At 42.0% G+C, this 72,089-nt stretch overlaps 1 protein-coding gene and 1 long non-coding RNA gene across 2 annotated transcripts; one reads left to right on the forward strand and one right to left on the reverse strand.

Annotated features, from left to right (window-relative positions):
* Positions 1-29,789: 29,789 nt before the first annotated feature.
* On the forward strand, positions 29,790-40,732 carry LOC122639437 (urea-proton symporter DUR3-like). Its single transcript, XM_043832301.1, has 9 exons — positions 29,790-30,013; positions 36,291-36,398; positions 36,490-36,585; positions 36,698-36,780; positions 36,910-37,130; positions 37,263-37,525; positions 37,690-37,928; positions 38,375-39,024; positions 40,387-40,732. The coding sequence occupies exons 1-9, from the start codon at positions 29,831-29,833 to the stop codon at positions 40,551-40,553; spliced, it is 2,010 nt and encodes a 669-aa protein (XP_043688236.1). The 5' UTR covers positions 29,790-29,830; the 3' UTR covers positions 40,554-40,732.
* A 590-nt stretch (positions 40,733-41,322) lies between these two features.
* Positions 41,323-57,472, reverse strand: LOC122639438. The gene is made up of 3 exons (XR_006329510.1): positions 57,460-57,472; positions 52,213-52,215; positions 41,323-41,443 (listed from the first exon to the last, which is right to left on the reverse strand). It is a non-coding gene; the product is annotated as an uncharacterized LOC122639438 (long non-coding RNA).
* Positions 57,473-72,089: the final 14,617 nt, after the last annotated feature.

Below are 72,089 nucleotides of genomic sequence, written 5' to 3' on the forward strand. Positions count from 1 at the left end.
GAAGAAGCGAAAGAGCTCGCGTCGTTCCTTCGGAAGAACACAAATGTGTTTCCCTGGACGACGGCTGACATGCCAGGCATCCCACGCCACATTGTAGAACATGCCCTGTACTTGGATCCAGCCAAAAAACCGGTCCAATAGAAGAGAAGGAGCTTTACCCCAGAATGGCAGGCCGCGATGAAGGAAGAGATAGAGAAGCTGAGGGCCTCTGACTTCATTAGAGAAGAACAGTTCCCTACCTGGCTGGCCAACATCGTGATGGTGTCCAAGCCAAATGGAAAGTGGAGGATGTGTGTAGACTACACCGACCTCAACAAGGCGTGCCCCAAGGACGAGTACCCTCTCCCCAGAATAGACCTCCAAATAGACGCGACTACTGGGCATGAAAGACTAAGTTTTATAGACGCGTACTCAGGATATAACCAGATCCTGATGAAAGAAGGGGACGAGAAGTACACGGCATTCCGCTCAGACCAGGAAAACTTCTGCTACCTGGTGATGCCTTTTGGCTTGAAGAATGCAGGAGCGACCTACCAGAGAATGGTGAACAAAATGTTCAAGGCACAGAGTGGTAGGAATATGGAGGTGAACGTGGACGATATGTTGATCAAAAGCGTACGAGCCAAGGACGACTTGACTGACTTAGACGAGGCATTCCAGGTGCTCCGAGCTCACCAGATGAAGCTGAACCCAGCCAAATACGCCTTCGGAGTAAGTTCTGGGAAGTTCTTGGGATACATGGTGTCCCAAAGGGGGATCGAGACCAACCCAGCCAAAATACGGGCCATCCAATAAATGAGCCCACCCAGGACTGTTCGCGAGGTACAGAGGTTGAATGGAAGAATAGCGGCACTAGCTAGGTTCATGTCGCGATCTGGAGACAAATACCTACCTTTCTTTAAGACCCTGAAGAACTTAAAGGATGTCAAGGGCTTCACGTGGACCAAAGACTGTTAAAAGGCCTTCAAAGATCTAAAGACATATCTGGCCAATCCACCTCTATTGGCACGACCTATCCCCAAGGGGCAGCTGCTAGTATACTTAGCAACATCGACTGTGGCTGTAAGCGCAACCTTGGTAAAAGAAGAGGATGGGGTACAGAAGCAGGTCTATTACGTCAGCCTCGTGCAATTGGATGCAGAGACCCGCTATCCCAAGATCGAGAAGCTTGTGTTCGCTCTAGTGAAAGCAATAAGAAAACTAAGGCCATACTTCCAAGCCTATCCGATATCAGTCATGACTGATCAACCGCTGAAGAAAGTGCTCCACAAGCCCAATGTGTCTGAAAGGTTGATCGCATGGGTAGTAGATCTGAGCAAATATCAGATCGAGTACAAGCCAAGGACAACCATAAAGGGCTAAGCTCTGGCTGGCTTCGTGGTTGAGTGTACCCAGGGCAAGAACGAGCTAGAATAAGAAGACCAGATGGAGATAGAGATTGATCCAGAACCGTCCTGGACTATGTTCGTGGACAGGTCGAGCAACTCAGAGGGAAGTGGAGCAGGTTTCATCCTAACAAGTCCAGAGGGTTGCAAAATTCAGTTCATGATGCGCATCAAGTTCCCAGCGTCTAACAACGAAGCTGAGTATGAGGCACTAATAGCAGGCCTTAGAACGGCCAAGGCCATCCAGGTCAAGAAACTAACGGTTCGAGCTGACTCACAACTAGTCATGAATCAAGTGAACGGGGAGTATGAGGTGAAGGATGAACGCATGGCGGTGTACCTGACCATGGCTAAAACGCTGGCCAGTTCGTTCGAGGTGTTTAAGATGCGGAGAATACCAAGGAATGAGAATGAAAAAGCAGACGCGCTCTCACACCTCTCAACAAAGGCGTTGGCCCAGCTGGATGGATCAGCATATATTGAAGCTTTATCTGAACCCTCACACCAAGTCAAAGAGGTCACGCCGATAAAGATGGAGCCGAGTTGGATGGACCCAATTATCGCCTACCTAAGGGACGACATCCTGCCAGAGGATAGGGTCAAGGCGCGCAAAATAAGGGGTCACACGACAAGATATACTATGGTTGGAGGAGAACTATACAAAAGATCAGTGCCCACCCCGTCACTGAAATGCCTAATGCCCAATCACTCCCTGAACACTCTGATAGAAGTGCATAGGGGAATATGTGGCAGTCACATGGGAGGTCACCATTTGGCCTACAAAGTGCTCCGACTGGGCTTCTACTGGCCAAACATGCAAAACGACGCCATTCAGTACGTGAAAAAGTGTAAATAATGCCAGAAGTTTGTGTCCATCCCACACTAGCCAGCCACTAAGCTGGCCTCAATACTTGGCCCTGTTCCATTTGCCATGTGGGGGATGTATCTACTGGGCAACTTCACCCCAACCTCAGGAGGAAGGAAGTACCTCATTGTCGCGGTGGATTACTTCACCAAGTGGGTAGAAGCAGAGCCATTGGCAACAATTATGCACGATATGACAAACAACGGGCTCCAGTTCAATAACTCATAGTTTAGGGCGATTCAATGCGCAAGATGACATAGAGCCTGAGGATGACATTGGTGTCTTACCCATAGGCAAATGGTCAAGCAGAGGTCACCAATCGCACCCTACTAGCTAGGATAAAGAGAAGATTGATAGAGGTAAAAGCAAGGTGGGTAGATGAGCTACTAAGTGTCCTATGGTCGTACCGAACCACTGTTCGAACGCCCAAGGGGGAGAGTCCATTTTGGCTAGCCTATGGGACGGAAGCTTTAGCCTCGGTAGAAGTATTAACGGGCTCACTAAGGAGCCTCAATTTCAATGAAAGAACATACCAGGACGGGCTAAGAGCCAACCTGGACTTCCTCGACGAGGTGAGAGAAGACACCCTGATGAGAAACATAGCCTATCAGCAAAGGACGGCTCGCTACTACAATTCAAAGGTGAAAGAAAGGGTCTTCATGGCTGGAGACTTGGTGCTGCGCAAAGTAAGCGCCTCCCAACCTCAACACCAAGGAAAGTTGGATGCGAACTAGGAAGGACCCTACATGGTCTCCAAGCAAATAAGGCCAGACACATATCGCTTGAAGACCCAGGGGGGCAACAAGATCCCTCGACCTTGGAACTCAGAGAATCTGAAAATTTTTTACTAGTAAGGCTGATGTAAGAGTTGTTCGCATTACCATTAATGCACTTCAGTTCGTGTTCACAATTTTATGTTTGTCCAATTGGCTGAAAATTCTAAAGACCAACCTCCAGAGTTGGCATGAAAGACCAATCCATAGGACTGGCGCAAAAGACCGACCTCTTGAGGTCGGCACCAAAGACCAACCTCAAGAGTTGGCATGAAATACCAATCTATATAACTGGCGTGAAAGATCGACCTCCTGAGGTCGGCACCAAAGACCAACCTCAAGAGTTGGCAAGAAAGACCAGTCTTTGAGACTGGCACAAAAGACCAACCCCGAAGGTTGGCACCAAAGACCAACCTCAAGGGTTGGCAAGAAAGACCAGCCCTTGAGACTGGCACAAGAAACCAACCTCCTAGAGTGGCACACAGAAATGCGACCTAAGGAGTTTAAAGAATAAAGAGAAAGAGAGAGCGTGCTGCAGTACTTGAGAAAAATATTTTTCCATTCATGAAGAGTCTGGTATTTAAACTTACAAAAAAAAAAAGAGAGTATACAGTCTTCAATTCTTTTGGGTTGGAGAGGGGTCAAAGGCAGCGGTTGCATCAGTAGGAGCTGAATCGAGAGCAAGAGGGTCTGCTAGAGCAAGGAGCTCGCTGGGAATGGCAGGGTCCTCGAGTACAGGAGAGGTGGGGACGTCTGGGGTCTCGAGCACGGGTGGAGCGTAATACTTGACTCCCGAGAAGTCATAGTCAAGGGTGCCCTGGAAGACGTAGCAAACGGTGTTGTCCACACCAACTTTATAGCCCTCGTTCACCTTCCCAGCTATGAAGTCATGTAACTCCTTGGAGACCTTGAACTCCTCGATGGCCTCCACAACAACCTTCTCAATGGCTCGTGCCTCATGAGCATCCCGGTCGACCAGGTCCCCTTGAAGGCTTATGACCTTCCTCTTCTCCAAGGTGAGCTCCCACTCCAACTCGTCCTTGCGATTCATCAAAATCTTGATGGTTTCGACATGATCCTTGGCCTCCATCTCAAGCGTCGAGATTCACGTCGTGGCCTCCAAGGCTTGCTGCTCCACGACCTTTCTCTTCTTCTTCTCCTCCTCACACGCCGTGAGGGACTCCATCCACTGACGGACCTCACCAGCCTCTCGAGCGACCTAAACAGATAATGCCACATCGACAAATGCCTGAGGGATAGAAAGAGGAAAAATAGTATAACAAAGACAAAAGGTTACCCTAGCGAAGTCCATGGCGAACGAGTCCACTAGATCATCGTTCAAGAGGCTGTTGATGGCAGTCAGGTCTTGAGGAAGACCATAGTCCATTAGCTCCTTGGCCACCTTCGGGTCGAAAAAGCCAGAGTCGCCCTCGTACACGTCCCACCGAAAGTGGAGCCTTTGCCTCCTCTTCGGCGGGGCCTGGGAGGATCCTCCACCAGCACCCCCTGGGTAGTATCCTGGGGTGCTTTGTCTGAAGTACCCTTCTCTAGGGCAGTCCTCTTGGTGGGCGTCTCAAGGTCAACCACCTCGTCGCGGGTCCTCTTCTCCTTGGGGGGACCTTCGGTGGCAGAGTCTTGGAAGGCACCTCCTTCCCCTTCAGGGAGGACTCTACCTTCTCCTTTGGGGGGGTCTTTTGACGAGCCCCCAATGGTGATGCCCGCAAAAGAATGGGTCTGCCTCTCCATGGCCTTCTTCTTATCCTCCGCCGCAGTGGAGCAGAGCGCCTTGGGGTCTACCTTGAAGTTCACTGAGAAAGGCAAAGACAACGTAAGTAAGAAGATCGGCTCGCAAAAGCATATAAGAAAAGTAAAGTAAAACTAAGAGCGAGGACACTCACCCTGAGCTGAGCTCAGCCCGTGCCTGATCAGTACCTCCTCATTCTTCAGCTCGTGCACGTCAAAGGCTGTACCCTACACGCATAAGCTGAGAGAATACTGGTCGTACTGGCTCAGCAGGGGGACAACGTTAACAATCTTCAACTGGACCTGCTCCCATTCAACTTTGAAAGGGTCTCTAGGAATGGTCTTGTAGAAGAAGCGATCCTTCCACTTCTTCGCAGATTGAGGCATGTGGCATATATAGTGCATAGCCTTCAACGACCCCCTCATGCCACGAACGGCCAGATAAAACCACTCGCCTATGGTCTTCTTCAACATAAAAAAGTAAACAAAAATAACCCATGATGGCCTACGGTCGAGCTGGGCGAAGAACATGCAGAAGCCGATGAGCTGCTTCCAGGAGTTCGCTACCAGCTGGCTTGGGGAGATGGTGTAGTGGAGGAGGACACCTACTATAAACTGATGTGCGGGCAGGCGGAGGCCGCTCTGGAACCTGACCTCATATAGGCACACGGTGCAAGGGCATGAGGTGTTGGCCCTCTCCATCGAGGTCGGCACAAAGGTGGGCACGTCCTCGGGGAACCCATATTGGTTCCTCAGGGTAGCCAGAGAGCACTCAGTCAGAGTGCTCTCCCAGACATCTACTCCTGTGGCTTCCTCTCCAGACTCCCCCTCTTCTTCCTCATCCTGAGCCCCACACCTTTGGCAGTTCGCTCTTCTAGGGCTTCGGCCGGGGTCAGAGAACCCCCACTGGGGTGAGCAGAAGAAGACTGGGCTAAGTGGCCATACTGGGCAGTAAATTTTTTGGACCCAAAGAGTGCAGATCGTTCCTCCTGGGTCCTCTCATAACTGACCTCAGGGTCAAAACCCACACTCATTCCAGCAATCTCATAGGAAGCCCTATCAGGCACCGACTGAGAAGAAGAAGAAGACATGGTTGAAGAAAACTTACTGACTAAAGGATTTGCAGAAGCAGGGAACGAGATTTATAAGGACTGAAGGACACCGCTCGAGCAGAGGATGTAGCATGAGCTCGTAGTACTACAGCTTGGAGAAGGCACTTGTGAATGGCCGAAGAAAATGTCAAGACACCAGAGTAAAGAGCAGCAGCAAGGAAATAAGAGAAAGATAGAAAACATGAAATCCGCAAAGTATCAATAAGAATTGCAGTGGAGTGGAAAACCCCAATTTATAGGCCAAGAAGGGAAGGAAGAACGCCCAGATCTAATGGCCAGGGACAAAAGCCATCGTAGGGCCAAGAACAGCCGACGTTGGGCATACCCGAGACACCATAAAGGCTCATGCCATGTGTCCTACTGTCAATGGTCACTCTGGGGAGACAAAGATCGAGCGACTGTAGGTCCAGCCTAGACCTTATAATCCCTACGACCACGTGGCTGACAGCATGTGGGACTTCAAGCTTCACCAAGTCAAAACAATGAGGGTACAAATCGAGGCGCCATTATAGCCAGAACCACGTGTCAGTTGGCAATTGGAACATCAGGACACGCCCAGCTGCCAAAATGTCACATCTGCACGCGCAAAAATAGGTGCCCAAGGATCCAAAATTGATTCAACTCCCATGGGCATGACGCACCCAAGGGAGTGGGGTGCTCGTGATGCGTCAAGAGACCTCACTTTGTGAGAGTGCACTATCGAGTACACGAAGGATGAGCTGAGGCCAAGGATGCCAGGCACGAGTCGAAGGGTTTGTCCAGAGCAAAGCTAAATGAATGATGCGCATCGCAAGGCACAAGGCCAGAGTTCTGCTCGTTCCACAACATGAGGTCGCTACGCCACCATCCAAATAGCAATGACTTGGCCCCAGCCAATAAGAGGGGCAACCTCAATACTTCGCATAAATAAGCCAATGCTTGCCATGAGCCAGCATGGCTCGAGATTAATGCCTACGTTGCGCCTAATCAGGCACACGGGAAGTTATGGATAGACATTATCCCCCACATCTCTCCTAAACACTCTCACCCCACTCCGAGAATCCAGCTTTCCTATTAGGGCATGATTCTGCCCATCATCCATGATAAGTAAAGGAGGTAACACCCTTCTGCGATATCTGAATTCTACTTTCATTATCTGTTGCTAAGGATCCTGACTTAAGCATCGGAGTGAGATCGCCGGCATAGCCCGGTCCTCTCTGCTAATCTCGTTTTACAGGCACAGGACGCTCCGGTGACATTTCTGACGCAACACCCATAAACTTTCAACTTCTTGATTTCTAGTGCCATGGCGGCCTTGAGGCTAATCACACATGATTCGTACTCTACGATGTTGTTGGTATATGGGAATTCTAATCGAAAAGCAGAAGGGAGGTAAAGATCTTCTAGGGTTATCAGCAGTATTCCGGCTCCATATCCCCTTTGATTGGTTGCGCCATCAAAGTACAACTACCACTAGTCTTTGCATTCCTCTTCTTCCATGCATGCTAAGTCTTCATCTGGGAAAAGATCTTCCATTGGTCGTGAATCTGATTCCACCGGATGTGCAACTAGATGGTCCGAGATTGCCCGCCCTTCATAGATTTTTTGTTGACATGTTTTATCAATTTTGATAATAACAACAGCCATCTGGCAATCCTTCCGGTTAACGCTGGCTTTTCAAACAAGTACTTTATTAGGTCCATCCTTGAGATGAGTCGGATTGGATGCGAAAGCATGTAATGCCTTAATCTTTTAGTTACCAAAACCAAGGCAGTACATGTCTTTTCCAAAGGGGTATAGCGAGTTTCGTACTCTAGCAATTTCTTTCTTAAGTAGTAGATTGCGTGCTCTTCCCCATTCTTTTGATCAAGCTATGCTACCCTTCATCTCATTGCCATTTCTTTAACAGATAAGTATAACAGCAGCGGTTTACCCAGCATTGGCGGGACAAGTACTGGCGGATGAGTCAAGTACTCTTTTATTTTTTTGAATGCCTCTTGACACTTATCATTCCATTCTTAGGAGCTTGAAAATGGGTTCACATGTCGCGATAAACCTCGGATCTCTTTTTCAATTTTTGGTGATGGCATTTCTGTTATAGCCTTTATTCTATCGGGATCCACTTCTATTCCTCTTTCGCTGACGAGAAATCCCAGAAGCTTCCCTGCCATTGCTCTGAATACACATTTTTTAGGGTTCAATCTGAGTTTGTACTCTTTGATTCATTCGAGGAACTTTCTCAGTGCCAAAAAATGCCCCCTGTCGGGTGGCCGATTTGACGATCATATCATCCACGTACACTTCTACTTCGTTGTGTATCATATCATATAGGATGACTGTGGCTGCTCTTTGATACGTTGCTCCTACGTTCTTCAGACCAAAGGGCATTACCTTGTACCAATAAGTTCCCCATGGTGTGGTAAACGCTATCTCCTCTCTGTCCTTTGGACACATGTTGATCTGATTATACCTAGAAAATCCATCCATAAATGACAATAGGGCATGCTTTGTCGTGTTATCCACCAGCAAGTTAATGTGAGGTAATGGGAAATCATCCTTGGGCTGACTTTCTTGAGGCCTCAAAAATCCACACATCCATACTTTCCCGCCTTTCTTGGAAACTGGGACAATATTGGATAACCATTGAGGGTATTATGCTACTTGGAGAAATCCTGCATTCCACTGCATGATGACTTCCTCCCTAATCTTTCACTCCATTCAGGCCGCATTCTTCTGGGCTTCTGTTTGACAGGCCAAGTGTCTGGATAAGTGGGCAACTGATGCTGTACTATCTTTGGATCGATGCCTAGCATATCTGCATAGGACCATGTGAACACTTCTTGGAATTCTTTCAACAGGGCTATCATATGACCAAATTCCTCCTTATCGAGTGAGGAGCCATTTTAACCATTCGGGGACACTGTTCCATTCCCAAATTTATGAAACACATGTCCTTTCGAACAAGCTGGGCTTTTCTTTACTTTAGTTGTTTTATTAAGTGATGATGTTCAAGGATATCCTCATCATCGGAAGAAGAAGAAGAGACATACTCGAAATGGTTGACTTCATTCATGATGGAAAGAGGAGTACAAGTAGACTCTACAGATTAGAAGGTACTACCTTCCTTGATTACAACAGACTTACTAACAGACGAGACTAGTTCGGAGCTTACCACTCCTTGAGACTCTATTTCCTGAAACCTTTCAGAGACACTAATCCAGTTTACAATTGGTTCTTAGAGAGAGTGAATCAAAAGATGAGGTTTTGGCCCTTCTTCATCCCCTGCAGAAATCATGGTTATCTCGAACAATTCTCTGATGCTCAAATCTTCTTCAATAGCTTTCAATTCTTCTTGTTCCACTTCTAGTGTCACCCAAATCGATGTTGTCTTAAAAGAAGACTTCAAAATCCGCTGGAGGCTTCCTTGTCATGATCGGACCAAGGCTCAATGTTGCTACAGAATGGGAAGTTCTCCCCTTCCTTGACAAAATACCCATTCGTAGTCTTGAAATATAGAGATGGTTCCATGGCAGTGCTCACCTTCTCATATTTTTGGCCATTTTTAAGTTTGCCTTTTTTTCTTTAGTTCTTCATATCCCAATCTATGACGTTGTTGTAGGTTGGAAACTCAAGGAATTCCAAATCCTTTGTTGATTCTTTCCTACCTCAAGGCCAGGAAATATTCCATGTTGTTCATCATCTTCAAAGTTGACTTACTCCATGCGAGATGGATATCCGAATGAGATTATCTCTCTTCGAGGTCATCACACCGATTGCCCCAATCTAAAATCCACCTAGTTGGGTATCTTTTGGAGTTTCTCCTACCTCAATGCTTGCCAAGGTGTGGACTATTTCGGGTCACCGACGATAGTGATCATCTTCCCTGCATGGATAAACTTCATTTCCGATTCCAATTATGGATGAATGTTCTTTCTCTAGATATTCACCCATTTGTCTAGAACCTATAAGGGTCTCGAGCTTGTGCCCATTCGTCGCGCCCCCCCCCCCCCCCCCCCCCCCCCCCCCCCCCCCCCCCCCCCCCCCCCCCCCCCCCCCCCCCCCCCCCCCCCCCCCCCCCCCCCCCCCCCCCCCCCCCCCCCCCCCCCCCCCCCCCCCCCCCCCCCCCCCCCCCCCCCCCCCCCCCCCCCCCCCCCCCCCCCCCCCCCCCCCCCCGCCCGCCCCCCCCCCCCCCTATCTTGGAGGCTATTCCCTTCCTCAATCACACCACTATCAACCTTCTTTGAATTTACCATTGTAGTTGGTTCTTTCATAATAGACACACACCATCATCCTTTTCGCTCTCCTCTTCCAAGCATATCAGCTTTAGTCGCGAAAAGGTGTTGGTTGAGCTGCAAACATTTCTTCTTTGTACATGTCTCTTAGGAAATTGCTGATATTGGTTCTTGCTTCTAGTGGGAGGTCCATTTGCCACATGAGATGCACCTTATCCCTCTAAATTCCCTTTATCCTCCTTCAAGTTTCCCCTTGCAAGCTGGATCAATGAAGTTGGATCCTCATAGGGAACATCCTCATGCAACACGTTCACCCCGTGGTTTGGCAAAGGGTTAGTAGTTACATTGTGTTCTTGTTCCGCTTTCAATGCTATCTTCCATGCGTCAATCAGGTCTTGTATGGCATGCTTGAGGTGTATGCATCTGTCGATTTGATGACCTTTCTGATTGTGATAGTAGCAGTGCAATTCTGGCTTATATCCTGAAGGCGAATTGGCCAAATCTACACATCTTGGTGGTACAACATCCAGCATCCCTGCCCTCTTGAGCTTGAAGAAAAGGCGAGTAGGAGTCATGTTTCCAAAAGTAAACTATCTAGGAGAAGCTGACTGTTCTGCTTGGATAACCAATGGTGCAGTGGCTGTCGGTGAAATCTTCATCTCGGTGTACTGGCTGGTGGTGATCACGTTTACTTTGGGACCCTTCCCTCATCCTACTTTGTTGTTCCTATTAGGGTAAGATCCAGAGGCCTCCTTACTTGAAGCTTGGGCTTGCTTTCCCTTGAAGAGCTTGTCTTCAATTCGCTTTCCTGTAGCTATGAGTGCTTCAAAGGTTTTGATGTGCTGACAGTAGAGGCGGTTATGGTACTCCCCATGTAAGTTCTCTAGAATCGTTTCCACTTGTTCTGCTTCATTCAGACATTTTCACACCCTAGATGCCTTCTCGCGGAACCTCATAATGAAATTAGAAAATCCTTCACCGGCTCCTTGCCTCAAGGTTTCCTACTCACGTCGAGTAATATCTACCTCAGTGTTGTAAGAATACTGCTTGGTGAACTCCTTCACCACTGCCGACCAGGTTTGAGTTTGAGTCTGGGCTAATTGAGTGAGCCACCTCAGGGCTGGTCCAGCTAATGAGTAAAAGAAGGCTTGACCCATTTGATTTTCTATAAGCTCCCATGACTTGGCCATAGTAATGAAGATCTTCAGGTAGGCTTTGGGGTCCCCTGTTCTGTCTAATTTGTTAAGCTTCCATTTGAAGTCTTCAGGTATTCTCCATGTCGGGAAGTAGACCAAATCATCTTCTGGATTTGCTACTACTTTCCCTTGCATAGAAATCTCCAATTCTGTGGAGTGTTGATGACCACAACTTCTTCCTCCTCTATCACAACTTTGGTTGTACTCTGGGTATTAACGTCACCCTAGGTTCTCCGGGGATTTGTGCACTGTCTCCTCAAGACTGACTTTGCATTTCCTGAACCATCTGTGTAACTAGCTGCCTCATCTCAGTTATCTCTCTTCGCATGCTGATAATTTCTTGACTCAAAACTTCCTCCGAAGAACCGGCCTCTGGTGGATCCATGGTATTCGTAAGAGGAGGTGACCTTATTAGACTTTGCCTTACGGGACTAGAAGATGGGTTGGGACTTCTGTTGGACGAAGAGGATGGAGACTGGTGGAGGTCGGCCTGAGTTAACTGGCTAGCCTGACGGTCCCAAGCGGGCAATAAAGGATTCTTTCGTCATGGAATTGTGCCTTGCAAGTGCGAAAGATTGCTTTAGGATTTTGAGTGACAAATAAATTATCATTTTTTATCTTTTTCTTTTTTTTTTAATTTTCTTTTTATATGTATATACGCATATTTATGTTTTGGTTTACAAAGCAAATATACAAATATCTATATACAAATAATGGTTGGGTAGCGTAATGATCCGTTTCTGACCTCTTCGCTCCACCTTACTCAGGTAATTAGTGGTGAGATCTTCATCAGACTTTGAAATGACCTGGGAATGACTCCCATGGCCCTCTAAGTCGATATAATCTCGCCAAAAATCCTTCCTTGTTCGATGGCTCCCAGTGATTGAATTAGGATTGTCATGAAGCGGGTTTCTCAAGGATCTCCCGACAGTCTATCCTTCGTTAATGTAGAGTACCTTCGATGTTGGGATAACAAAAGCTCCATTATTGACATAATATCCAGGGCAGTGTATCATTTTTTAAGGGACTATCAAGGCTACATTTTGTTTTTGATATACCATCCCGGACAATTGTGTCACTTTCATCGAGGGACTATTGAGGGCCATTCGAGGGACAAATGGAGCTCTTCCCCATGACAAATAAACCACATTAAGGAGGATATACTGCCAAGAACCTTGTTTTCACCCCCGAAGGGTTGCTACATTAGTTTGTGGCATATTGTAATCATATATGGTCTAATTTCCTACATGATGCATGCAATAGGTAGGCTGATAGGACAGAAAAAGGTTACCCTTACAGAACCAATATACCTATCACTCGTGGTCACGAATGGTTGGCACGTGGTTCTTTTAATATACCTAGAGAGTAGGTCAAACGATCTCATCTAGTGCCCTTCTTGAGTAGCGAAGTACCCCGCGGCACACTAGTGAATATCCTTGTCGGTGATTCTAAACTTGTATAGTAAATATCAAGGGCTGTGGCTTCGCCGTGAATTATCTATATCTACATATGGGGTCCAACGACTAACCGTGGGGCTGTGTGTTCCCATGAAGTGTTATGTGTGCATGATAATGGTGGAGGAAGCGGGTATCATCCGATCTCAGAGTACTTAGTATGATGTGCCCCACCTCCCCAGGGGTAGAGGCACAACAGGGAGTACCCTCGTCGTTTGATTTCACTTTGAACACGATGCATGATGCAGTTAGTACATAAAATGGGTTAGCTAAACATGTTATCAATCAAATAATGCAAAACAAAGAATATTCTTGCGTTCAATGGTAGCATCTAGTATCTAAAGCTTGACCATCAATCCCTCAGCGGAGTCTCCACTGTGAGGATTCATTTTTGGAACTGTGTGTTTCCTTGGGAGCTTGGTTCAAATGGGGTTTTGGGGTTATGCTCCTCGGTTGGAGTGAGAAGGAATGCGTGTTCTTAAAGGTTATGATTTATCAGGGGATGGGGGTCATACAATTAAATTAAATGAAATAGAGTCGCCACCTAGGATTAGGGCCTAGGACCCATTGGTGTAGCCCTGTGAAGGGCTATGGGACATCATTTGCTCTGGTCAGAGATTGGGGGTAAGTGGTCAAGTTACGAGAGTGGGAAGGTGTTTGTCACACTCCAAACCACCCCCTGGGAGGATTAGGTAGGTGACCCGAATTGCACGTCTGCAATCTGCCAAATCCCACTGATCTAGAAGCAGTTACTCCATTCACAAACACATACATCCATCATAGTACATAATGTAAAACTCAGCATGCTGTGGAAAAGCTGTATTTACATTAAAACCTTTAGAAAGAGTAGTAATACAGGAAAAGAAAATATATACAGTACTTTGTTTGTTTATTCCCTCTCTCACTCCCACGGAAAGAGTAGTACCTACCTCTACCATATACAGCTCTTACACAAAGGAAATATATACAGAGCAGGGTAACCCGAACCCCAAAAGGAAGAAAGTTGTAAAGTAAAACGGGAAAAAACTCCGACAAAAACAAAAGGAGTTCCCAAAGAGAAAAAGAGTCAACAGCAACACCCTTCACGGGTCATCCGCAGCTGTCACAGAAAACACTCGCACCAACGGTATGACCTCCATCCGGGTCCATACCAATACTATCATAACTACCATAGCTCACCTCCGAGTGATAAGTCTCCCCGCCACAATAACATCCACTTGTAGGATCATCTAACAGAAAAACATATATAACAAAGTGTGAGATCCACCGAGCCCATGAATGAAATACATCACCATGCATGCACATGCAATCACAACCATATAAGTCATGCATGACGTGCAGTTCATTTTATTTATTAGCCACCTAACATCACAACAAAGGTGGGTTAGTGCTACTACAATCCCCAATACATGTATCCTTGGTGCGGGCTTTTAACCCCTTCCCCCGATACACCCATTAAGTTGTTGGAGAGGACCGATCAGCTCTCGTATCAGTCACCAAGGTCAGCCCGACCAGCCCTCTGGGATTAACCTGTGAGATATCCATCCTTTTTGTCATATCATATTTCTTTTCCTGGCTTATAGTCCATAATCACCTTTTCGGTGCAATAACATTTCTTTCTTTTCTTTTCTCTTTCATATGGTCACTCTCACAGGCATCCAACACCTTAACCCCTGTTGGCAAGGGTGCATAACACGGGTGATGAAACTCTAGCCTAATGCATCTATATGGCATCGTATGAGTCAGGTGGTGTCAACCGCATCCCATTCTATGGGCTACCACAGGCCTCATTTCCAAGCCGGCTACGGCATCTAATCTAGCAATTCACATATAGCATTCAATGTCCATGCATAGATTCCAGCAGTCAACATAACTTGTTTCAGATTTCACAATTGATGAATTAAGTAATCAGCATAATATTATTATATTATAACTTATTTCAGCATATTAGTCATGTTACATTTACATATACAGTGTAATTTCACTCACCTTGGTCTGGTCCTACTGGTTCAGTTCCGGCCGGTGTCTGGCTGTGCACTTCGAGCACGGGATCAAATCCTAATTTATTAGATAAAAAATGTGTTAATTAATATTAAAAGCTATTTTGATATCCTACTATTGGTCTAGGCTTACTGGTCTAATTCTGTGTTTAGTCCGATGTTACTTGGCATTCTCCAGGTCTTGCACTAGGCTTTCGGGTCTATGTCTTGGTGCATTATCCAGAGATGTGGAATAGGATCTGATTTGGTACATAGTAATGTGGTCAGTTGTACATGGTCTGATAGTCATATAAAACAGTACTTAGGTCAGCAGTTTAGCTAAAACTATTCCTGTCATGGTTACCTGGCCCTGTGGGGCCCACTTGGGTACCTAAGGTATGGATATCAACAAACATAAGTGGAGAGGAGTATTTTGGTCATTTACCACCTCCACACACAGTATACAGTCCACTGGTGAAGGCCCATAGAGACTGGACATCAGTACAGCCCAAAACATATCTCTGGGCATTTCACTGGGTGATTGGGCCAATCGCCCAGAGCCTGTTTGAGACGAGTTCTGGGCTATTTTCATGAATCCAGCAGTATGGGCAGCCATGGGATCGACCATGAATGCATGTATGATGGTCATGGACCATGTTTGAGGCACAATCCACTAGTCCCAATGATTTTTAGCTTGGTTCACCCATTTAGAAACCAGGAGCTGTTCTATCAGCACAGAGAACAGCAGCCCAGGCTATGCTCAAGCTCAAGGCTTCGGTTTGGGCTACATGCAAGGCTTATTCCACGTATACTTTCATGGTAGGATGCTGTCCCTACACTAAACCAAGCAAGGATCAACTTGCATGCACAGATCCATGCCCAAACTACCTGTTCTGGGTGCAACTGGGTAGTGCAGTCTGGCACAGAGACTGGTTTCAGTCTCAGCTGCAAAATAGCAGCATGATCATGCTTATAATGCTCAAATCTTACATGTAATAGGTTTGCATGTCAGATCAGATGCATACCAAGGCAGCCCCAAGGTGTTCTGGGCTTTACTTGGCCAAATACACCATCTCAGAGCAGAGATCATCAGACAGATATAGAGGACAATAGCATATGGAGGTAGGATTCATTTCCTGAGGATGGATGCTGCAGAGACAGTGTGTAGGGTGGCAGCACTGTGATCCCCTCCTCCCTTCCTCTCTTTCAACTTCTTCTCCTTCTCTTCTTCTTCCTCTTTCCTCTCTTCCTCTCTTTCTCTCCTTTTCTATTTCAGCTGGGGCAGTAAACGAAATGTATACTACCCCCTCCTCTATTTATAGTGCTGGCCCCATTGGGGTCTGTTTGGCTTTGGGTCTCCTTCCTCCAAACTGCATTTTTAACTAAATTCTGGGCCATTCTGGCTGCACTGGTGGGGTCCACATGGTTCCAAGTGTGGGTAATGGTTCGTAAAATCCTCATCTTCTCCTAGAGGGTGTTCATGGTCTCTATGGGTGGTCCCCACATGTCTGGAGTCCAAAATACTATTTTCAGCCACTTTGGACGATTCTCTAGGCCTTTGGGCTAATTGCCCAGTGCATCGCCCAGAGAATATAGCATTGATGTATAGGCCCTGTGCTTGCATAGGTGCTTGGCCCAGGGCTTGGGCTTTGCACCAACACCTCATCCAGGGGTTTAATACACATTTGTACAGGTATGGACCCCATATTAATGGATAGGAGACAGAATAACTTGGGTTAAGGTAGTACATCATGCTATGGGCAGTGCAGCTGCATGGGCTTGCAATCCATCTTCTGACAGGTATATAGGAGGACATCCGTCGGGGTTTAACCACTGGAGTGATGCTCCATAGTGTGTTTGGTTGACTGGTCAGAGGTCCCTGTCCTTCATCCAAATTCCAGTCAGTTAGGGGAAGGCTTGACATTTCTCCCCACTCTACAAAAATGTTGTCCTCAAAATTGGCTTACCTTGTAGCTCAAATAGTTTGGGATACTTTTCCGCATTTCCTCTTCGCGTTCCCACGATGGTCCCTCTGTGGGACAATTTCCCCACCGAACTTTGACGAATGCGACCGTGCGGTTATAGAGATTATGTTTCTTTCTGTCCAATATCTCTGTTGGCTGTTCTTCATAGGTCATATCCGAGTCCAGTTGTTTAGGTTCAGCTGAGAGTACATGTGCCGGGTTGTTGATGAACTTCCTTAGCATTGACACATGGAAAACATCATGGACGCCTTGCAAGGATGGCGATAATGTCAGTCGATACGGTATGGGTCCCACTCTATTGAGGACTTCGTAAGGACCAATAAATCTTGGGCTCAGTTTGCCCCTCTTGTTGAAGCGTTGCAACCCCTTCGTTGGAGATACTCAGAGAAATACCTTCTCTCCGACCCCAAATTCAATATTCTTCCTCCGATTGTCAGCATAACTCCTCTGTCTTGATTGGGCCGCTTTAATCTTTTCTCTGAGTATATTCACCTTCTTACAGGTTGCCTGTATCATTTTGGGTCCAAGATATTTTTGTTCTCCAATTTTGTCCCAATACAATGGTATACGACACTTCTGACCATATAGAGCTTCATACGGTGCCATGCCGATGGTGGAGTGGTAGCTGTTGTTGTATGCAAATTCCACCAAGGGTATGTGAGCATCCCAATTATCGTTCATTTCCAATATACAGGCTCTAAGCATGTCCTCCAGAGTCTGGATTGTTCTTTTGGATTGTCCGTCCGACTGAGGATGGAAAGTCGTGCTGAGATTCAATTGAGATCCCAGTGCCTTTTGCAAACTTTTCCAAAATCTTGAGGTGAATCAAGGATCCCTGTCGGATACAATGCTGACAGGTACACCATGTAAGTGGACTACATTCTCAATGTATAGTTGGGTGAGCTTTTCCATTGAATAGTTTATTCTGATGGGAATGAAGTGAGCCGCTTTTGTCAGTCCATACACAATCACCCAGATTGCATTCATCCCCTTCCTGGTGTTGGGTAAATTGGTTTCAAAATCCATGGTAATTCTTTCCCATTTCCACTCGGGAATAGGGAGTGGCTGCAATAATCCATACAGTCGGTGTCTTTTTGCCTTGATTTGCTGATAGGTAAGGCATTCGGACACGTATATCGCTATGGTTTGCTTTATTCTAATCCACCAATAGTACTTCTCCAGATCCTTGTATATCTTTGTGCTTCCAGGGTGGATTGAATAGGGTGAGTTATGCACCTCCTTAAGAATTCAGTCCTGCACCTAATAGTCATCAGGCACGCACAATCTGTCTCTAAAATTTAATGCCCCGTCATGGGCCAGTGAGAAGTCTGGGTCCCTATGGACTCCTTGCTGCACTTCCCAGATTATCTTGGCTAGATCAGGGGTCTTTGGGCTGCTTTTCAATTATCTCTTCCCAGATAAACGGCTATATACCCATGGCTGCTAATTGCATAGCCGTCCCCTCGATCATAAGCTCTAGGTCAAATTTCTGAGCTTCTTCTATCAGTTGCTCACTTACGACTAAGGAAGCGTGGGATGCGGTTTGGGATTTCCTGCTTAAAGCATCCGCCACTACATTGGCCTTGCCAGGGTGGTACTGGATCTCATAGTCATAGTCCTTCACCAATTATAACCGTCGTCTCTGTCTCATATTCGGCTCCTTTTGGACCGACATCTTCCCAGAAGATTTGACCCAGCTACTACCTGATCGTGAAATGGAGTTCATAATCGATTTGATTCCTAGTGCGGCACCAGTATCCAAGGCACCATACCAAATGGCACCTATAGAATTAAAAGAATTGTAGGTCCAATTACAAGATTTGTTGAAGAAAGGGGTCATTCGACCTAGCGTGTCTCCTTGGGGAACACCTGTGTTGTTTGTGAAGAAGAAGGATGGTAGCATGTGAATGTGCATTGAATATCGAGAATTGAATAAACTTACGATCAAGAATCGATACCTGTTGCCACGTATCGATGACCTGTTCAATTAATTGTAAGGTGCAAGAGTTGTCTCTAAGATTGATCTTAGGTTTGGGTACCACCAGTTGACAATCAAGAGCAGCGACATTCGCAAGACGACGTTTAAAACTCGATATGGACATTATGAATTCTTAGTACTATCATTCGGGTTAACCAACACCCCGGTTGCATTCATGGACATGATGAATAGGGTTTTCCATGATATGCTGAACAAGTTCGTCATTGTATTCATCGACGACATTCTGGTCTATTCCAAAACTGAAGAGGAGCATGCTCAACACCTTAAGTTCGTGTTGCAGCGGTTGCGGGAACACCAGCTGTTCGCCAAATTCAGCAAGTGCAAATTTTGGCTCCACCAGATAGGATTCTTGGGACATATCATCACCAAAGATGGCATCAAGGTAGACCCAGATAAGGTGAAGGCGGTTCTAGAGTAGGAGACTCCGAAGAATGCCACTGAGATCTGTAGCTTTTTGGGTTTAGCCAAATATTATTCCCCATGCATCTCAGCACCCATAACAAAGCTGACAAAGAAGGGTGCAAAGTTTGAGTGGACTGACACTTGCGAGAAAAGCTTCCAAGAGTTAAGGAATCGATTAGTGACGGCACTAGTGCTGACAATTCCAAATGGCACCGAAGGCATGGTGGTATACACTGATGCATCTCAAAAGGGATTGGGCGGTGTGTTGATGCAGAAAGGTAAGGTGGTCGCCTATGCCTCAAGGCAATTGAAGGAACATGAAAAGAACTACCCTACTCATGGCCTAGAGTTGGCTGCGGTGATTTTAGCGTTAAAGATTTGGCGATATAATCTCTATGGTGAAAAGAACGAGATCTTCAGCGACCACAATAGTCTAAAGTATTTCTTCACCCAGAAGGAGTTGAACATGAGACAGAGACGGTGGTTAGAATTGGTAAAGGATTACGACTGTGAGATTCAATACCACCCTGGCAAGGCCAATGTAGTGGTCGATGCATTAAGCAGGAAATCCCAAACTACATCCCTCGCTTCCTGGGTTGTTAGCAAACTGCTAATAGAAGAAGCTCAGAAGTTCGATCTGGAACTCATGATCGAGGGAATGGCTATGCAAATAGCAACTATGGACATACATCCATCAATCCGGGAAGAGATAATTGAGAAGCAGCCCAGCAACCCCGATCTAGCCAAGATAATCTGGGAAATAAAGCAGGACAAGGACCCAGACTTCTCATTGACCCATAATGGGGCATTGAAATTCAGAAACAGATTGTGCGTGCCTAACGACTATAATGTGTAGGACCGAATTCTTAGAGAGACACATAATTCACCCTACTCAATCCACCCCGGAAGCACAAAAATGTACAAGGACTTGAAGAAGTACTATTGGTGGGTTGGAATGAAGCAGATCATAGCACTGCACGTGTCCAAATGCCTCACCTGTCAGCAACTAAAGGCGAAAAGACACAAACCATATGGGTTATTGCAGCCACTCCCTATTCCCAAGTGGAAATGAGAAAGAAATACCATGGATTTTGTGACCAATCTACCCAACACCAAGAAAGGGATGAATGCAATCTAGGTGATTGTCGATGGACTGACGAAAGCTGCTCACTTTATCTCCATCAAGATAAACTACTCGATGGAAAAGCTCGCCCAACTATATATTGAAAATATAGTCTGCCTGCATGGCGTGCCCGTCAGCATCGTGTCCGACAGGGACCCTCAATTCACTTTAAGATTCTGGAAAGGTCTGCAATAAGCACTGGGATCCCAACTAAATCTCAGCATGGCTTTCCATCCTTAGACGGACGGATAGTCCGAAAGAATCATTCAGACTCTGGAGGATATGCTCAAAGCCTGTATATCAGAAATGAAAGACAGTTGGGATGCCCACATACCCTTGGTGGAATTTGCCTACAACAACAGCTACCACTCCACCATTGGCATGGCACCATACGAAGCTTTATATGGTAGAAAGCGTTGCACACCGTTGTATTGGGACAAAGTCAAAGAACAGAAGTATCTTGGGCCTGAAATGATACAGGCAACCTATGAGAAGGTGGATGTAATCAGGGAGAAGATTAAAGCGGCCCAATCCAGACAACAAAATTATGCCAACAATCGGAGAAAGAATATTGAATTTGGAGTCAAAGAGAAGGTATTTCTCCGAGTTTCTCCAACGAAGGGGTTGCTATGCTTCAACAAGAAGGGTAAACTGAGCCCAAGGTATATCGGTCCATATGAAGTCCTCAATAGAGTGGGACCTGTAGCATATCGATTGGCCCTACCGCCAACCTTGCAAGGCATCCATGATATATTCCATGTATCAATGCTAATGAAGTACATCAACAACCCGACACATGTACTCTCAGTTGAACCCGAACAGCTGGATGCAGATATGACCTATGAGGAGCAGCCAAAGGAGATATTAGATAGAAATGAGCATAATCTCCATAACCACATGGCCGCATTCGTTAAGGTTTGGTGAGAAAACTGTCCCATGGAGGAAGCATCGTGGGAACGCAAAGAGGAAATATGAGAAAAGTACCCTCAACTCTTTGAACTACAAGGTAAGCCAATTTCGAGGACGAAATTCTTGTAAGGTGGGGATAAATGTCAAACCTGCCCCTGACTGACTGGGATTTTGGATGAAGGACAAGAACCTATGACCAGTCACTCAAACACACCATGGAGCATCACTCCAGTGGTTGAATTCAGTGGAGAACCCCCGAGGATGTCACCCTATATGCCTGTTAGAAGATGGGTTGCAGACCCATACTACTCACAGCCTGATGTACAGCTTAAACTCCAGGTACTCTCTCTCCTACCCAAAAATATATAGGGCCCACACCTATTCAGATGTGTGTCAGACCTTGGAAGGGGTTTTGGTGCAATGCCCAAGCCATAGGCCAAGCACCTGTGCAAGACCAAGGCTAATATAGTAAAGCTGTATTCTCTGGGCGATGCACTGGGCGATTGGCCCAAAGGCCCAGAGAATTGCCCAGAGTGGCTGAAACTGCTTTATTGGACTCTAGACACCAGGGGACCATCCATACAGACCATGAACACCCTCTAGGGGTAGATGGGAATTTTGGGAACCATTACCCACACCTGGAACCATGTGGACCCCACCAGTGCAGCCAGAATGGCCCAGAATGTACTAAAAATTGCATTCTTGGGAATGGGACCTAAGGCCAAATAGGCTTTAGTCATCCTAGCATTATAAATAGGGAGGGACCAGCTCCCATTTTCGTTCCCTGTTGCTGTAGCTGAAATAGAGAGAGAGAAAGAGAAGGAGAAGGAATAAGAAGAGAAGGAAAGAGAAAGGGAGAAGAAGAAGGAAGAGTCTGGGCTATCTCTAACACTGAATCAGCTTACATAACAAGATCTAGGTAATGATCTTAGCCACTATATGCTGCTGTTCACTATGCTTGACCACAGTTCTCTGGTCTAATTATTGTATCTCTAACCTGTAATGCCTAGAACACCACTAGGATGTCTAGGGAAGTTTCAGATCTAGCATGCATAACCATTGCATGCAAGATCTGGTCATTAGATTATAAGATATGTTGTTGTTTCTCCAGCTAAGACTGAAGTTAGTCTCTATGCTTGATTGCACTGCATATTTGCACCTAGAACAGGTAGTCTGGGCATGGATCTCTGCATGCAATGTGATCCTTCCATGCCTTAGCATAGGATCAGTGTTATATCATGTAAATACACGTAAAACAAGCCCTGCATGCAGCCAAAGCTGGATCCATGAGCCTGAGCTCAGCTTGGACAGCAGTTGTCTGTGTTGTCAGAGCTCCCCCAGCTTCCAAATGGGAAAACCAAACTCAAATCCAATTGGACCAATGAATTTTACCTTAATTATGGTCCATGAACATCCCATTTACTTCCTTGATCGAAATCTTGGCAGCCTCTGCTGTAAAATCCAAGAAAATGAGCCTGGACTCGTGTTAAATAGGCCCTAGGCGATGCACGAGGCGATTGGCCCAAACGCCCAGTGAAACGCCCAGAGATATCAATTGGGCTCAGATTGGGTTTCTACCTTTTGGACCCTCACCAATGGACCTAGGGCAGTATGATGAGGTGGTAAACCAAAATACCCCTCTCCACTTGCCCTTGCTATCAACCATCCCCTGGGCTGTTGACCTTGGCATTGGTTTGAGTAGTTGTTTAGGTCGTGCACAGGTAGGCTATGCTGTAGAAACACCAAGAAATGTGAACCTCACATCTCTAGATGATGCACCGGGAGATTGACTCGAAAGCCCAGTGTAAGACCCAGAGATTTCTAAGTAACACCTGCATAAATACAAAGTCATTGTAATTAAGCCTAGACCAACTCTAGGACATTAATGTAATTTTAAATATTATTTTAATACACTTTTATGATCTGATAAATTAGGTTTTAATCCCGTGCTCGAGGTGCACAGTCAAATACCAACTGAGATCAAGCTGACAGCTGAACCAGTAGGACTAGAACAAGGTGAATAAAATTACATCGTGTGTGTAAATGCGACATGGCTAACAAGTCAAGGAAATTACAATGATGTTACTTACTCTATTTATTTATTTCAAATACTGTATATCTTTTAAGTAAGGAATGCTTGACTGATGAATACTGTGAATGAACAATGAATGCTTGTATATGAATTTCTAGACTAGATGTCGTAGCCGACTTGGAAATGAAGCCTGTGGTAGCCCATAGAATGCGATGCGGTTGACACCACCCAACTCATACTATGTCATATAGAATGCATTGGGCTAGAGTATCATTACCTGTGTTACGCACCCTTGCCAACAGGGGTTAAGGTGTTGGATGCCTGTGAGAGTGACCATATGAAAGACAAAAAGAAAAAGAAATGGAAATGTTATGCACAAAAAAGGTGGTTATGGGGCTATAAGCCAGAGAAAGAAATATGATATGTGAAAAGAGGATGGATGCCTCACAGGTTAATCCCAGAGGGCTGGTCGGGCTGACCTTGGTGACTGATGCCAGAGCTGATCGGTCCTCTCTGACAACTCAATGGGTGTATCGCTAGAAGGGGTTAAAAGCCTACACCAGGGGTTAAAAGATCTTTGGGGTTTTGTAGATTGCTACGGTGCAATTCGGGTCACCTACCTAATCCTCCCAGGGGTGATTTGGGGTGTGACAGTAGTTACTTTTGAAAGATATAGATTCACAAATCTCATGGGTCAAAGAGGTATTTGAGAAGTCAAAGCTGATTATTAGTTTATGTATAAGCATGGAACAATCTTAGTCTAGATGAGGTAAAGCACAGGAAACAAAGAGTTGAGAAAACCTTGCAAGACAAGGTTTGCTTCTAATTTTTTTATGCTCAAGTCCATTCTTGAAGTTGAGGATTTCTTAAGAGTGATGGTAGCATTGGCAGAATGGAGGGCAAACAGGCATTGCAAGTTTAAATTGGGTGTAATGATCACTAGAATAATTTAGACTACAAAGTTTTGGCTTAATGGGAGGGATGTATTCTCAATTTTGGAGCTTCTTATTATAGTCCTTCGCTTGGTTGATGGTGATGGAGCTACAAATCTTTTTTTGTATGATGCAATGGAAAGGGCAAGAAATACTATTATACACCGTTGCAATAAAGACCCAGCAAAGTATGAGAGATTGTTGCAGTTGTTTGATAGTAGAAAAGAGGCAAACATATTGCATCATGTGCAAGTTGTTGTTGCTTTTATCAATCCTTACCTTATGTATGAGGGAAAAAATTCATACAACCAGAATGATGTGCAAAGGGCAATGATCTATATCACAAAGAGCATGGTTCCTCAGAATGAGAAGAGGGAATTTAACAAAGAATTAAATATTTACTTAGACAAGGAAGAAAAGCTATTTCATGACCTCTCATTGACAATGATTGATTATCATCCACGTAAGTGAAAAAGTTTGATGAACCTTTTGTTATTCTATGTTACATTTTTATTTCATTTCCTTTTAATTTTCTATAAATTTGGTAATGAATTTATTCTTCATTATTTCTTTTACCTTTTTTTTTATGTAGGTGTATGGTGGAATTTGCATAGAAATCATGTTCCAATGCTTCAGAGAATTGCCTTTCGAATTACAAGTTAACATTGTAATTCATCATCATGTAAAAGAAATTAGAGTGCTTTTGAAGTAGTGCAAACCAAGAAAATAAATAAACTCTCTCCTCACATGTTGGAAGATTTGGTATATGTAAGGATAAATTCCCTTATAAAAGTCAAATCAGGAGAAATTGAGAAGTTTAGAAAGGAATCAATAAATTTAGATAAATTGGTTAAGATTCCAATAGATGAAGATGAGAATGGAGTTGAAGTTGAAGATGCGGAGGATGCAAGAATGGAAGATGATGCGGAATGGTTTGAGAACTTGGGATTGGAGGATATGCACTAGACACCATAGTATTCAAACTCCAACATATGGTGGCACTCTAAGTCAGCTACGGAATATCTCACATACTCCTTTCACACATGGTTCAACTTCAGAGACACAAGAACCATTGGAGATCAACGATTGATTGTTTTCTTCTTTATGACATGAAGGATTTATTCTTGTTAGAAACTATTTTATGAGATTTGTTCTTATTAGAGACTAGTTTTATGGGATTTGTTCTTGTTAGAGACTATTTTATGGGATTTCAAGGTTCTAGAACACATTGTCTTTTTTTTCTTTTTTTTTTTTATGTTTGATGAGATATTGTTATTGATATGTTGGTATGCTAAATGATAATCTTAGAGATGTAATAGGGGATATTATATTGTGTTTATTTTAGTTGATAAACTCATTGTGTATATGTTATTATTTTGTTTATTAGGTGGTGAATGTATGTTACATAATGAATATATGCCCGATTTTTTGAAAAGTATTATTACCGTCTAGGCCGTATTAAACGTGTATCGTATTATTACCGTATGTGTTTTATTATGCCGGATTTTTGAAAAATATTATTGCCGACCAGTCTGTTTAATTACCGTACATATCTGTTCCCGTTTAATTTCCTTTCTCAAATTTACAAACTAAGGTCTATATTGCCTCCTCGTTCATATTTGCTTTGTTGTAGAACCGTACACGAACGTTGTGGGCCAACCCTAAGGGTTGGGTTGGGTCATCCCGATCTATCCTTCGAACATGACGGTGTTGAGCTGAAAGCTCGTTCGGCCTTTTAGGAGAGTTCAAATCTGCTACCCACATGGGGACAGGTGGGGACAGTTCTGAACCCTCCACAGAGGTGTGAGACCCACCTCTAGGGTGTGAGACCCATGCCCCATGGAGGGGTCAGATCTGTCCCCACCCGTCTCCATGTGGGTAGCTGATCTGGATTCCTTTTAGGAGGTCTGAGTTCAGGGGCATCCCAAACAGCCACGTGTCACCTCATGGTTGGTGAGCCACAATTTGGTTCATCGATATTAAATAGCAAATCAAATATTTACAATTAATTCCAATGACCACTATTATAATAAAATTCACTTAAATAAGAAATAAATTAATACTACATACATACAAAACCATTAGAATAATTATAGGTAAATAAATTCATTGAAATGCCAATTACAATTAATATCATACTTACCCCATGAAACCATATCCAAATATAGACCTTCAAACACCAAGAATAAAATAACATAAATATCAATAAAAAATGCAGGGCATTACAAGGACAGCACACAATAGTGATCGGAGTACGAAAAATTTTAGCCAATAAGAGTTCTCCAAATGGAAAATTTGAGTTCTGAAAATTTACTGCTATTAGATAGTGCAAAGTATTGGTAAAGCACCATAAGCATGCAGGGGCTACATGGCATGCATGACAATGTGTAGGAGTTAATTTAAGCTCTGAAATTGTGGTCAATGGAAGGTATTTGATTGAATTAAGCTCTGAAATTTGACATGTAGTTAATTTAATATTCAAAATAACCATATCATCATTCCTTATGATATAATCAAAATTGAATGCTTTTGTAAGCTTACTAAAATCGAGGTGCATGTACAAAAAAATTTTATCTTATTTTTAAATATCTAAATTTTGGGCAAAAAGGCTGAACAAGCTACTAAGTTGTCTCGCATGTGTTTTTCTCTCTCCTTCAACTTTGGAAAAAACCCCTTTGTCACTCACTTTTGTCCAAACTTATGGTAATGTACACCACTAACTTACCGAAAATTAGCGACATGCTCAACCCATTCCACTAAATTTAATTTATCCTTTACATGTGGCATGTGTCATGCGACTCATTGTCAAAATGTTAAAAATGGCATGCAGCATGAATATTCTAACAAGTCCTACAAGTCTATAATCAAAGTGCCATTTTCATTAAAAAAAAAATTTGTGCCCTTACATGAATCGGTAATAGTTATGTTGAGACCTTTTTCTTCTTACATCAGCAATTTTGTTTCTTTCGTGATTAGTTGCATTTAAAGTTAATAAAAAATTAAATAAATACAAAACAAAATCAATCTCATTTCTGTCCACCCGTGCGCTGATGATATCAGGAAATGTCTTTTTTTGTTTTTTGTGAAGATCTGGAAATGTTTTCACCGTAGAAAGTAATAGCAAAATAACAAAACTGAATCCAAAGTCAAGCCGTACCTTCAGAGATCAAACGTGTGTGTCATGCTTTCCCTTAAAATCTTGTTAATAAAAAAAAAGGGAGGAAAAAGACTTTGCTAAGGATGTAAATGGATCGTATTCGATCGGATAGTAGTATTATCATATTCATATCCAATTATATTGGGATAGATTCGGATAATAATTTATCAGTTTTCAGACGAATTTAGATAATATCTTATTCGTTGACATCTTTACCGTTTTGTTGCTAAGAATTAGGGTTGAGACTTGAGAGTTCAGCAACTATCTTTCTTTCTCCTTCAGTAACACAGTCCTATCTACAAAATCTGAGCATTTGGGATGCTTAATACTCATACTTTCTGAAGACCAAATAGTGAAAATCGATTACTCAGTTCACATGATTTTGTTGCATATTGCATTAAAATCTCATTCTGGTTCAATAAAGTACATGGAGAAATCAAGAACCACAACTATTATGAAATGGAAAATTGTATCTTTCACTAATCGATATAACTTGCCAAAAAGAATATTTTTTGTAAACTCTTTGGTCGATTAATACAAAAGACAACAAGAAATGTGAGATTGCAGTACTATAATGAACTCATTAATTGATATAATTTTCTGTTGAATCTGCCACTCTTGTAACAAGAACACGAACTGGCTCCTTCGCCATTTCGGCATCAAGAAGCGCCATATTGTAAAAGATCTCAATTTCATGGAGACGGTTGTAATCAATCTTGTTCTTGATCGACTTCAAGAGGTAATGGTCACCAAATGAATTCTCATACGCTTTTGACGAGGACCTGAAACGAGAAGAACCCTAGGCTTATTGGGAGAAATGAAATTGGGGAAACCAAGGTTATCTGCAAGCCATTTCGCTCGCTGCTCGTTCCAATCAAAGATCTTGGGGCCAAGACAATAGGGTTTGTTAGGATCAGGCTTGTCGTTGTCTCCTCCCTTGCCCGCTGCTTCGTCAATCCTAAACTTAAACAGGAATCGGTGCGAGTTTGACCTCAGGATCTGAACAAGATGTGTGGTAGGGTTTACTCCATCGGAAATGGAGATTCAACCAAACTTCCCCCGGGCATGTTAGAATCTTTGAATACAAACTTTGACTTAACCAGGAACTGGGCAGCGAGAGGAGTTGCAGGGGTGGGGCGGGAGGAAGAAGTTGACCGACGTTCCCCTTTATTGTCTTCAGCAGTAAGGCCCTGATCGGACTTCTAAAGGGACAGTCTTCGGTCAACGAATCTCAGCCTCAATCACATGGATTCGTTGGAGAGAGTTCAAAGGAAGAAGTTCTTCGTTTCACTTAGAAGGATAATCTTAGAATATCACACTATATAAGGGTATTTTGGGGTTTAAATGAATATATTAAGGTTGATGTCATCACTTAACAACGTTTTTTCACGGAATGGGTACGGTTGATAGAATCTTTCGACTTTAGGGGAGGGGAGAGTCATTATTCAATATGCAGGGGAAGGGATTGTCATTAAGGCATAATCGAGGAGAGGGGACAGTAATTTTCCCAATTATTAAAAATAAAAGACTTAATTGAATAGACGGAAACAAAGATATACTTCAGACATTTTATTACTGTCAGATTGCTAAACGAATCATATAATAATCGGTCGGATAGGGGGATTATCATATTCGTATCCGATTAATTTTCAGACGGATCTGTATTCTCCTAAACGGATACAAACGTGGATCGAATATGGATTTTTGAATATCCGTTGACATCCTTAACTTTGATCGTGGCTCCTACTCTTAAGCAGTTTCATATTTGAACCCGTGATCACTTGGTCATAATGGAGTAACTGTACTATCAGGCATAGGCTGAAACAAAATGGCCATCCAAGCCCCTTGAAATGAATAAATCCTATTCCTATTGATGCTTCCATATGCACTCCCATTTGCTCCCATGCTGACGCAGGGGTCATGCTCCTGAACAGAAAACACTTCTCTATAAAAAAAATGAGGAAGTGATTATAGTAGTTGAGAAGCCTCTCCCTTGTGATTAAAAATATGTAAATGTGAAAAAATAAGTATTGTTCTATAAATATATTTAGAAAGATAAATAATCGTTCTATTTTATTTTATTTTATTTTATTTTTTTCTTGGGAGTAGGAAAATGAGAAATAAAGTAAAGGTTCTCCACAAATCTAAAGAAATATTGAAATAATAAGAAAAATGGCTGAATATTCTAAGGCTGTGTTTGATATGCATTCTTGGAATGGGGTCCATTTCATATTCTCATATCATGAAAATAGTTGTATTTATCGTCCAAGAATGCAAAATTGACCCAGAATACATACCAAACACAGCTTTAAAAGTTTTTACTTGAAAGTGATAGCGAGACATTTGTTTGGGTGGAGGTTGATTAACATCCATGCCCAAGAATGATTCCAAATTTCCTACTCGAAAGACAAATACTTTATAAGCTGACCTCAGAGGTTCCCTGCTGTCACCAACCAAGTTCATTCCTTTCTTTCAATTCCCTCCCCTTCCCTTTATAAATATGTTTTGTTCCCATGAGAGAAGGATAAAAACAGTACAAACAAAGACAAAATTCGAAAGAAGAAACCGTTGTCATGGCTTCTACTACGCAGTGCCCACCGTTCGGGTTCTCCGCGCAATATTATCATGTCGGCAACGATGGAAGCTGTGTCCGGCAGAGTAGCTTTTTTCAGGGTAACATAGCTCTCAATCAAGGAGTTGGGTATTCTGTCGTTTTGGGTTTCGGAGCTTTCTTTGCTGTCTTCACCTCTTTCCTGGTATGTACGGAACTTTTCATTCTTTGATTACTTTTGAGGGTTGTTTCTAAGTAGTTTGTATTCTTTACTTTTCATTGAATTGAGTCTTTGAATCAATAAAAATAAATTGTTTTGATAAGAACATGTTTCCTTTCACCCACGATAAATGGGAATCTCTTCACTGTGAGTCATTCCTCACTAGTATAGTGGAATAAACATCTTTATGAGGGTAGGGGAATTTTTGATCTTGTTTAATACGGGTAAAGTAATGATGATCATAGATGGATGTACTTTTCCTTCACCCACCATGGAGGAAAAACTTTTTCCTTTGAAAAAGGGTAAAATGAGGGTGAGGCATAGTAGCATGTTTGGATGTGGGGATAAATCTGAATCCGTCTGGGTGAATCTGGTTTTGTTGTTAAGGTTGGCTTTGGATCATTGGGTGGTCAGTTGGGAATCGTTATCCCCTCCAATTCGCTACTCCTTTCAATTCCTCCAATTCTTCATATGGAAGTTGAAATGACAACCTTACCCCCTACTCCAAAACATTGCCCAAAGTGGGGTCCACTCCCCCTATTAGAGGAATTAGAGGAATTGAAGGTTCCGCAAATTGGATCGAGATGATAATTATTCGGTTGGCTGGTTGCTAGTGGTTTCCTCCATTGCTAGAATTTTAGTGCTCCGATCAGCTACTTGGACAATGGGAGAGTACGTTAGTAAACCAACACGTGGCAAATCCCTATCAGCAACCTGTTGTTGTATATTTCGTTTTTTAATATAAAAATAGTGGGACCCATTTCTTCCTCCTCCTTTCCCTGTGTTATTCTGAGAAGCTCCAATTTTCGAGGAGAAGAAGAGGAAGAAGCTCGAATCAAGCTGCTCGACACACACTGCAACTATACCTCCGGTTCCCAACCCCAACTCCCACCGTCACACCCAATCCCCATTCTTTCTTCCTTGTCTATGATACCCGAGAACAGAATATAGATCCTGGAGAAGAGATTCTTGTGTTAAGCTTCCACTATTTTAACTGGCAGTTTAGATTACATCAATGATAAACATCTTTATACTTCGTGGACTTCAGTTAATCTCTTGGTTCCCTTGAAAGTCCACATAGTATAAAGATGCGCTTATCATTAATGTAATTTCAACTTACCATATCGCTTAGCAGCCCTTCATTGAACTAATAACCGCCTCAGGTTACTGCCTTTGTGCTACGCAAAGGACTTGATTTTGGAAAACCCAAAAATTAGTGCTAACTGAACAGGACTAGGGCTCACATGTTTACCCTAAATATGAGGCTAAAATATTCTTTATTAATATTTCAGTATAACTTTACAGCCATGAATATCTAAAAGATTGTGAACACAATCCAAGATTGTTTATACCTTTGTTTTTTTTTTGCATAGTCCACCTTACTCCACCAGTAAGAATACTTCATTCTGGCTTGTGGAACTTCAATAATATAGGTTCTATGCTATAGTTTTTTTTGATAAAATTCTATGCTATAGTGGAATAAGCATTCTTATTAGTTCTCTATTTTCAAATTATTAATCTCATCTTTTCTCTCTTAATCATTAAATAAAAGTTTGAAAAATGCAAAAAATATATATATATATATATATATATATATATATATATATATATATTATTTTTTTTATTTTTTTTATTTTTTTTTTTTGGGGCCAATGTGAGAGTTTGGATTAGTCCCCAAAAGTTTTCTTTCTTCAATATAATATTTCTTTGGGTATTCAATTTAGTTTAGCAATAAAGAAGATAAAAAATTTATAACTTTAACTTAAACGTATAACCAATACTTACCAAGCTTAAGAAGAGGAAGAGAGAGGAGACAAAGAGAACACCTAGAGCCACGGTAGGACTCATAATGAATCCTATCATGGCCTAGGCCAATTACGTATATTGTAATTAGACAAAGAGTCCAACTAGGAGTTAATTACACAGACCCAAAGACTCTACTAAACCAAACATAACCAAACACTACTAGCTAACACTAAATCGACACAAGGAAAGGGGGATTTCTCCTCACGGTATACATTTAACACTCTTCCTCAAGCTGTAGTGTGTATATATATATACCATTTCTAGTTTAGAACAACAATTAAAAAACATGGTCTAAATAGAGCCTTAGTGAACATATTGCCAAGTTGATCGCTTGAGTTGTCAAAAGGAGTAGAGATCAATTTTTGCATAACGACATACCTAGCAAAATGAAATGCAACCTCAATATGTTTAATCCTCTCATGAAAAATAGGATTATTACCAATATAAATTGCAGATTTCTTATCATAATACATTTCTATACGTTTAGTAATTGAGAATCCTAACTCATGAATAAGAGACTTCAGCCACACCTTTTGGTTGTATATGCCATAGCTCTATATTCAGTCTCCACACTCGATCGAGCTACTGTATTCTGCTTCTTACTTCTCCAAGTAACAAGATTTTCACCAACAAATGTACAATACTCAGTAACAGATCTAATATCACCATCAACACCAGCCCATGCAGCGTTAGAGTTACCCATAATATCAGTATACCCATGATGTCGATAAATAAGACATTTTCCCAGGAGCACCTTTAAGATATTTCACAACCCATACTTAGGATTTTCCATGACCTGATTACTAACACTCACAACAAATGAAATATTAGGTCAAGTAACAGTTAGGCAGATAAGTCGTCAAACAAATCACATGTACTGATTTTTCTCTGTAAATTCTCTATCATCACAGGCTCCAAGTTTCAAAGGAGGATCCATAGGAGTATCTATATGCTTAGAACCCAACATCCTAGTCTTAGATAGAAGATCAAAGACATACTACCTCTGAGACAGACTGACTCCCTTAGTACTACAAACAACTTCAATATATAAGAAATATCTAAGCACTTCCAAATCTGTCATCTGAAAGTGTCCGTGAAAATACACCTTGACTCTTCAACCAAGAAAATCATCATCAAATATAATAATATCATCTACATACACAACCAAAATAACCAAATTGGACCCACGTTTATGAATAAATACAAAATGATCAAGGAAGCACTAAGTAAACCCATAATCACCGATGACCTTATTGAATTTGTCGAACCAAGCACGAGGAGACTGTTTAAACTCATAAATAGCATTGTGAAGAAGGAAAACCATTGACAGCCCAGGAAGTTGAACCATATATAGCCTCCTTAAGATCACCACAAAGAAAAAGCATTTTTTTATATCAAATTGAAATAGAAGCAAGTCAAGATTAACAAACAAGGATATTAGTACATGAACAGAGTTAGGACAAGCTATTACAGAGAATGTCTCAAAATAGTCAATGCCAAACATTTGAATATATCCTTTGACAACCAAGCAAGCTTTTAGTCACTCAACAGAACCATCTGGTAGGTGCTTGACAACACCCAATGACACCGTACAAGTTCTTTCGTTGGGGTAGTCAGTAAGAGACCACGTCCTATATTCTAACAAGGCATTCATCTCCACATCCATAGAATTGTTCTAACCAGGATGTAACAATGCTTCCTGGTACTTAGTAGACACATATGCAGTAGATAAAGACAAAGCAAAATTATGAAGTAAAGGTGGAAGATGAGAAATTAAAACAAATTTAGAAATAGGATAGGTAATATTAGATTTTTTTAGTACAAGCTTGAATACATTTATGAAGAGAGACTGGAAAGTTAGTGGAGATCAACAAGAACCGTTGAAATCAACTTGAAATGGTGCTTGTATAGCTATAGTAGTGGAGTTTGTAAGAGAAATAGGTACAGGAATAAGTAGAGGATAAAGAAGATTATTATCCAACTTATGACCTTCAACTAAAAATTATGGTGTAGTACAAGCAATGATAAAATGCTGACATGTAATAGGATCATCAAATCGATAGCCTTTTTGAGTGTGAGCATACTCGAGGAACATATACTTGGTAGCACGCGGAGATAATTTATCAAGACCAGGGTGACGGTCATGAACAAAATGTGTACAACAAAAAATTCTATGGTGGTAATCCAAATAAAGTTGATTTGAGAAAAACCACATAAAAAGGATATAAGTTGTCAAGGATAGCAGATGACATGTGACTAATTAAATAGCATGCAATCAAAACAACATCACTCAAATAAAACGTGGGAACGTGCATATAAAACATAAGAGATCGAGCAACTTCCAACAAATGCCAATTTTCCTCTTAGCTGCAACTAGTTTGATGTGTCATCCTACGATCAGATAAAATCTAGATATTTCTCGTTGAGTATACTTAAGAGAATTTTCAGAGCAAAAAAATTTTATTGACACACAAAACTTAGTCTTTATTTCATTATAAAATTGCTTAAAAATAGACAAAATATTTGATAGATTTAATTGATATAACAAAGTCATTCGAGAGTGATAATCAACAACGAAAGATAAAGAGAAACTTCGAGATACATCACGAGAAGGGAACGAAGTATGCTGATGCTTTCCAAGGTCACATGCCTCACACTTAAGTTGAGAGATATGCTTGCAACTAAAAACCATATGTTGGACTTTAGAAAGATAAATATGTCCCAATCGGTATTCCCACTAGAGAGGGAAAGATACACTAGAAGCAATAGAAAAAGTAGGAGCGACATTGTCGAAGTAATATAGACCACCATTGTCATGGCCTCCACCTTAATCATCTTCCTAGTCTAGAGGTCCTGAAAAACACAACAAGTAGACTAAAATGTGTTTGAACAGTTAAATAATTTAATTAATTGACTAACAGAAATAAGAATTAAGGGTAAGTTAGGAACACGAAGAACTGATTTAAACATAAGAGGAGAAGATAAAGTAACATAACATGAGGTGAAGACTTGAGTAGATGAGTCATCATCAAGTATGACTTTGGTAGGGTGATTAATATTCTAAAGTGAAGAGAGTGCATGGGACTTACCAGTCATGTGACAAGTGGTACTAGAGTCAATAACCCACAATGTAGAAGAAGAAGAGGCAACAAGTGTGCCAATACCTGAATGAGCAATGGTAGAAATGGACGTACAAGCAGATGTCTCAACTTGTTGAATATGATTAAATAATTGATTAACTTCATCACTTAATTGACTACCTTCTGACTTAGAATCCTAATTGATGTCAGAGGATGAACATGCAATTGAATTCTGGTCAGATGTAATAATAGTAGCAGACAATTATTTAGCCTACTTAGGTTTATCATGCTTCACCTAATATGTATCAACAATGTGATTCATCTTTCCATAGTGAACATTAACGCATACCTTAATATAGTGGTTGTTCTCTACCATGACCACAACCACAACCTCAACCTCCCCCTGAATGATGACCTCTTCTTGAAATGCTAGAACCACAACCACGACCCCCATTATTTGTAAAGTAAGATTTGAATTATCTTTAGATGAGGTCGACTCAGATTTGGTGAAGGAAGGAGACACAATATGAAGAGTCCATACAATATGAAGAGTCCATGGGGGGTTTTGAATTATCCATTAGAAAAGAAGAATACCAGATAGAGGCAGCGAATAAACCAACAGACAATCACAATGGAGATTAAATAGCAATCAGTGATAGTGGCAACATTACCAATAGGGAGATTGATTCTCTCATAACTAATTGGTAACAAGGAACTAGGGTTACCTTTTCTGATAGATTTCAAATCTGAAAAGATATAGTAATCAAGTACGGCAGGAAAACCCTACAATATTAAACAAATCTGAAGAAAAAATAAGAACTAACAACAAAATATGGAGATTCTGAAATCATAAACCCAGAATATGGGTAATTTCAAAAATTTGAACCTCGAGTTGTCAAATTAACACCAAACCAATGTTGAGGGGCCATTCAGATAGGTTAATACTGCTAAAAAATATCAGACAAGACTAATGGTATGATCTCTAATAATCTCAAGGTCAAATCTTTCGAGAAAATTCAGAAAAATAGAGCATCGCCAACCCTTTAGAGAAATTTAAATACATAATATCAGAGACTTGGATAATCCTCAAATAGGGATTGAAGGTGCTTACCATGAGGGCGAACAAAGCTCTAAAATATCAGTTTGACATTACTATAAGACTCTACTAGACCAAACATAATCAAACACTAATAGCTAACAAGACTAATATCATCACAACTAGGAAGGGCGACTCCTTGCGGTAAATACATTTAACAAAATTAAACTTAGATCATGCTTCTTCCCAGTCTAATTTAATTAAAAAATTTCTCTCTTTCGTTAATGTCAAGTGTCTATTCTGTTTTTTATGTTTTTAATATTGTATCTTCTATAATTAGGTATGGCTTGAGAAGCGATATGTGGGGGCACAACACACATCTGAATGGTTCAATACTGCAGGCAGAAGTGTTAAAACAGGACTCATTGCTAGTGTAATCGTATCTCAGGTAACATGCTCCTCTTCTGGTTGCTAACTATGGCTAAGTTGGATTAAATTACTTTAGGAACTCACATTTTTTGGTATTTGGATTCATAAAGTGGACTTGGGCTGCTACAATCTTGCAAAGCTCCAATATCACCTGGGAGTATGGTGTTAGTGGTCCTTTCTGGTATGCAAGTGGTGCCACCATTCAGGTCTGTTACATAATCTTATGTTGGATACATTGAGACAATTAAATCATTTTCTTCTTTCTTAGGGATAATAGGCAAAAATGCATCTAATGTTTTACTCTGTTCTACAAAATAGGTACTCTTGTTTGGTGTTATGGCTATAGAGATCAAAAGAAAGGCTCCTAATGCTCATACGGTCTGTGAAGTTGTAAAGGCCCGGTAAGTTTTATATAGATGCCTTGCATGACATGGTAGATAATTACCAAATAATAATTAGTTTCAACTGCTCTTACATGATAAATTTGGCACTCTGTTATTGTGATTGTAATATCTCTCTCCCTCTTTCAGATGGGGGACTAAAGCTCATATTGTCTTCCTTTGCTTCTGCTTCATGACAAATATTCTTGTAACGGCCATGCTTCTTCTTGGTGGCTCTGCGGTTGTCAATGCGCTTACTGGGGTCAACATTTATGTTGCAAGCTTTCTAATTCCTATTGGTGTCATAGTCTACACATTGGCCGGGGGACTAAAAGCTACTTTCTTGGCCAGCTACATACATTCTGTTCTAGGTACAAAATACTTGGACTTGTTGCAATCTCTGATGTGTTAATTTTATAAGATTAATTGAAATCAAAGGCATATAATATTGTTCTATATTGTTTGAGTTTTCATAAAATTAATTCTTGATATACTGTTGTTAGTGCATGTGATTTTGGTCATCTTTGTATACCTGGTTTACACGGCAAGTAGCAAGTTGGGTAGTCCGAAAGTTGTCTACAATCATCTCTTGGAAGTTGCCAGCAAATCAAGAATATGTCAAGAGCCAATTTCTCATACTGGTCAGGCCTGTGGACCTATTGGTGGGAACTACAATGGATCCTACCTAACAATGTTAAGTTCAGGTGGCCTTGTTTTTGGAATTATAAACATCATTGGCAACTTTGGCACTGTCTTTGTGGACAATGTAAGTTCTATTAGTTTTTATGGAGATAATTTCTCGATGTCTACTATAGAAATTTTGAAAAAACTAAGGTTGACCCTAGCTTTATTTTCATGTCACATTCTCAGTACATAGTTCACTTTTATCTTCTTATAACTGCTTATATTTTCCATTTTTTGGTACTTTAGGGGTATTGGATGAGTGCCATTGCTGCACGACCTTCATCAACTCACAAGGGCTACTTGCTGGGTGGCTTGGTTTGGTTTGCCGTGCCTTTCTCTTTGGCAACATCACTGGGTTTAGGAGCTGTAGCTCTTGATCTACCACTAACACAAATTGAGGCCGGTCGTGGACTTGTTCCTCCTGCTATAGCTATAGCTTTAATGGGACAAACAGGATCTATTCTACTTCTTACTATGCTTTTTATGTGAGTATCACTAGAGAACTATAAAATCTTGGGTAGAAGAAAATGTAGGACAAGTATTTCATGGGAATACAATTTTTATTTTTTTTCTAATTTATTGTATGTTTCTTCACTCCTTTCAATTAACATTACACAACCTCTTTTAATGAAATGCAAAGATTCTTGCTCTATCTCCCACTCCAATAGATATAATTCTCAGATATAGTGTACAAGTGATTCTTCCCAATTCAATGATCTGGATGTATGTGATATTATTGGTGGGTTAGAAGAGAGGTATAATATTATCAAAGTAAATATGATGGGATGTTTTTAGAATTAGTGTCAACATAAATGAGCTTGACATGTCTTTTCCTGCAAGAAAATTTCTAAAAAAGGACCAAACTCCCACTGGATGATTAATTTGTTTTATGCATACATGTCTTTTCCTCAAATGTATGTTATGTTTTCAGGGCTGTGACATCTGCTGGCAGTGCTGAGCTAATTGCTGTTTCTTCCTTGTGTACATATGACATATACCGAACCTATATCAATCCAAATGCAACTGGAAAGCAAATTCTGAATGTCTCGAGGGTTGTCATTTTGGCATTTGGATGTTTCATGGGAGTGCTTGCAGTTATACTGAATCTGGTAGGAGTTTCATTGGGCTGGATGTATCTAGCGATGGGAGTTGTCATTGGTTCTGCTGTTTTCCCTATTGCTTTCATGCTTCTATGGAGGAAGGCAAACTCATCAGGTGCCATTGTTGGAGCAATCATTGGCTGCATTCTTGGGATTATCACGTGGCTATCAGTAACAAAAGTAGAGTATGGCCGAGTAAATCTTGACACAACTGGCAGGAATGCGCCAATGCTTGCTGGAAACATTGTCTCTATATTGACTGGTGGAGGTATCCATGCTGTATATAGTCTATTGTGGCCACAAAATTATGATTGGGAGAGCACCAAGCAGATAACTATGGTTGAAAAGGATGTGACTGATTTGCCAGATGAAGAATTTAAGGAGGAAAAGCTGAAAAGAGCAAAAGCTTGGATACTGAAATGGGGTATCTGTTTCACTGTTGTGATTTTGATACTGTGGCCAGTTCTCTCTCTTCCAGCAAGTAAGTTCATCAATAACTTCTTTCTAGTAGGTCTAGCTACTTTGATGAATTATCAACAGGCTTTCAAGACATTCCTAATACTATGGTTGGATTGTTTAATTAATCAAAGGAGATTCTTAGGGGGTTCTAATTCTCCAGAGTAATTCAGACCACAAATATGTTTGGTCCAATTAATTAATTAATTCTCTGAACGGTTTCCAGGAAGAATCACTCTAAAATATAAGAAGTGATACCAAAGAGAGCCTTGGACTCCTAGAAGGCCACAACAATAACTAGTTCTCCTATTTTTTTGGAGATCAAAGTTTATCATTTTAGATGGATTTTGATTTTGTATTGGTCATGGCAATCAGATTAGCTCAAAAATAAAACAGACTCCTTCCATTCCTAATTGACCTGACTTGATACAACATACATCATATCTTCATATCTACCCTAGCAGTGTTGATTCTAAGAGGACCAAACAGAGCTTACACTAAAACCTATCCTTTGCATATGGATTAGTTGGCTTTGTGATGTAGATCAAAACATGAAGAAAAAGAAAAGACCAAAACACTGTTCACGTTTCTGTTCATGGTACCGTTCACCTGAACAGTGTCACAACCCCATATTTGCCTTGGTTGGAATATTACTAGACCAGATTGCATGAAGGCTTTTTAGAAGAGTCAATTTTGTCTATGCGTGGGGGATTTCGGAGTTCAGTTTTTTTTTTTTCTATTTTAGAATTAATCTCGTAGATATTTTGTAGTTGTCTATTAAGCAACCTTAGCTCAGTTTAGCTTCTAAATTTAGATTAGAAAGTAGGCTTAGATTTTATTTTGAAGTTTATATTCTCTTAAGTTTTTATTTCAGTCCCTTGTTTCCTTTTAGTTAGATTTAGTTTCTATTTTTGTTTCGTTTCTATTTTGTAATCCTCCCAATAGCCAAAAGGGAGTTACCATTTTGTAACCATGCTTTATGAGGCTGAGTATAAAAAGAGATAGAGATTGAAGAGAAAAGAGTTATGGTTGAAGCTTTGAGATGCAGCAACGGTAAGAGACCGTGGGTGAGAGGCCCTGGGTGAGAGGATAATGGGCTGAGAGAGCTTATCCTATCCCCCTTCTATTTCCCTTTCTTCTTCTTTTCCTCATCCCTTATGTTCTCCTTCATATGTAAAGTGTAAACAGAAAAATAGTAATAAAAAAAAAAGAGTTTCAGTTATTTAAATTTTGTTCCTTTTATTGTATTGAACCTGCTACAATCGATCTCCTGCTGGTTTCCCTGGTTCAAGATCGACTTTGCGGTACTTTTACATTATACATTTATGTATGCTTTTCCATAGAATTCTACAAGATATATTGTCCTAAATTTATCTCTCTTTTGCAGGAGAGTTCAGCTTGGGATACTTCACATTTTGGGCTGTCATTGCAATAGCCTGGGGTACCATTGGATCAGTTGTGATTATTGCTTTGCCCTTGATCGAAAGCAGGGAAACAATAAAAAGTGTTTTGATCGGAATATTTACAAATGCCATTCACAATGAAAAGATTTAAGAATTGAACTCCAAAATACGTGAAATCATGTTGCAGAAACCAAAGGCTGAATGAATGTACTTATATTAGAGAAAGAGAAGACAATGAAACATGAAAAATGAGGGCAAAGAATTCATTCAGTTTCATCAGAGCCATAATAGTCCTCTCATATAAACTATTGTCAATGATACATGGAAGCTTAGATTTCTGTTCAGATTTCCAACAAATGGAAACTTGTGTTGTACCTTTTTCTTGTAAACAAGGATATGCCCTCAGGGGTCTCCTTAATGATCAAAGTTAAACTTTTCTTCTAGCCTTGTAACCCGGGCCTTTGTTGTTGCTCAATGGAAGCAAAAAATTATGATGGGTTAAAGCCCCGTAGCCTTTCTATATATTTATACCTTGTAAGCAAAATCCGTCCACCGGGTTTTATTAATTTGCAAATTCTTCCTCAATTAGTTAAAAGAACGAAATTGGCTGATATTATGACAATACTAGGTAGTATAGATATTATTATGGGAGAAGTTGATCGTGTTGTAGTAATGGGCGATGGTTTGATGATACAGGAAGTTCTGTAAAAGCAACAGGAAGAATTGCTCAGATACCAGTCAGCGAGGCTTATTTGAGCCGTGTTATAAATGCTCTCGCTTTAACCTGTTAGATTTATGGAACCATTCCATTAGACAACATACAAACCCGAACAGTGATATCAGAAAAAGCAGCATTCACCTTCTACCCTGGCCTAGGAGTCTTTGGACATCCATTTACATCATTTCTTTGAAAAACTCCATTGCGGAGGAAGGGAATGGCAATTTCTTCCTATAGAAGATTCAGGAACACGAGGATTCAATCGGAAATATCGACAAATTCTTGCATAGTCCAAGCATATAAAATTTTTAAATGATCCCCTACTACATCTCTATCGAATTTTCATATTTATTATCAGAATAGCACGGTAAACGCTGGGTAGCCAAATGCGGAGCAGATAACTGCTGAAAGCCTCTAAGTAGTAAGCCCACCCCAAGATGAGTGCTCTCCTATTCCAACTTCCCCAGAGCCTCCGGTAGCACAGCCGAGACAGCGACGGGTTCTCTGCCCTGCGGGGATGGAGCGACAGAAGTTTTGATAATCCAAGAAAAGGTCACAGCGAGACGAGCGGGCATCGTATAGATTCATTTCTAAACCCATATTATGAAATGAATTGTGGGGTGCCTCTATACACGCGCGAGCAGCTTAAAAGGGCGGAACGAATAATAAGGAGGCACACAAAATAATAAATAAAGAACGAGCACTCTCTCCCGGTGGTCGAGCTGATCGTAGAGCACCATTGCCTTGACTTTGTTAGGGGTGCAGTAGTTTGATTGCTGGGGCAGAGTCCGCTTTCTATTCAATAACTACGTAGACCAAGCGAACACTTTAAGCAGATAAGAATCCATCTAACTCTCTAAATTTCTAAAGGCTTTGGCTTTCAAACTTGAATGAACTCTGCTCCTACTCCCATCTATTTCTATTATCCCTCCGCATGGACTCCTATGACGCTACCTACCTCGTTGGTCTACCTTCGCGCACTCTATGTTCCTATACCTCCTACGCGCCATTCTATATCCGAATCTGAAAGACAAGACGAAATTTGATGTTTCGAACTCATCACGGTATATGAATCAATTTTCAATTCAAATTAAGACGTGATTCTCACCAATCAATAGCTAGGATTTTTAGTTATTGACCAAGCAAAATGAAAAAAGCCTCCCCCCTTTACCTAGAAACCAATCTCGTTCCGAGAAAAGATCTCAATATCGTATTCGTCTAGAAGAAAAATAAAAATTGAGGTTTTCATTATGGTCTGACAGAGCGACAATTACTTAAATACATTCGTATCGCTGGAAAAGCAAAAGGGTCAACTGGTCAGGTTTTACTACAATTACTTGAAATGCGTTTGGATAACATCCTTTTTCGATTCACGCTATGCTCCCTATGGTAACTGGGTTCATGCATTATGGTCAACAAATAGTACGAGCTGCAAGGTACATCGGTCAAAGTTTCATGATTACCTTATCCCATGCGGAGCGCCCTTTTATATAGGGGTAAGGCTTTTTCAGCTTGCTGCATGGATTCTTTAGATCTAAAGAATTCATGTTTCCCCCAGAGCGAGACTCTATCCAAATCTTAAAATGGAAGAACGAGCTAACTATAGAATACCCTTTTTTTATGAATTACTGCATTTATCCGAGTGATCCACAAACGACAAAAATCTCTCTTTTGCCTGTCCCTATCCCGATGAGCCGAAACCAAAGCTCTCATTTTTTGTTGAGTAGTTGTTCAAGTAAGTCTTGAATGAGCCCCTCGAAAGGAAAATTGATTATATCATCCTCATGATGAATCGGCGAATTATTGGGCTGAGATGGATTTGAACCAGCGTAGACATATTGCCAATGAATTTACAGTCCGTTTCGAACAGGAGGAGTACGCCATGCTAATGTGCCTTGGATGATCCACATCTCTGGGTCAGGCGCTGATGAGCACATTGAACTATTCGGTCGAAGAGCCAGATCCATTAGTACCGGTAGTCACTTAAGTCAATCCAGTAGCACAAGTAGCAAAGGTAGCAAGGGTAGCAGGTCCATCAGTTGATGATCCGGATCCAGTAGATGAAGCAGTGGATTCGGTTGATGATCCGCTTGATCAAGTCATAGGTTTTGCAGTTTGTCAAGCTCTCGACCATATTTTTTTACTAAGCGGAATTATGTTGAATAAGCGGATGTTACATCAGCATTGCTGATGTGGAAAACAGGGCAGGGATTCTCTACAATAACTATTAAACCCGTGCCCAAAAAATACGAGCTAATTTGAATTTTTGGATATAGGTCCGGAACCCGATGGATCCTGGGTCTTACCCACCAGCAACTTGTGGTGCACTGACCCAGTGGTCATTCTTAAGGGGGAAACTCTGGTAATGTCATACCTACCACTCCGGAGGTAACCTACCAGACCGGTGTTGTTGTTCCATACACCAGTTGATGAAGAGCCTAAGGTACAACCTCTACTTAACCAAAACAGGTTTAAATTCATTTTTAAATGTTTAAACAATGTTTGATAACCACAAACTATACAAGAACAATGCCCCAGGCATGGCACAGGCCTTTGTGGGACCCAAGTGTAAAAACAATAGGGATTTACCTACTGGTCTATTGGATCAACCAGTTGGATCGACCAGTACTGCTATACTGCACAGAATGCATCTCAGATGCGTGGGACCTAGTGTTTCGCACCCCGGATCACCTCCCCGTGCCTAGAATGACTTGTGGGGATGGTACCCTAACAATGTGATCATGTGGGGCCCATTTTGAAGCCATTTGCATGGGGAGAATGGGTTTCAAGAATGTGTTTTTCATAAAAACACCTTTGGCAAGCAGACCTTAGTGGCGGGGCCTATATATAAACCAGCCTCAGCCTAAAAATCTCTCCTATTCAGTTCGTTGGAGAGAAGGAAGAGAAGGGAAGAAGAGGAAGGAAGAGCTAGAACTCATCCTTGAGCTTGGATCCTTCAAGGTAAGCCCAAACCCAGCCTTTCTCCATTGTTTCTTGCCAATTTTCATGGCTGTAACCCTGCTGTGAACTATGAAACCTATTGTACAGCCTTGTTCTCATGAGATTTACAATGAAAACCATGCTTTGCTAGCCTCATATGCTTAGATCTTTGCATGCATGCATGGATTTGCTTTGTCTGGCTGATTATCTATCATTCTCATGAGTAACACACACTGTTACTGCCATTGCTAGCCTTGGATGGCTGATCCTCACACCCATAGCTAACTTTAGATTAGTATTATAGGTGTAGGAATTTTTGTACCTAATTATATGATGAGTTCATGGCCTACCTACCATAATAGAACTGTTAGAGCCTTCTTAAAACATGTATTAAGCTGTAGACCTTTGTATTGTACTTATGCATGATGTCCATGAGCCAAAAGCTCCAAACCCCCATGCATGTTTAAATTTCCACCATGAATATTCTGGTTAGCATGCATAGAACCCAATGATGTTTCCTGATCATCCATGCAACCCATAGATCCAAAGATCCAGGCCAAAACAGCTTAACCTTTTAAATTTTTGAGTTGTTCATGCACTAGTTGATTGCAGTGGTCGATTGGATCAACCACTATGAATCGACCACTGTAGAAAATTGAGAACTGTGTTACCCCTAGTCTACCTCTTGGTCTGTAATGCCCTGCATGTAATCCCAGCTGAAAACAATGCATTGTACCTCTGTTTAGAGCCAATCTGACATCCCGAGACAGGTTTCGGGCAACCAAACTCATATTCGGAATGGAACCATGACCTAAATCACTGATGGAACTACTGCAGTGCCATCTAAAACCCTTGGCGAGAACCCTTTCCAATTCTGTGACTGTAACCCCCACTGGTCCATTGCTATTGGTCCATTGGATGGGCCAGTACCAATCAACCACTGCAGGAAACCTAACCCTGTGCTATCTTAGACCTACCCTAAGGTCTGAAATACCTTTTTAGAGCCATGGATATAAACCCCAATACAAAACACATCATTCCAGCCCTATTCTTACACTTTGAGCTATGGGTTGATTGCCACTGGTCCATTGGATAGACCAGTCCAATCAACTAGTACTGAACATGATTGAATGACATGACCCTAACCCCTGTAGTTACTTAAAATAGTACTTGGGCACCCTTTTTTATCTAAAACCATAAACCTCTTTTGACTTTGACCACTGCAGTCCTACTGGTCCATTGCCACTGGTCCATTAGATAGACCAGTGCCAATCGACCACTACTGTTGTCGTGGCAGTTTTGTGTCCTGCCCTGGTTTGTGAACTAAACCATGGTTACTCCTAGTCTCTTAGGGTAACTTAATGTGTATTAATATAACATTCTAATTTATTTACCATAGGTTTTAACTATTTATCCGACGACGCATATCAAGGTACTTTTGAGGACCGGCAGTCCTTCGAGTAAGTGGAGCATAGCTAAGGTGAGTGGAATTACACCATACGTGTAGGTGTAGCATAACTAATGAGTTATGATAACAATAACAATTTATTTTTCTGTCTTTATATTTATATTCTCATGTTCTTATTGGAATTATGTTGAAAACTGTTGATGGAATGCTTGCATATAAATTGTTAGCCTAAATAGAAACGAGGTCGGTGGTAGCCCGTAGAATGGGATGCAGTTGACACCACCCGACTCATACGATATCATTAAAATTGAGGCTAGTGGTGGCCCGTAGAATGGGATGTGGGCACCACCCGACTCATACTTTGTCATGTAGAATGCATATGGCTAGGTAATCATCACCCATGCTACGAACCATTGCCAACAAGGGTTTAGGTGTTGGATACCACAAAAGTGTGAGACCAATGTATCAAGGAGGCATTGCTCGGTCAGTTGACCCATCATGATCATTAGGACGTGGTGGTAGCATAGAAATGTGTGAGGCCAATGTCTCAAGAAGACATTGTTCGGTCGGTAGGCCCACTAGTCAATCGGGCTGGTGGTAGCACAGTGGTAACCTAAAGGGCCGGTCGGGTTGACCTAGGGAGGGATGCTAGAGCCAACTGGTCTTCTCCGACAACTCAATGGATGTATCGTGGGAAGGGGTTAAAAGCCCGCACCAGGGATACATGTATTGGGGATTGTAGTAGCACTAACCCGCCTTAATTGTGATGTTAGGTGGCTAATAAATAAAATGAATTGCACCTCATGTAAGACTCATTTGGTTGTGCTTGCATGTGCATGCATGGTTTATATTTCATTCACGGGCTCGGTGGAGCTCACACTCTTGTATATTCTCTTTTAGGTGATTTTGCAGGTGCTGGTTTGCCAATGGACGATGAAGCTGTTGATGGACTGTAGATCTTCCTCATGTTGTTGATCTACGAAGATTTTATTATTATTTGAATTTCTCTCTTTCAGGAAGTGTAATTACCATGACAATGTACTTTTTGAGCATAAATGGATATGTATATGATATAACATAGGTATTTGGGATTTTATTATAAATGATATAAATCATCTGTGGGTAGTTCAATCTTCCATTGCACTCTGATATTTATTTATTAGCTTTTATCCCTATTGGTGGTTTGTGACATGTAAGTACTGCTTCTGGATCTTTGGGAATTGGCGGATGTGGTTTGACATCTGGGTCACCCGCCCGATCCTCCCAGGGGGTGGTTTGGGGTGTGACAATAACACTGTAAAAAAAAAAAAGAGATTTAGCGCAGCTAGGTAGCGCCTTTGTTTTGGGGAAAAAATTTCACAGGTTCAAATCCTGTCACCCCTACCTATTACTTCTCCTCTGAGCAGTAACGATGGATCAATTGAGGTCAAAACAAATTGGACATAAATAATCTTTCATTTTATGATAGGCAATGCATGCAAGGTGTTTTGGGAAAGTTCTTGCCAAGGTTGTATGTCTTTTTTCAGCCTACTCAAATCCAAACCATTGGGACCCCTTAGAGGTTCCAACCGCCTAGCCTCTCCCACCTCCACAGACCATAGGTACTCAGACTATCCAACACAAACCCCTGTTGGCAAGGGTCGTAGCATAAGGGAACAAGCATCCTAACCATAAATATACTATATGCAAGTCCTATCGTCCCGAGAGGTATTTTGGGTGCATCAACGTCCCATTCTATCTAGTACCCGGATACCAGCACGGCACTGCACATACAGATCAGGATGACATACAACAGTTTTTATAATTAAATAAATAAATTGGGGTTCTAAAACCGGCACACCTGGCACCGTAGCGGGATACAATGATGAGCACGCTAGCACATTCATAACAGATCCCATTTGGATAATAATGCAATGCGCACAATGCTTATAAATATATAATAGCATGCTTAAGATCTCATATTAAATGTATATTCATGCCCAACAAATCACCCAGAATCCACTCACCTAACACAGGCATCGCCGTGTGTGGTTGACATGAAACTCACCTGGACTCCCCGCTATCCATCGAGTTGGGTAGCCTAGGAATACAAAAACAATCATTAAAGCATGTATAGAAGGGTCCCATGCTAGGCCATCAAGGTTAAAATCAGATTTCAACCTAGATAGCACGAGCGGACTCACAGACGGTTTCAGCAGAGGTGAGTCTGTCCCTAACTCCGTTCAGGCTAAAAAGTAAGATAGAGCGAGTGGACCCATGAGCGGAATATTTCACTTGAATCTGGTCGTGCACCCGTTCGACACCTGAGGCACAACTAAAAGGGACCGGATCAATGGGTGGATGTGCTTCTTGGGTCCGCCCCTGCATCCGTTCAATCCCTGAGATAGACCTGAGAGCAACAGGCCTCGGGCGGAGGCAAACAGAGTGAATCCGTGCCTTCATCAGCTCAGGCCATTTCGCAGGGTTTGCACTAGGTCGACTAACAGAAGGTACCACAATTGGTGGATCCGATCATTCATCTGCCGGCAGTCTCTTCCGAGATTTCAGAGGGCTTTTGCTCCAGCTTGGAGCTTGGAGTTCCCTAAGCTCTCAGGGACAAGGGAGAGGTGTCTAAGCCTTCCTAGGGTCACTAGATCTTAGGCTCACCTCATGGATCCAAGATCTAACAAGGATGGGTCTCACATTGGTCCAAAGGTTGGGTTTAAAAGCTTAAGCCAGGGATTCCATAACCATGGCTACAAATGCAGCACTTAGAGGCCTAGGTTAACATTATTAGAGCTCCCAACTAGGGCCGAGCTTCACCTTGAGTCCCAAATGGAACCCTAGGTCAGCCCTAGCTCTAGGAAATTTATCAAAATCAAAGAGAAATGGGGGAGAGCTAGGTTTTAGGGGGCTTACCTTGGTGAGCTTCCTCCTTCCAACTAGTCTCTCCATCTCTTCTCCTCCTCTTTCTCTTCTCCCTTGGGCCCGGTCAGCTTGGTGAGGAGGTGTGGGGCAGCCAGCCATCTTTGAATGGCTTCCACCTTCTTCCCTTCTCCTCCTATTTCTCTCCTACTTCTACTTCTCCTTCTTCTCTCCTTCTTCTCCTTCTTCTCTTATCTCTTCTCCTCCACTATTTTCTTGGGAGGGGGTGAGATAAGAGAATAAGGATTCTCTTATCCTTTTAAGGGTCAAAAGGGCCTTAGGCCATGTTTGGTTTAGCCACCCCCAAACACTTAGTGGCCCTTAGGTCTTTAGATGGGTTTTAGTTAGGTCTTAGGGCTTGTTTGGTCTTGGTCATAACCTTTAGGTCCATTAGGTCATGTTTGGGGTGCACCCTAAGTCCATAGGACTTAATTGTCCTCTAAGGTCTGTTTGGTTTTAGGTTAGGGTGTATAAAACCTATTATTCACCTAAGTTAAGTCTTGTGGGCCCACCTTCATGGTTCAACTATCCATCTAATGGTAAGGGTAGGGGGTCCATATGGTCCAAAGGTTCGATTAGGGTATCCGGGACACGGGGATGTGGGTCCCACAGGAAAATAATCCAAAAAGGCAGATGACAGCATGGGCGGATCCTCGAGCGGATTCAGTAAGAATGAGTCCATTCGTGACTCCGGTGCTGCTATCAAGGCCCAAACTTCAAGAAAAATTATGGGGCTTTGGCCCACACTTTCGGGTCTTCGAAGGGATACTTTTAGTAATATTTTAAGTCTGAGGCTACAGGTGTTGGCCAGTGCCACCGTGGCATTGCCCCATAGGTAAAGGTCTAAACTGCCCTGGGGTATAGGGGTATATCTGGGGTGCGGGTGTAACATCCCCCCAACCTTATTAAAAATTCCATCCTCGAAATTTGAGGCAACTAAGGTCTTAAGGGTAAGGGCTCGTTGTGTAACAACATGTCTGTTTGCCCACTACTTGGAGTAAGTCAAAGGTCAGGTCAAAATAATATAGTGCCTATTTGACACAACAGGTCAAGTTCTGCAATTCCCTTCCCTTTTTAGGTCACATGTCCACAGGGGTGTGGTTCACAGTAACCCCAAGCTCCATTGGGTTAAGAGTCGGTAGTTACCACATCCCAGAGGTAACCACACCGTCTTCCACACTAAACTGAGTCATAAGGAACAGAAGGTTCTCTAGATCCTCCAAATTAAGTGATACCACATGGGTCTTAACTATTCTAGTTACCTTTGGGTTGCAGGACTTAACTTACCTAGTCCCCAGCACAGGGTTTACATTCTGAATGCTTTTACTTTGGGTTATCTCATTACCTAACCCAACTTTAGAATGATCTGGAATATTGATGGGACCTCCATATGTGTCACTCCTAGCACGGAGGGAATGCATTTGGTGACCCATTACTCCCTTCATACTTGTCATTGGAAAAGGTCTTGTTACCTCCTTCAGTTTCAGCTTTCACAACCTTTAACCCTATCACACAGTTATCCCAAAGGGGAAAAGTCCATACCAGTCCTCTCTCGAGAACCACACAATCTTCTCATGGTTTGAGTCTGAGTCAATTCCTTTAAACAAGTTCCATTACTAATCTACCCGGTCATTAATAAATTAGTTCCCCCTTAGCATTAAGATTTGGTTAACCAGGGTTGGGGCTTAACTAGCTACCACCATGGTAAGGTCAAACCAAGGTCACATTTGTGGCTTACAGGAGTAGATCTAGTCACACGTAGAGGTTTAAGAAATACATTTATACATTCATATTCACACCAATCATAGATATAAGTTTAATAATTACATTCATATTCTTATGGACATATTTGTAACCTAGGTAAATCCATAGGAACAAGCGGTCTTCAAGTACGGTATACTAGGTCTCTTTGGAAACCAAGTCACGGTGTAGGACTCCCTCTTTGAGCCTATACGAGGTTTGGATGAACCAAGTAAAGTACAAGTAGAGTCGTCACTAGCTTGAGGTGCCATGAATGATTTCCGAGTAAACGTGGCCTCGATTGATTACCCAAGCTAGGTTATTCCAAACCAGCTTAGTGTTTCCTTCTTCAGGTCTGGCTAAGAGTTGGGATCCTATGTACCCTATAAGGGTTTCTACATCACATAGGTTTAGGTTCCCTAAAATCACTCCCGGTTCGCTCACTAATGGGATCTAAGGATTTTCATCCTCAAAGGTTACTATCCTTCTTTCATGTGGGAGGGGAGTCACAGAGTACACTGATGCCCGCCATTTCTCATTGGCTAGCCCAGTCGGGTGTAAGTCCTAATCCCTTTCAATTTAAAGGCATTAGACGAGGCTTAGGTGGTCCCCACAAATGGGTCACACACAGAGGTGTCCAATCTAGGGTATAGCCATAAAATCATCACATATAGGTGTAGTCAAAAGGTCTCCAAAATTAGGGCTAAAATCCTAAAATAAATCGGGCGGACTCACGAGCGGTACCAGTACTCTAGGTCCGTTTGTGGCTCCTTCGAAAATATAGAGAGAACGAACTGACCGGACGGATGCGGAACGTGAATCCGTTAGTTCGTCCGTTCTCAGAAGGGTCAGTGGCTGAGAGGAAATGAATCGAACGGATCTTCGGACGGACTCATGAATGTGGATGCGCTCATTGATCCACTCAGGCTAATATCCTAAAATTTCAAGTTTTATGCGGGATGGATCGATGGACGGAGTCACGATAAATGGATTCGTTCGTTCGTCCATTCGTGAAATTTAACAAAACAGAGCCGCGAGTTTAAAACTCGCTTTTGGCTCCAAAGAGAGGGACACATCTATTGGAGAAAAACTGCTCCAAGGGACATCCGTTAAAGAATCTTGGCCCCTAGTTTGGTTGGCCTTTTGGTGTTTTCAAGGCTCAAAGTTCATCTCCCACACTCTCAAGATATGATTTTCTTCCCATTCTTTCTTCTCTTCCCATTGCAAGATTTTGCTTGTGTCTCTTCATATTCTCTTCCTTTTTCTTCTTGGATTTGAGATGGATAATCCTAAGTTGTGATAGGATTTGATTTTGTTTGCATTTTCATGGTTATGCATACCAAATCCATGCTAAAATCTATTTAGGCTAGGTTTCTTGGGTTAGAATCAAGCCCTAATCGATCAATGGCACTACATGGTTGGATTCCTTGTTTGTTTCTTATATAACTTATAAATTTTAAAGCCCTTGCAAGAATTTTAGAGATTGATTGTTATGGTTGTCAAGTGTAGTTGGATTTACTTGGACAATTCTAGGTTTAAGTTGGGGTAAAACCTCAATCCTTCAATGCTTTAGAATAACCCTTCAAGTTTGTGCTTAATTCTGTATGTGCACTAGAATCTCATAGGAATTTATCTTCAAGCATCTTCTCTTGGTTGTAAGATTGTTGACAAAACCTTTGAAATCTATCCTCCATCTTCCAAATAATTCATTCACTTTTTTTTTTTTTGGGTAAAAAATAATTCATTCACTTGATGTATCCCAATGCATTTCTTATTTAAGGGATCATTTGCAAATTCCTTGGTGCTTATCCCCTTTTCCTCAATTAAATAGTCCTTATCTCTTGTCGGCGTATCTCATTCAATATCTTACTTGTTTGACATTGGTTGAAATATATAATATTCAAGGGCACATACATCATTCATGTTGACCTCATATTTCGACACTAGGGATCTCATGTAGGCTTAATGTGTGAATTAACCTTGTTTTTCAACATATCTCCAATAATATCCATATTCCATATCCTCATCATTTACATGTGTATAAATTTTTCCTCATCATGTATAGCCCTTTTCTTCAAGTCATTCCCATATCATTTAAACATTCTTCTCTTATAATTTATTGCCAATCATATGCCATCATTCCAATTTGGCTTACATTTATCGTCCTTCTTTGATTTGTGCCTTATGTGTAGGAAATCTGATCATGGGTCCAAAAAAGAAGAGAGATCTATCCCTTGTGCAAGCTATCCCCACCACCTACAACGTAAACTGGTTTATCTCAGAAAAGACCGAAGGAATTTACAAGGAGCATCTCTTTAATAGGAAGATTCTTGTAGAGAGAGATGTCACAGTGGAAGAGCTTTTGGCCTAGAAGGTGGGGGCCAGGTTTGATAGACTGAACTGGACCAACATGCTCGCTCAGCCAGACTTCTACTACCCCACTCTAGTCAGGGAGTTCTACACAAATCTGATAATGGTCCAGGAAGATGACGACAGCTCCAGGTTGACTTCCTATGTAAAGGGAGTGGTCATTAGCTTCAATGCCGTGGAGCTGTGGGTTCTTCTCAGTGTATCCTCAGAGGGTGAGAGGGTATACTATCCTCCAGGCAGTCATCTGGACTAGTGCCTCCCTTCAGAAGAGAAGTGAAAATTATTTAAGGTTCTCTCCAATGACAGGTTTGAGGGGAATGAAGATCTTTCCAAGTTCCCACCTGCACAGCGTGTTCTGATTTTCATAGCCAAAACCAATCTGGCTCCTTCTAAGGGGCACAATACTCTTCCTCCTCTAATGTCTGCGGTTCTGGCTCATTCTCTGTACATTGGCCAGCCCATCTGTCTGCCTCACGTGGTCATGCAGCACATGGCCCGCGCAGTGATGAATCCTGCTCGAAACAACACTCTACCCTATGGTCGACTGCTCACTAGGATTTTCTTATTCCTTGGGATTGATCTTGACAGTGAACCTAAGGGAACATGCATTGAGGGACCTATTGGGTTCAATGCACTTTAGAAGATGAATTTATACTATGATTATGATAGTGCAGGGAAACAAGTGTAGTAGGGGATGGCAGAGGGGCCAGGGAGGAAGATGAGGATGGCAGCAATGATGACCTAGAGTTTATGGGTTCCAGACCATCTGCAGCAGGCACTTTGGGTGCACCTGGGGGAGGTAGCAACATCATGATGGCTATTCGGCGACTGAACCTGAGGATGGCGGATGGATTCGACGATGTCAAGAAGCAGTTCTCTGATCAGGCTCAGCGTCTAGAGAGCATACAGCGAGAAGTGAAAGATCTCAATGCCTTCCTGGGTCACGGGCGTGGTGGTGCAGATGCCTAGCTCAGTTCTTCCCCAACAGTTCTCTAAAGTTATTTTGAATCAGTTCCATTAATTTCTTGTCTTTAGATGGATTGGGATGTTGGAACTATTTCCTTTTGGCTTCTTCTTGCATTTCCTTTCTTTTCTTTTTTTTGTCAGATGAATTGGTGAACTTTTAGAACATTATAATTATGGTGAATGAATGTACCCTCGGTTTGGGTGGAACAAATCAAATGTTTCGAATTGGGTCCTTGAAACCTTGTGCTTGAAGTTGAAATGGGCACTGCTGTGTCCAAACAAAGAATTTGGAACAAATCGATGGTTGAATTTATATGCTTAAGTTAGAAAAGTAAAATTACACGTTCAGGTTGGAATGAATGAAGTCACAGGTTTGAAGTCGGGGAAAGGCTTGACTGGCTCCAAGGAAAGATTGGGACAATGTGGAATTATAATTAGCCTTATATATATATATACTTTTATATTTGCTAAATTTCCCCTTGTTTAGGTAATTGTGGATCATTATGGTTGGTTATATTTAATTCATTATCGTTCATGAATTATAGCATATATTTACCCAGCTAGTATCTACGTAGGACTCAACCAAGCAATTGCATAATTGTTATTCAACAGCCTGTGTTTCAAGTTCTAAGTTCCATGTTGTTTATTATTATCTAGATTCTTATTTTCACTCCAATCAATCTTCTTCCTATGTCTGCATGCAATAATTTATGTTCTTGAGATTTTTAGCTAAGAACCTACTTGTGGAGAGTAACTCATGAGGTTACACTGGACCATGGTCGGTGCAGAGCATCATCGCTCTGATACCACTCTGTCACGCCCCCATCTCGATGTAATATATATACTGCCACATAGGGGGTGATTGGGACAACCCGTGTCATCCCACTACCTACCAGGATCACAGATACAGTGTCCCGAGCCACAGTCCACCCTGTCATCACATTTTGATAACAGAAAGGAACGTACCAAAATGGAATAAATCGTTCCAATTACAGAGTTAGCAGAAGCAAAATTAAATTAAATCAGGTGAAATTATAGAGCATCGGTTCTCTAATGATAACACATATTACAATTTTCCATATAAGTAACCAGTCATTACTCTCCTTATAATTAAATATATAGTTTATACATGATTGTGGAATGAAGACAGGAATTAAATAATAAATAATTGCCCCAAGGGCACAATTCTTGGGTGTACATCTACATCCAAGTCACGGCCTCCAGCACCACTTGATTCGCATCCAATGGTGCTCATCAAAAGTAGTACCTCCTGCATAACAACTAAAAAAAGGGGTTGCACAACGGGGTTAGCTACACTAGCTAGTGAGGGAGCAAAGGGGAATGCACATACACCATACAATCAGTATCAATCAGAATGATGCATGCTAATGTTAGATTCATTTTCCACCTGGCACACAATTCTGTTGGTTAAGTATATGCTACTGTGATAACTCGGGAGACACTGACGGTCACTTTTCCTATTACCCCAGTGAAACCTCAATTATTATGAGGGGACCTACGCCGATAGAATCCATCATGACCACCCAGTGGCAGACCTCGATAGGCATCACTACCCCTGTCCTGGCCTCTCCCACCTCTACAGACCACAGGTGCTCAAACTATCCAACACATAAACCCCTGTTGGCAAGGGTCGCAGCATAAGGGAACAAGCATCCTAACCACAGATATACTATATGCAAGTCCTATCGTCCCGAGAGGTATTCCGGGTGTATCAACATCCTAGTCCATCTAGTACCCGGATACCAGCACTGCACGGCATGGCACATACAGATCAGGATAACATACAATAGTTTTCATAATTAAATAAATTGGGGTTCTGGTATCGGCACACCCGGCACCGTAGCCCGTAACAATGATGAGCATGCTAGCACATTCATAACAGATCACATTTGGATAATAATGCAATGCGTACAATGCTTATAAATATATAATAGCATGCTTAAGATCTCATATTAAATGTATATTCAAGCCCAACAAATCACCCAGAACCCACTAACCTAACATGGGTGTCGCTGTGTGAGGTTGACATGAATCTCACTTGGGCTCCCCGCTATCCATCGAGTTGGGTAGCTTAGGAATACAAAAACAATCATTAAAGCATGTATAGAAGGGTCCCATGCTAGGCCCTCAAGGTTAAAATCAGATTTCAACCAAGACAGCACGAGCAGACTCACGAACGGTTTCAACAAAGGTGAGTCTGTCCCGGACTCCGTTCAGGCTAAAAAGTAAAATAGAGCGAGAAGACCCATGAGCGGAATATTTCCCTTGAATCCGGTCGTGCACCCGTTCGACACCTGAGGTACAACTAAAAGGGAGTGGATCAACGAGTGGATGTGCTTCTTGGGTCCGCCCCTGTATCCGTTCAATCTTTGAGACAGACCCGAGAGCAATAGGCCCTGGGCGGAGGCAAACAGAGTGAATCTGTACCTTCGTCCGCTCAGGCCATTTCGCAGGGTTTGTACTAGGTGGATTGACGGACGATACCACGATTGGTGGATCCGGTCGTTCGTCCGCTGGCAGTCTCTTCTGAGATTTCAGAGGGCTTTTGCTCCAGCTTGGAGCTTGGAGTGCCCTAAGCTCTCAGGGACAAGGGAGAGGTGTCTAAGCCTTCCTAGGGTCACTAGGTCTTAGGCTCACCTCATGGATCCAAGATCTAACAAGGATGGGTCTCACATTAGTCCAAAGGTTGGGTTTCTAAGCTTAAGCCAAGGATTCCACAGCTATGGCTGCAAATGCAGCACTTAGAGGCCTAGGTTAACATTATTAGAGCTCCCAACTAGGGCCGAGCTTCACCTTGAGTCCCAAATGGAACCCTAGGTCAGCCCTAGCTCAAGGAAATTTATCAAAATCAAAGAGAAATGGGGGAGAGCTAGGTTTTGGGGAGCTTACCTTGGTGAACTTCCTCCTTCCAACCACTCTCTCCATCTCTTCTCCTCCTCTTTCTCTTCTCCCTTGGGTCCGGTTAGCTTGGGGAGGAGGTATGGGGCAGCCAGCCATCTTTACATGGCTTCCACCTTCTTCCCTTCCCCTCCTATTCCTCTCCTACTTTTACTTCTCCTTCTTCTCTTGTCTCTTCTCCTCCACGGTTTACTTGGGAGGGGGAGAGATAAGAGAATAAGGATTCTCTTATCCTTTTAAGGGTCAAAAGGGCCTTAGGCCATGTTTGGTTTAGGTACCCCCAAACACTTAGTGGCCCTTAGGTCTTTAGATGGGTTTTAGTTAGGTCTTAGGGCTTGTTTGGTCTTGGTCATAACCATTAGGTCCATTAGGTCATGTTTGGGGTACATCCTAAGTCCATAGGACTTAATTGTCCTCTAAGGTTTGTTTGGTTTTAGGTTAGGGTTTATTATTCACCTAAGTTAAGCCTTGTGGGGCCGCCTTCATGGTTCAACTATCCATCTAATGGTAAGGGTAGGGGATCCATATGGTCCAAAGGTCCGATTAGGGTGTCTGGGACACGGGGATGTGGGTCCCACAGGAAAATAATCCATAAAGGTAGATGACAGCACGGGTGGATCCTCGAGCAGATCCAGTAAGAATGAGTCCGTTCGTGACTCTGGTGCTATTGTCAAGACGCAAACTTCAAGGAAAATTACGGGGCTTTGGTCCACACTTTCTGGTCTTCAAAGGGATACTTTTAGTAATATTTTAAGTATGGGGCTACAGGTGTTGGCCAGTGCCACCGTGGCATTGCCCCATAGGTAAAGGTCTAAACTGCCCCAGGGTATAGGGGTATATCTGGGGTGCGGGTCTAACATCTGGCCGGAGAATGCATGCACTACAGATACAACACTTACTCGCCAAACCAGTCCTATGCTAGACCTTTTCAACCATAGGATAATCGAACACGAGGAAAGGTATTCGCGTTGACTAATGAAGAAGTGGAGGCGAACCCCGATGTAATGACAGGTAAGTCCACTGAACACTACTAAATTGTAGGGAATAACCTATGGATACGTGAAACCTAAATTTTATCCAAACCCTAGGTACCCTGAATGTCTCAACCATTCCCGCGCGAGTACTATTCGACTCGGGTGCATCCCACTCTTTTATTTCTACTACCTTTGCAAATAGGATGGCTGATCAATCGAGGGACATCTAGCACGATTTAGTAGTCAGCACGCCGACGGGTAGTGTCATGAGCCTGAAAGAAGTCTATGACCCCTGTCTGGTAGAAATTTATGGGATGAACCTGACTGCACGTCTGATCAAGTTTGATATGAAGGACTTTGACATAATATTAGGCATGGATTGGCTATCCGCCTATGGAGCAAACGTCATGTGTGCAGAGAAGAAGATTATATTCAAGTTAGATGATGGCTTGGTTTACACCTACCAAAGTGAACCGATGAGGAAGCCCAAAAGAGTAACCTTATCCGCCCTCCAAGCGAGGAAGTTGCTGGATGATGGATGTCAAGGCTTTTTGGCCACTGTGATGGACACCAAGGCAAAGATAAAGCCTTTGGAGGAACCTGACATCGTCAGAGAATTTCCTGATGTTTTTCCAGAAGATCTGACCCAGCTACCGCCTGATCGCGAGACAGAGTTCGCGATTGATCTGATTCCTGGTGCAGCACCGGTATCCAAGGCCCCATATCGAATGGCACCTATTGAGTTGAAAGAATTACAGGTCATACTTCAAGACTTGCTGAAGAAAGGTTTCATATGACCTAGCGTGTCTCCCTGGGGAGCACCTGTGCTATTCGTGAAGAAGAAGGATGGTACTATGCAGTTGTGTATCGACTATCGTGAACTAAATAAACTGACGATCAAGAATCGATACCCGTTGTCGCGCATTGATGACCTATTTGATCAGCTACAAGGAGCAAGAGTTTTCTCCAAGATCGAGCTTAGGTCCAGATACCACCAATTAAAGATCAAGAGTGGCAATATTCATAAAACGGCATTTAGAACTCGATATGGACATTATGAATTTCTAGTATTATCAATCAGGTTATCCAACGCCTCGGCAGCATTCATGGATATGATGAATTGAGTGTTCCATGATGTGTTGGACAAGTTCATCATCGTATTTATCAATGACATTCTGGTGTACTCCAAGAGTGAAGAGGAGCATGCTCGACACCTTACCTTCATGTTGCAGTATTTACGGGAACACCAGCTATACGCCAAGTTCAGCAAGTGTGAGTTTTGGCTTCACCAAATTGGATTCTTGGGACACATCGTCACCAAAGACAGCATCAAGGTGGACCCAGACAAGGTGAAGGCGGTCCTTGAGTGGGAGACTCCGAAGAATGCCACTGAGATCCAAACTTTCTTGGGTTTGGCCTAATATTACCACCGGTTTATTAAGAATTTCTTATGCATCTCAACGCCCATGACGAAGTTGACGAAGGAAGGCACAAAGTTCGAGTAGAACGACGCATGCAAGAAAAGCTTCCAAGAGTAGAGAAACCGATTGGTAACGGCACCAGTTTTGACCATTCCAGATGGCACCAGAGGAATGGTGGTATACACCGATGCATCCAGGACGGGATTGGGTGGCATCTTAATGCAAAAAGGTAAAGTGGTCGCTTATGCCTCAAGGCAGCTAAAGGAACACGAAAAGAACTACCCCACTCATGACTTAGAGTTGTCTGTGGTAGTCTTCGCATTGAAAATATGGCGACATTATCTCTATGGTGAAAAGAGTGAGATCTTCAGCGATCACAAAAGTTTGAAGTATTTCTTCACCTAGAAGGAGCTGAATATGAGATAGAGACGGTGGTTAGAATTGGTAAAGGACTACGACTGTGAGATCCAGTACCACCCTGGCAAGGTCAATGTAGTGGCGAATGCGTTAAGCAAGAAATCACAAACCGCATCTCTCGCTTCCTTGGTTATAAGCGAGCAACTAATAAAAGAAGCTCGGGAGTTTGATCTAGAGCTTATGATCAAAGGAACAGCTACACCGCTAGCAACTATGGACATACAGCCATCGATCCAGGAGGAGATAATTGAAAAGCAGCCTTTGATAATCTAGGAAGTGCAGCATGGTGTCCACAAGGACCCAGACTTTTCACTGGCCCATGACGGGGCATTGAAGTTCAGAGATAGATTGTGCGTGCCTAACAATTACAAGGTGCAAGATCGAATCCTTAAAGAGGCACATAACTCACCCTATTTAATCCACCCTGGAAGCACAAAGATGTACAAGGATCTGAAGAAGTACTATTGGTGGATTGGGATGAAGGAAACCATAGCTATATACTTGTCCGAATGCCTCACCTGCCAACAAATAAAGGCGAGGAGACACCGACCGTATGGATTGTTACAGCCACTCCTTATACCTGAGTGGAAATGGGAAAGAATTACCATGGATTTTGTGACCAATTTACCCAACACCAGGAAAGGGATGAATGCAATTTGGGTGATTGTAGACAGATTGACGAAAGTGGCTCATTTCATTTCCATCAGAATAAACTATTCGATGGAAAAGCTCACCCAATTATACATTGAGAATATAGTCCGCTTACACGGCGTACCTGTCAGCATTGTATCTGATAGGGATCCCCGGTTCACCTCAAGGTTTTGGAGAAGTCTGCAGAAGGCACTGGGATCTCAACTAAATCTCAGTACAACTTTCCATCCTCAGACGGACGGATAATCCGAAAGAACAATCTAGACTCTGGAGGACATGCTCAGAGCCAATATATTGGAAATGAATGATAGTTGGGATACCCACATACCCTTGGTGGAATTTGCATACAATAATAGCTACCACTCCCCCATTGGCATGGCACCGTATGAAGCCCTTTATGGTCGGAAGTGCCGGACCCCATTGTATTGTGACGAAGTCAGAAAACGGAAGTATCTTGGGCCCGAGATGATACAGGCAACCTGTGAAAAGGTGGATATCATTAGAGAGAAGATTAAAGCGGCCCAATCAAGATAAAAGAGTTATGTTGATCATCGGAGGAAGAATATTGAATTTAGGGTCGGAGAGAAGGTATTTCTCCGAGTGTCTCCAATGAAGGGATTGCTACGTTTCAACAAGAAGGGCAAGCTGAGCCCAAGATTTATTGGTCCCTATGAAGTCCTCAATAGAGTGGGACCCGTAGCATATCGACTGGCATTACCGCCATCCTTGCAAGGCGTCCATGATGTTTTCCATGTGTCGAAGCTAAGGAAGTACATCAATAACCCGACACATGTGCTCTCTGTTGAACCTGAACAATTAGATGTGGATATGACCTATGAAGAACAACCTTCAGAGATATTAGATAGAAAAGGACATAACCTCCATAACCGCACGGTCGCATTCGTTAAGGTTCAATGGAGAAACAGTCCCACAGAAGAAGCATCGTGGGAACGTGAAGAGGAAATGCAGGAAAAGTATCCCCAACTCTTTCAGCTACAAGGTAAGCCAATTTTGAGGATGAAATTTTTGTAAGGTAGGGAGAAATGTCAAACCTGCCCCTAACTGGCTGGGAATTTTGAATGAAGGACAGGAACCTCTGGTCAATCATCCAAACACCCTGTGGAGCATCACTCCAATGGCTCAACCATTGAGGATGACCTCCTACATACCTATCAGAAGGTGGATTGCAGCCCATTGCAGTTGCACTGCACACTGCTTAATGTACTGCCCAAGCTCCAGGTATTCTCTCTCCTCTCTATAAATGTGGGGCCCACACCTGAAAAGATGTGTATTGGACCCTAGTTGAGATGTAGGTCACAAGGCCTAAGCCCTGGGCCAAGCCCCTATGCAAGCACAGTGAGATTACAGCCTTGCTGTATTCTTTGGGTGAAGCACTGGGCGATGCACCTATCACCCAGTGAATCACCCAGAGTGGTTAAATTGATTATTTTAAACTCCAGACAAGTGGGGACCATCCATACAGACCATGGATACCCTCTAGGGGTAAATAGGAGTCTTGGGAACCATTACCTACCCTTGGACCCCTATGGACCCCACCAGGGTGACCAGAATGGCCCAGAATCAGTTTGGAAAATGCATTCTTGAGGAGGGGCCTATCTGCCAAATAGACCTTAAGAAGGGCTGGTCTATAAATCGGCAGACCTAGCCCAAAATTTAAGACCCTACACTATTCATATCGTGGAGGAGAGAAAGGAGAGGTAAAGAGAGGAAAAAGGAGAGAGAAAGGAAGAAGAAGAGGAAGGAAGAAGGAGAACTGGGGTAGGTCACCCTACCCCTGATCCCAGCATACCCAGACCATTCTTAGGTATAAATCCATGCCCCTATATGCTGCTACCACAGTTCTCTATTCTCTCCTATGGATCTTTGCCTTTCGGAAGTGAAACTGGCCAAGGACAGCCCAGAACACCTGGGGGCTGCCCTGCAATGCCTCAGATCTAACATGCAAATCTATTGCATGGAAGATCTGAGTATTTTTCATGTATTTTATATGTTGTATCATATCTGAGACTGAGATCAGTCTCTGTGCTAGACTGCACTGCCTTGTTGCACCCAGAACAGACAGTCTGGGCTTAGATCTGTGCACACAGGCTGCTCTCTACCTAGCCCTGTGTTGTAACAGTTTCCCACCACCATATTCCACGTGGGATCATCCTTGCATGCAGCCCAAACCATGGCCTGAAGCTGGAACACAGCTGGGCTGCTGTTCTCTGAGCTGGCTGGACAGCTCCTGGCTGCCAAATGGTGGGCCCAGGCCATGATCCATGTGGACCATTGGAATCCACTCCTCATGGGGTCCCTAGCAACCCTACATGCATTAAGGATCGACCTAGGCACTGCCCATGCTGTAAAATCCAAGTTTTGGAGCCTGTTCATGCTTCAAACAGGCTCTGGGCGATTGCCCTATCGCCCAGAGAATAGAAATGGGTTGGAATGATGTCCTGACTCTATGGGCCTTCACCAGTGGGCCATGTACAGTGTAAGGAGGTGGTAAATGACCAAAATACCCCTCCTCACATCTATCCAATAATATTTATACCTTGGGTACCCAAGTGGGTCCCACAGGGCCTGGCAACCCTGCCAGTGATGGTCCAGCTGAACTGCTGGCTTGAGGACTGATTTGTGAGACTATCGGGACCATGTACAACTTGTTACACTGGTAAATACCAGATTTGACCCTGATCCACATCTCCGGATGATGCACCGGGACATGGACCCAAAGGCCCAGTGCAAGACCCGGAGAATTCCAAGTGATACCAGACTGAGCACTGAGTCATACCAGTGAGCCTAGATCAGCACTAGGACATCCAAAACAGTTTGACCAATTGAATAACACATATCTAATTTATTACTTTAGGGTTTGATCCCGCGCCTGAGGTGCACTGCCAGACACCGTTCGGAACTGAACCAGCAATTGAACCTGTAGAACCAGATCAAGGTGAGTGGAATGTTATCGCGTGCAGATGTAACATAATTGATATGCTGAATTTAATCTTATAATAATAATATTGTATTACATATTTAATTCATGAATCTTGAAAAATTCAAAACAATATTGTGTCGATTGCTGGAAATTATGATTGAGTATTGTATGCTAAATGTGAATGCTAGATTAGATGTCATAGCCGGCTTGGAAATGAGGCCTGTGGTAGCCCGTAGAATGGGATGCAGTTGACACTGCCCGACTCATACGATGCCATATAGACATGGGATTAGAGTTTCATCACCCGTGCTACGCACCCTTGCCAACAGGGGTTAAGGTGTTGGATGCCTATGAGAGTGACCATATATATATGAGAAAAGAAAAGAAAAAGAAATGAAATGAAAAGAAAAGAAAAGGAATACTATGACACCGAATAGGTGATTTATGGGCTACGAGCCAGGCTATAAGCCAGAGAAAAGAAAAGAAAAGAAAAAGGGATGGATGCCTCACAGGTTAATCACAAAGGGCTGGTCGGGTTGACCTTGGTGAACGAATACGGGAGCTGACTGGTCCTCTCCGATAACTCAATGGGTGTATCGCGGGAAGGGGTTAAAAGCCCTCACCAGGGATACATGTATTGGGGATTGTAGTAGCACTAACCTGCCTTAGTTGTGATGTTAGGTGGCTAATAAATAATTGGACTGCACCTCATGTAGGATCCATATGGTTGTAATTGCTTATGCATGCATGATGATATGTTTCATTCATGGGCTCGATGGAGCTCACACTCTGTTATACATGTTTTCTATTAGATGATTCTGCAGGTAGATGTCACTGTGGCGGGGAGGCTTATTACGCAGAGGAGAGCCATGGTGGTTATGACCATATTGGTGTGGACCCTGATGAGGTCATACCGATGATACGAGTATTCTCAATGGTTACTGATGATGTCCCGTGAAGGATGTTGTTGATGCTTTTGTCTTGGGGACTCCTTTTTGTTCTTGACAGGAGTTTCTCCTCATTCCTGCTTTTAGTTTTTTTTCTTCTTTCTTTTTAGGGCTTGAGTTACCTCGCCCTGTGTATATTTTTCTTTGTTTTAAAAGATGTACATAGTAGTTTCTACTGTTCTATTTGTGGGTGTAAGAGAGAGAATGATCGGACACATTATTGTATATAATATCATTTCCTGTACTGCAACGCTTCTTTTATGTTTTAATGTAAATATAGTTTTCTACAGCACTTTGAGTTTTACATGTTGTATTATGGTGGATGTGTGTCTGTGAATGGATTAACTGCTTCTAAATCCGTGGGATTTGGCGGATTGCTGGCATGCAATTCGGGTCACCTACCTAATCCTCCCAAGGGGTGGTTTGGGGTGTGACATCAAATAGCTTCAAGAGCTAGGGAGGGGTGTCCTAAACCTTCCTAGGGTCACAATGTCATAAGGCATTCATTGGTCTTGTGGGGTTCCATGGATTGGTATCACTTTAGGGTTTACCAACTCTAGGTCAAGGTTATAGTTCCATTGGAGAACAAGTAGGGTTGTAAGAGAGGAATATCTAAGCTTGGGATGGTAAGCAAAAGCTTATATTTGAATCATAAATGTCTTAGGGTTAGCTTTGGGTTCCAATGGAACCCTAGGCTAAAACCGATCCACTGGGGAAGGTTCTCAATAGCTTAGGAGGGGGAGGAGAGTGTAATGGATGGAATTCTTACCTCAATGGTTGATGTCCAAAAGGGATCCTCCAAGTGGCAAGCCTCCTTTTTCCCCCACTCTCTTCCTTTTTCTCTCTCTTCTCTTCTCTTCTCTTCCTTATCTCCTCGGTCTTGGGTTGGTTGGGATGAGTAACGGCCAATAAAGGCCAAACTCCCCCCTATTAACTAAGCTTTTGGCCTTAGGACCTGTTTGGTTTGGCACATAAGTCATGAAGTCCATTTAAATATATTACAAGGCTTGTGGGCCCAACAACATAACATACACTAAACGTGGAGGTCAAGAGTGGGGTCCACCATGCCCGGGGGCCTAGTCACGAGGTTCGGGACGCAGGGAGGTGGGCCCCCACACAAGAGAACACACAAAACAAGTATGATAGCATGAATAGAACATCGAACGGATTCAGTCCTGTGAGTCCGTCCGTGACTGTTCCTGCTGTACAGGCTAAAAACACAGTAAAAGTTGTCGGGCTTCAACCCACACTTCAAGGTCACCAAGGGGAGGATAAATAAGTACACTTAGGGCTAGAAACTTACCCCTTGCCCATCATGGTGTGTCCCCCATGATTCTGAAGAGTTTCCCCACAGCAACACTGAGTGAAGTGTCCAAATGGGGCGACATTGGGTATGTCCTCCAGTATTACTCACTCTTAGGGGTGGTACTAGGAGGGTAGTCGACGAAGTCGCCATTGACAAATTTTCCCCACTGCAGGTTGAGGAACCTTTCTTTGACGGGCAAACAAGTGAAGTGGTCAATGATCTTATGACTGGGCTTGACCACCATAGAGAACAGCTCACCGGCATACGTGGCAACACCATCTACACGTCACCAGGATAACAATAAAATATTAGGATCTAGGGTGGGGGTATAACAAGAATAACCCATGAAAACAACACAATAAAACACCAATTCAATATTTCAGAAAGAGATTAAAACCTTTACTCACACTCTGAAACCGAACAGAGACACTCACACCTTCATTGCTCACAGAATTCACCATTATTTGCCGGATAGAGTGATTAATGTGGGGACAAACGGCAGCGGCTTCATTCGATATTTTTATCTCATTCTTATTTGTTTCTATCTTTATCTTATTTGTTCCTATCCTTGTCCCATTTCAATTTTTTAGGTTGGATTTTAGGGTTCATCTTCCCCAAATGGTTTAGGGTTTGATTTTCAGTTTCAAACCCTAAACCATTTGGGGAAGATTAGGGCAATTTAGTCATTTTATTCTTTAAGTTTGGTGGCTTTTTATCATAAGGGCATTTTGGTCATTAGATTACCAGAAACTAACGTCTAATGTCTCAAATTAACGGACTGGACCAAAGTGCTACACTGTTTTGAAAGTATGGGGGAGTTTACAATTAGAAAAGTTATAGGGGCATTTGGACAAATGGGCATTTTTAGGGGGGGCATTTGTTAAAAACCCATATAAATATGTTGAGTAATGAATAAATTTTTTTTTTCTTTTTAAAGTTTGAAAATTTTCACTTCCCTTCTCTTAAATTTCTCTTGCAACCAAATGTAGCCAAAGGAAAAAATTTGGAAAAAAAGTAATTTGACTAAAGTTAAACTATGAAGCGTAACTTTGATTAATTAGGTGTAGGGAATTTTTTGTAATTGAAAAAAGAAAAAGTAGCTTTTATTTCAAGGGTGAGCAAAAGTAGGTCCAGTAAAACTACATCCAAGGCTTTAAGCATTCTTCCGTATCCTCCTACTAACCAATATGTATTTTATTTTTAAGGTACTGATACATTATGGTACCAAAACGATACCTAAATTTTTTTTGGCATTAGTACATAAAAGAAACCATATCCTTCATATATAATCAAGTGACATGCACTTGTCTCGTCATCCTTTGTTCTACTTTTTATACATTATATATTTTACATATTACTTATTTATAGTGTTTTGTACTTCAAAATTGTATTACGCATATATCCTAAGTATTTTCATACCATTTCTTGACTATCTTCATACATATCTTTAGCATATCTGGCGTCTCTCTAATACGATACGTCTCTTAAAATCACCCTTATGATACGATACCCGATACTGATAATTTAAACCTTGACTAAATCCCAGTGTAATACCAATGGAATAGCTGCCATGTTGTAGGCAAGGTTCAAGAACTCGGTTTCGACCAACCAAAAACTGAGATATGGTCAAACTAGAGATTTTTTCCTAACTAACTCGATGAAGTGGGTTTTTTTTTTTGGTAAAACTCTATGAAGTGGTTTCGAGGCCCAGAATGCTATACAACATTTTTTTTTTTTGACAATTTAAACACAATGCATGAACTATTTTCCAACAAATCCAAGATTGTTGGATTTGTTGGAAATGGTTTTTTTTTATCCAATTTTTGCTATACAACCTTTTTTTTTACATTAATTTTAAACACATTGTATGAACTATTTTCCAAAAATCCAAGTTTGCTTAAATCTAATTTATAGTTAGGGAGTTATGTTTCGATCAAACTAACTTTTGGTGTGCATGAATGCTGTCAAATTGCTCTAAATGAAAATATTTTTTCAGACATCAAAAGAAATGAATATTTTACTGCACTTTTAGTTTTTAGCAATATTTTAACATATTAAGATTTATGAAATTTTTAGATTTGAGAAAACCCCCCAAAACATTAGAAAGTTGAAACTTTCGCCCACCGCTAAAAATCTAGTTTTCATTCTTGAATTGGGGGGGTCGACTTTTTATCCTCTTGGAATTTGAATTTTTAACTATTTTTATTGGATAGGGGGTATTTGCTTATTTATGAATAATATCTTGAGTAATCAATAAATGAAGTAACAAATATAAAAACATTTGTATTATTTATGAATAATATCTTAAATAAGAGCATATCTCACATAAATAAGTGCATGTCCTGATTTTCAGCCAAGTTTTGAGATGTCTCGGTCGAAATTGCAAGTTTTGCAGTTTCGATCGAGATTTAATTCCATGGTTGTAGGTCATCTGGGACCATAATTTTAGTGGTAGTTAGGTTCCACATTCATCTATGTATATGCTAAGTTTGATGCTAATCCTATTTTTCCACATGTTGAAATAAAGAGAAAAAAAAATGCACAAACACACATTACAACAATTTTGGACTGTCCAAACTCAAAATATAAGAAAACATGTTATGTACTAGTGCTAGAACTACACCCACACCAATACTGTTGCAATGCATTTTTTTCATATTTTAATTAAACTTGCACTTTTAGTGAAGGAACTGTCTAAATTATACATTTACAGGTTTATTTAGGATATGTAACCTTCTTTTGATTGTCCTTTGTGTTATTCCCAAAAGTTATTTCATTATTTATTATCTTTCATATTTTTAAATGCACATATGAAATGAAATGATTTACCCTCATTTAAAAAAATGTGCTATACTAAAAGGGTAAAAAAGTAAGAATACAAATCATTTGACACTATAGTGGGTTTCAATAAGAAAACTGCTTTAGAGAATAAAAACAAAAATAGAAAGGAAGAAAGGAAAACCCGACCAACCAATCGCCATTTGGATCTCAAAAACTGAATTTATGATGAACTAAAAGCTAGAAGAATTTTCAATTGTAGTTGTAGTAACTATGTATGCTTGAACAATAAAATAAAGAGATATAAAACTTATCTTTGTAAGAGGTACGACGAATCTACTAATATGGTGATGCACTAAACTTCAAGTGAGAAGTCATCAATGAACCAAACTTCGAATTACAACAAATCTTCAACAACATAAGGTTGAATCGTGCAAGTAGTACTCTCCTCAAAGTAATAAACACCCCTATTAATGCATTCCAGGTACCTTGTGATTATACCTCTAAGATGAAACAACCTTCAAGGGTAATCATAGAAGTGTTGCAATCACTCTTGATTTCTCCAAGATGAGGAAGGCTATGCTCTACAATCCCAAACAGAGAAGGGAAAACCAATTCGGTAAGAGAGAGAGAGAATGTTGTTTTCCAATTCAAGTTTGGAATGGGATGAAGAGAATGACAGGCACCACTCGCATTTATAAACATGGAGGTGCCCCTTCAAGGGATCTTGTAAATAAATCATCACCCATTAGGGTGTTACCTGAATGGAGATGGGAACGTAGCAGAAGAGGATCTCATACAGATTTGGTTACAAGCTTCACGAACTCAAACGATCTCCTTCACAATATTCGAATATCTCGAAAGGTTTCTCCACAGAGAACTCCACACAACAAATCCCTGGGAAGAGATGGAATCCCAAAGAGAACACAAAACACTGGAGAGAGGGAGAATTTGGTTTCTCAGATTATTTGGTCTTAGGGTTATAGGCTTTCTATTTAAAGCCAAAACCCTAAGACCCCTGCCCCTATTTAGACTCCCACTGGGAATCGATCAAAGAGGGGGGAAGAGACCCATCTACTTAAGTGGCTGGTTCTCTCCACGTGCAGCAGGTCGAGTCGGGTTCGGCTTGCCCCCTGTGGGTGGCTTGGACTGGGCCTGGCCCGTGTTCGATTTACATCTCTCACTTGCCCACATGGGGCACATTAGTTTAACTATGCATCCAAGTCTCTCTCAATTGTGTAACTCTTCATACGGGAAATGGGGCGTGTGACCTATCGAGATAATACAGGATTGGAGTACTATCAAGCTTCCATCTAACCAACATAGTACATCACTTATAAACAATCTCGAAATACCCCAAAAGATCTAATTACACCAGATCTAGCACTCTCAATCCCTCATGATGAGCAGCGCTAATCCTTCATATGTAATGTACTCATGACTACGTCAATCACAAATACAACAAGTCATCCGGGCAATGAGTCACAAAAATAAAGGTGTAATGTCAGATAGTTTTCCCTGAGCCCCTCATGTCAATCCAATTATCTCCAACAGCTTTCCCAATCGTTTCCCGCTAGACCGCATCATCCATGATCCTAAGGAGAATGTCAAAGTAGCATCATTGGATGTCCTCTTCATGACATTGTCTCAGATGAAAAGGGTATTGTGGGATTAATATAATCCACGTAGCAGTGATGAAGTAGGGATCCATTCAGTCACTCTCACAATCGATCGGTATAAGCACATACAGTATGATATGTATGCTATGGCATAACTCCCACTGAAGTGGGCATGTTACTCTTGAAAAATATAAACGCCATACGGATCTTAGTCTAGTCGCTCTTCTAAGTGCCTAACCTGAGTTTCTAGCGTAGTCACCCTAATGGTTTCTGCCTGAAACCTCACATCCAACTTTCCATAGGCTACATAAAAGTGTGGTATCTTCTAAGTTGGACCAGATAAGGTCTCGTCTTAGCTTTGACTAAGACGTCGTTAAACACATATGCTCATGGGCTCATCTTGCTCTCTACTCTCAAGCGTCGAGGTGAATCACCAGTGTGAGTGGGTCGATTCAATGCCTGGTGACATCTTTATAGTAATAAATGTATACACACAACATTGCTCAAAAAAATATATTCGCATTAATAAATGTAAGAGTAATAAAAATAAATGTCCATCCATAAAAGTGTTCTAAAAAATACTCATCAAATCCGCCTTAGTCCCAAGTTCCTAACATGAACTAGGAAAACATCTCTGGCAATGGGCTTTGTCAAAGGATCAGCCAATATATTGCCAGTGGAGATATGCTGTAGAACGACTTCACCTTGCGTGACCATGTCTCGAATGTAGTGATACCAAATATCAACGTGCTTAGCTCTACCATGAAACTTGGGGTCCTTCGCAAATGTAAGCACTGTCTTTTGGTTACAATGTATAAGCATAGTGTCGTCTAAGTGAGCAGAAACACTAAGTCTCTACAAGAACCTTATGAGCCAAACAACCTCCTAAACTGCTACCAAACATGCGATGTACATTGACTTCATCGTGGATAGGGCGATGCAGGTCTATTTCTTGCTACTCCAAGTAATAGCTCTCCTCCTTGGACAAATGCATACCTTGAAGTGGATTTACGCTTGTCTCTATCACTAGCCTAATTAGAATCACTATAGCCTCTTAGTCTCAACTCTAAACCACTGAAGATGAGCAAGAGATCTATAGTTCCACGTAGGTATCAGAGGATTCTCTTTATTGCCTGCCAATGAATTGGTCCTGGGTTACTCTGATAACAACTAACCATGCCAACAACAAAGTATATATCTACACATCATCGCAACATCCTACCTACTGTTGCCGCATAGGGTATTTTTGACATTTGGTTTTTCTCTTCATCAGTCTTAGGGCACTAGTCTAGGCTCAAAGTGCATGCCTTATCCATTGGAGTGTTTATGGGTTTTGAGTTATTCATATAGAATTGCTCCAGGACTTTCTTTATGTAAGTCTCTTTAGACAAACTAAGAAGTCTCCTAGTACGGTCCCTCACAATCTTGATGCCCAACACAAAGTTAGCCTAACCCATGTCCTTCATCTCAAAAGTAGAGGACAACCACTCTTTAGTGACGACAATCAACTCAATGTCATTCTTAGCCAGCAAGATGTCATCAACATATAAGGATAGGAGGATAGGATAAGGAAACCTTCCTTGGACTGTTTAACATACGTGCGGTGGTCTTCTTCAATCATTTCAAAACCTATAGAGGTAATGGCATGATGAAATCTAATGTACCACTGCCTGGACAATTGCTTAAGGCCATAGATGGAACGTTTGAGAAGGCATACTTTGCACTCTTGTTGTTACCCTCGCACCCAAAATACACCCTAATTTTTCAGGCCAAATTGAATTTTACTGACGAGTGTTGCAACGCTGCCAACGGTCAACACCTATGACCTTGGATCGTAACAGTCAAAGGGAAAGCTTGAAACAAATATTGGGAATCATACTTGATGAGCGATTGGATCACACATTGGGTAAGCTTTTAATCCTAAATGTTAGGTGTGCATACTCCCCTTGAAGTCCTTGAAGTGTGAGCCAAGGCCCGGACACTTTATAGTTGTTGTTTTGCCTTTTTAACAGGAAAGGATTCACGAACGGAACCATTGTTGTGAGTCCATTTTATAATCCTTTCGTGCTGTTTTATGCCTTTTGTGTGTTTTCTTACATGGGACCCATGTAATCGGGTTTCAGACACCATGACTACGTCCCCAGACATGGTGGACCTCACCCCTAACCTCCGTGTATGATGTGTACCATGTTAATGGACCCACAAAGCTTAACTAATTAAAATGTGTTTTATGACTTAAAGGCCATAACCCACAAGGCCCTCTTGATTTTTAAATGAACCAAGGCCTAAACCATATTAAAATTAAAGTTTAAAGCATTTTGGACATTTGGGAACCTTAGACAAGCAGGCCCTAAGGCCCAACTTGAGTTAAAATGGATTTTGGGGTTTAAGGACTTAGGCAAACGGACCCTAAGGTCCATTTTAATTATAAAAGGAGGGAGCTCTTAAGCCCTTCCTCATTTCTCCAAAATCCAAATTGTGAGGAGGGGAAAGAAGAAGAAGAAGTAGAACAAGAAGGAGAAGGACAGAGGGGGAAGGGGAAAACAACTTCCTCACTCACACTCTCTTCCTCCCCTCTTGTTGTCCGGACAAGGAAAGAAGAAAAGGAAGAAAAAGAAGGAAGAAGGAGAAGAAGAAAAGGAAGGAAAAGAAGGGAAGGAGGAGAAGA

The sequence above is a fragment of the Telopea speciosissima genome, chromosome 9 (assembly GCF_018873765.1).
Source record: "Telopea speciosissima isolate NSW1024214 ecotype Mountain lineage chromosome 9, Tspe_v1, whole genome shotgun sequence".
Lineage (NCBI taxonomy): Eukaryota > Viridiplantae > Streptophyta > Magnoliopsida > Proteales > Proteaceae > Telopea > Telopea speciosissima.

Bases quoted from the DNA above. Each gene is read 5' to 3' on its own strand.
- LOC122639437 (XM_043832301.1), top strand. From the start codon at position 29,831: ATGGCTTCTACTACGCAGTGCCCACCGTTCGGGTTCTCCGCGCAATAT. The intron at 30,014-36,290 runs GTATGTACGGAA...TTCTATAATTAG, and splicing joins CTGTCTTCACCTCTTTCCTG to GTATGGCTTGAGAAGCGATA. The intron at 37,929-38,374 runs GTGAGTATCACT...TTATGTTTTCAG, and splicing joins CTTCTTACTATGCTTTTTAT to GGCTGTGACATCTGCTGGCA.